This window comes from Hordeum vulgare, chromosome 4H (assembly GCF_904849725.1).
Source record: "Hordeum vulgare subsp. vulgare chromosome 4H, MorexV3_pseudomolecules_assembly, whole genome shotgun sequence".
NCBI classification, from domain to species: Eukaryota; Viridiplantae; Streptophyta; class Magnoliopsida; order Poales; family Poaceae; genus Hordeum; species Hordeum vulgare.
In genome coordinates, this window is record NC_058521.1 from 136,080,876 (window position 1) to 136,152,964 (window position 72,089).

The 72,089-nt window shown below is 44.7% G+C and overlaps 1 protein-coding gene across 9 annotated transcripts; it reads right to left on the reverse strand.

Annotated features, from left to right (window-relative positions):
- Nucleotides 1-51,809: 51,809 nt before the first annotated feature.
- Nucleotides 51,810-55,969, reverse strand: LOC123448157. Of its 9 annotated transcripts, none has more exons than XM_045124953.1 (5): nt 55,348-55,969; nt 54,189-54,330; nt 52,964-53,040; nt 52,533-52,601; nt 51,810-52,247 (listed from the first exon to the last, which is right to left on the reverse strand). In XM_045124953.1, exons 1-5 carry the CDS (start codon nt 55,802-55,804, stop codon nt 52,018-52,020), a joined length of 975 nt encoding a protein of 324 aa, XP_044980888.1. In that variant the 5' UTR covers nt 55,805-55,969; the 3' UTR covers nt 51,810-52,017. The 9 variants fall into 9 exon arrangements, with proteins under 9 accessions (XP_044980888.1, XP_044980886.1, XP_044980891.1 ...); XM_045124951.1 differs by having other exon boundaries at nt 52,964-53,032; nt 54,163-54,324; nt 55,348-55,968; XM_045124956.1 differs by having other exon boundaries at nt 52,533-52,544; nt 55,348-55,968.
- Between the last annotated feature and the right edge of the window lie 16,120 nt (nt 55,970-72,089).

Genomic DNA, 72,089 nt, shown 5'->3' on the forward strand with positions numbered 1-72,089 from the left:
CAGGCAAGATGATTATTTCCCTAGATACCATTAATATCAATGTCATGCTAGTTGTTTGGTTTCTACCGTTATGCCTCGCTACCTACCACCTGTTAAATATCAGCCTCCCAACATTGCCTTGAAAACCTTCAACCTTTCTTCAACCTAGCAAACCACTGATTGGCTATGTTACCGCTTGCTTAACCATTGGATAGCATTGCTAGTTGCAGGTGCAGTTGCTTCCATGTGAAAACATGGGTTCCTTGTTATATCACCATATTAATGCTATTTAAATTAATGCACCTATATACTTGGTAAAAGGTGGAAGGCCCGGCCTTTCAAGCCTGGTGTTTTGTTCCATCTTTGCCGCCTTAGTTTCGGCTACCGGTGTTATGTTCCATAAATGAGCGCTCCTAACATGCTTGGGGTTGTTATGGGGACCCCCTAGATTCTCGTTTTGGGCTAAAGCTCGCTTGGCAAGGCCCAACATTGGTACTATATTTGCCCAACATAATAATCCTGATAATACTGAAAAACATAGGGCGTCATGAACCCGTGGATGAATTCAACATAATACAGGGAGGGCCAGTGCTGATGGTGCTGGTCCAAAACAAAGCATTGTGCAGGCCAACTCAGGGCAACTTGGGTGATTTCTATTAGGCCACTGTACGCGTGCTTATCCGTCATGTCTTGAGAACGAGATACATGGCTCCTATCGGGGTCGTCGACACGTCGGGCGGCCTTGCTGGACTTGTTTTACCTTTCTCGAGCGTATTGTGCGAGGGATTCCAAGGATGCTTTAGGTTATCTCGAGGTTGAGGTTTTCCAATAGGAACCCGAGGATATCACGGGTTTCCCTGATCGAGGTCATTCCGTCGCAGCGTGGGTAGTTTGTGATGGACTAGTTGGTGCACCCCTAGAGTGTTAAATCTTTCGGAAAGTCGTGCCCACAGTTATGTGGCAACGTGGAAACTTTGTTTAACATCTGGTTCTAGATAACTTGAAGTTAATTAAATTTAAAACATGCCAACTGAGTGCGTAACCGTGATTGTCTCTTACGTCAGCTCCTTCTTCCATAAAGGACACGGTTGGGTTATGTGTGACGTAAGTAGGTGTTCAGGATCATTCATTTGATCATCAGTAGTTCATGTCCGATGTGCGTAGTTCATCCCCCTCTTATTCTTGTACTCGTAAGTTAGCCACCTCAAATAAATCTTAGTCGCTTGTTGCAGCCTCGCCACTTAACCATACCTCACCCATTAAGCTTTGCTACTCTTGATACCTTTGGAAATGAGATTGCTGAGTCTCTGTGGCTCACAGATTACTACAACACCAGTTGCAGGTACAGGTAACGGGTTACTTGGCGTGAGCACGTTGATTGTTCATTTGGAGTTTCTTCTTCTTCCTCATCGATCTAGGATGGGTTCCAGGCCGGCAGCCTGGGATAGCAAGGATGGACGTCGTTCTTTTATCGTTTGTATTCCTCCGTAGACGGACCCTGCTCTCTTCATGATGATTGTATGTATTCTACTGACATGACTCCGATGTAGCTTGTGGCGAGTGTAAGCCAACTCCTTATACTCATATTTTCAGTACATGTACTTGTAACGATATCCATTCTTGCGAAACGACGAGATGTGTTTCTATCCCTGTCGAGGCCCTCGCGCCAAAATAAGGATAGGACCGCATCTTGGGCATTGCACCCATGTCCTCAGGAACAATATTATCTACTCACACCTCATAAACATTTTCAAGACCAAAGGTATAACAATGGTGATCAAGGAGTTGAACATAATATCTACCACCAACTAATCCAACAAGCATAAACTACGAGATGTAATCAACACTACTAGTAACCCACATGTACCAATATGAGGTTTTGAGACAAAGAATGAATACAAGAGATGACCTAGGGTTGGAGGTGAGATGGTGCTAGTGAAGATGTTCATGAAGATTGGTCCTCCCACAAAGGAGGAAGCATTGGTGATGACTATGGCTTCTATCGCCCCCCCCCCCCTTTGAAGAGGAACTCCCTCGGTAGAATCTCTCTACTGGAGAGCAAAAGGGCCTCTGCTCAGGTTTCCGCCTCAAGACGGCGGCGTTTCATCCAAAAAGTATGCTTATGATTTTTTCTAGGTCAAAACACATCATATATGAGAAGAGGGGGTCGAGAGACATGTTGGGCCTCCACGAGGCAACAAGGCGCGACTAGGGGGGTGATCGCACCCTCTTGGAACATGGCCAGCATGTGGCTCCACTATGGCAAATTATAGGCTCAATATATGTTATATATTGCATAAAATTCAGTTCATTTGGAGTCCACTGTTTTTCACCCTTTTTCTTGGTTTTCAAGTCTAGAATTACAGTTTCCAGCAATTTCCCTCTTCGTGGTGTACCTTGCATATTCAGATAGAAAAGGCATAAGAATTTTATCATAATGAGGAATAATGGACAAGAATAACATAAGTATCAAGAATAATTCGTGATGCATAATGGACTTATTAGGGCAACCTAGAGCTTGTGCCTCTTATAGGTTCATTGTTGTTCCACAACATGACCTCAAAGACAAGGTTACCGTACCACTCTGTAGTAGTACGTGACCTTGTCGACCTACGAGGTTTGTAGTAACTTGATCTGAAGCTCAATGATCACCGTCATCAGTTTCCACTTCAATTGGTGTAGGCGCCATAGGAACAACTTCCTGCGCCCTGCTACACACTGGTTAAGGTGACGGTTCAAAACCTTATCAAGTTCCACCACCCTCCCACTCAATTCTTTTGAGAGAAACCCTTCCTCGAGAAAGGATCTGTTTCTAGAAACAAACACTTCGCTTCCGGATCTAAGATAGGAGCTGTACCCAACTGTTTCGGATATCCTATGAAGATGCATTTATCCACTTTGGGTTCGAGCTTATCAGACTGAAACTTTTTCACATGAGCATCGCAGCCCCAAACTTTTAAGAAACGATAGCTCAGGTTTCTCCAAACCATAGTATATACTGTGTCCTCTCAACGGAAATACGCGGTGCCCTATTTAAAGTGAATGTGGTTGTCTCTAATGCATAACCCATAAACGATAGTGGTAATTCGATAACAGACATCATAGTATGCACCATATCAAATAGGGCGTGGCTATGACGTTCGGACACACCATCACACTATGGTGTTCTAGGTGGCATGAAATGCAAAACAATTTCCACATTGTCTTAATTGTGCAACAAAACTCACAACTCGGATATTCATCTCTATGATCATATCGTAGATAGTTTATCCTCTTATCACGATGATCTTTACTCTGAAATAGCTTTGAACTTTTCAATATTTTGGACTTGTGATTCATGAAGTAAATACTCCTGTATCTACTAAAATCATCAGTGAAGTAAGAACATAACGATATCCACTGCGTTCCTCAGCACTCATTGGACTGCACACATAAAAAATGTATTGCATCCAACAAGTTACTTTCTTGTTCCATGTGGTATGATTTTGCATGTCTCAAGTGATTCAAAATCAAGTGTGTCCAAATGATCCATCTGCATGGAGTTTCTTCATGCGTTTATACCAACATGTATGGTTTGCATTTCTCAAACGGTTCAAAAATGAGTGAGTACAAAGATCCATCAGCATGGAGCTTCTTCATGCATTTTACACCAACATGACTCAAGCAGCAGTGCCACAAGTAAGTGGTACTATCATTATTACTTTGTATCTTTTGGCACCAATATTATGAACATGTGTAACACTACGATCGAGATTCAATAAACCATTGAAGGTAATTATTCAAGCAAATAGAATAACCATTATTCTCTTTAAATGAATAATCGTATTGCAGTAAACACGATCCAATTATGTTCATGCTCAACGCAAACACAAAATAACAATTATTTAGGTTTAACACCAATCCCGATGGTAGAGGGAGCGTGCGATGTTTGATCACATCAACCTTGGAAACACTTCCAACACTTGTCATCACATCGCCTTTAGATAGTCTCCGTTTATTCCGTAGCTTTTATTTCGAGTTACTCATCATTTAGCAATCGAACCGGTATCTAATACCCTTGTGCTACTAGGAGTACTAGTAAAGTACACATCAATATCATGTATATCAAATATACTTCAGTTGACTTTGCCAGCCTTTCATCTACATAGTATCTAGGGTAGCTCCACGTCAGTGACTGTTCCCTCATAACAGAAGCACTTAGTCTCAGGTTTGGGTTCAATCTTGGGTTTCTTCATTAGAATAGCAACTGGTTTGCCGTTTCATGAAGTATCCCATCTAGCCCTTGCCCTTCTTAAAACTAGTGGTTTTACTAACCATCAACAATTGATGCTCCTTCTGGATTTCTACTTTCGCAGTGTCAAACATTGCGAATCACTCAAGGATCATCATATCTATCCTTGATATGTTATAGTTCATCACGAATCTCTAGGAGCTTAGTGGCAGTGACTTTGGAGAACCATCACTATTTCATCTAGAAGATTAACTCCCACTTGATTCAAGCGATTGTTGTACTCAGACAATCTGAGAACATGCTCAACGATTGAGATTTTCTCCTTTACTTTGCAGACAAAGAATCTTGTCGCAGGTCTCAAAACTCTCAACAAGGGCACGAGCATGAAATCTCAATTTCATCTCTTAGAACATCTCTTATGTTCTGTGACGTTTCAAAACGTCTTTGGCGCCTTGCTTCTAAGCCATTAGGTAGTACGCACTGAACTATCACGTAGTCATCAAAAACGTGTATGTCAAATGTTCGCAACATCCACACACGACGCTCGAGGTGCAATACACCTAGCATTAAGGACATAAGCCTTCTGCGCAGCAATGAGGACTCCTGCGGCAACAAAACTCCTTCCCTGGCGCTTAGGAATTCTACTTGTTACTTCTCTGATTTGCGTTGGTTTTTCCCTTGAAGAGGAAAGGGTGATGCAGCACAGGAGCAGTATGTATTTCCCTCAGTTTGAGAACCAAGGTATCAATCCAGAAGGAGGGCCTCGTCAAGTCCAAAGTACCTGCGCAAACACAAACAAGCTTGCACCCAACGCTTCAAAGGGGTTGTCAATCCCTTCAAGATTGTTTGCAAAGTGAGATCTGAAGGCGGAAAGTGCAACGAAGTAAAAAGTGTAAGGCTGAAAATATGGTGTGGAGTAGACCCTGGGGGCCATAGTGTTCACTAGAGGCTTCTCTCATAATAGCAAATATCATGGTGGATGAACAAATTACTGTCGAGCAATTGATAGAACCGCGCAAAGTCATGACGATATCTAAGGCAATGATCTAGCATATACGCATCACGTCCGAGACAAGTAGGCCGATACTTTCTGCATCTACTACTATTACTCCACACATCGACCGTTATCCTGCATGCATCTAGTGTATTGAGTTCATGACGAACAGAGTAACGCTATAAGCAAGATGACATGATGTAGAGGGATAATCTCAAACCAATTATGAAAACCCCATCTTTTTACCCTTGATGGCAACAACACGATACGTGCCTCGCTACCCCTTCTGTCACTGGGTGAGGTCACCGCACGGTATGAACCCAAAACCAAGCACTTTTCCCATTGCAAGAATCATAGATCTAGTTGGCCAAACAAAACCCACAACTCGAAGAGAATTACAAGGATCTGAAATCATGCATAAGAGAGATCAGAAGAAACTCAAATAAGATTCATAGATAATCTGATCATCAATCCACAATTCATCAGATCTCGACAAACACACCGCAAAAGCAGATTACATCGGATAGATCTCCATGAAGATGATGGAGAACTTTGTATTGAAGATCCAAGAGAGAGAAGAAGCCATCTAGTTACTAGCTATGGACCCGTAGGTCTATGGTGCACTACTCACGCATCATCGGAGAGGTCATGGTGTTGATGAAGAAGCCCTCCGTATCCGAATCCCCCCTCTGGCAGGGCACCAGGACGTGCCCCAGATGGGATCTTGCGGAGACAGAAGCTTGTGGCGGCGGAAAAGTAATTGCGATCGTATATTGATTTTTTTGGGAATATTTGGGAATATATAGGCGCAAGATCTATGTCAGGGGACCTCCAGGGGGCCCACAAGCCTGGATGGCGCCCCCTGGCCGCGGGGTGGGGGCTCGTGGGGCCATTGGGGCTCTTCTGGCTTGGCTCCCAAGTCTTCCGATCTTCTTCCATTCGAGAAAAAATCTTTTCAGGGATTTTCTTCCGTTTGGACTCCTTTTCAAAATCTCCTCTGAAAGGGGTCAAAAACATGGAAAAAATAGGAACTGGCACTTGGCACTGAGTTAATAAGTTAGTCCCAGAAAATAAATAAAAGGCATGCAAAATATCCAAAGTTTGACAAGATAATAGCATGAAACCATGAAAAATTATAGATACGTTGGAGACGTATCAAGCATCCCCAAGCTTAACTCCTGCTCGTCCTCGAGTAGGGAAGTGATAAAGAATGAATTTTTGATGTGGAATGCTACCTAGCATAGTTGTCCTTTGCAACGTCTTTCACGTGGCATGAATGTTCAGATCCGTAAGATTCAAAACAATAGTTTGCTATTGACATGAAAACAGTAATACTTCAAGCAAACTAGCAAAGTAATCATGAACTTTCAAAATAACATGGCCAAAGAAAGTTATCCCTACAAAATCATATAGTCTGGCTATGTTCCATCATCCTCACACAATTAAAGTAAATCATGCACAACCCCGGAATTGGCCAAGTAATTGTTTTCGCACTCTTACTTTCTCAAACTTTTTATAACTATCACGCAATACATGAGCGCGAGCCATGGATATAGCACTATAGGTGGAATAGAGTGTGGTGGTGTTTGTGAGACAAAAAGGAGGAGATGGTCACACTAACTCGGTGTATCAATAGGCTATGAAGATGCCCATTAATTGATATCAATCGGAATGAGTAGGGATTCCCATACAAGAGATGCACTAGAGCTATAAGTATGTGAAAGCTCAAGAGGAAAACTAGTGGGTGTGCATCCAACTTGCTTGCTCACGAAGACCTATGGCAATTTTGAGGAAGCCCATCATTGGAATATACAAGCCAAGTTATAAAAGGAAGATTTCCACTAGCATATGGTAGTGACAAAGCAAGAAGATCTCCATCATGAAGAACATGGTGCTAACATGAAGCACAAGTGTGGAAAAGGATAGTAGCATTGTCCCTTCTCTCTTTTCTCTCATTTTATTTATTTAGGCTCTTAGGCCTTGATTTTTGTTGTGTATCCCCGGCAACGGCGCCAGAAATACTTCTGCTACTGCACCAAAGACCTTCCAACGGCGCCAGAGATAGGCACGTCGACGGGAGAATACTTGGCTTGATCTTTGTGCATTGGTATTCCCTCGAAGCGGAAAGGGTGATGTAGCACAGCGACGGTAAGTATTTCCCTCAGTTTGAGAACCAAGGTATCAATCCGGTGGAAGAGTATCTGAAGATCCTGCACAAACACAAAAGCTTGCACCCAACGCTATGAAGTGGTTGTCAATCCCTTATAGATTGTTTGCCAAGTGAGAACTGAAAGCAACAAAGTAACAAAGCAAAGTAAAAGCGGAGATGTAAACGATAGATGTGAATACACCCGGGGGGTCGTAGTGTTTACTAGTGGTTTCTCTCATGAAAGCAAGTAGACGGTGGGTGAACAAATTACTGTCGAGCAATTGATAGAATTGTGCAGAGTCGTGACGATATCTATGCAATGATTATTTCTATAGGCATCATGTCCGAAACAAGTAGACCGATACTGTCTGGATCTACTACTATTACTCCACACGTCGACCGCTATCCAGCATGCATCTAGTGTATTAAGTCCATAAGAACAGAGTAACGCCTTAAGCAAGATGACATGATGTAGAGGGATAATCTCAAACCAATGATAAAAAAACCCATCTTTTTACCCTTGATGGCAACTGCTTGATGTGTGCCTTGTTGCCCCTACTGTCACTAGGAAAGGTCACCACATGGCAGAACCCAAAACCAAGCACTTCTCCCATTGCAAGAATCATAGATCTAGTTGGCCAAACAAAACCCAAGACTCGGAGAGACTTACAAGGATATCAAATCATGCATATAAGAAATCAGCAAAGACTCAAATATATATCATAGATAATCTGATCACAAGTCCACAATTCATCGGATCTCGACAAACACACCGCCAAAGAAGATTACATCGAATAGATCTCCATGAAGATCATGGAGAACTTTGTATTGAAGATCCAAGAGAGAGAAGAAGCCATCTAGCTACTAACTACGGACCCGTAGGTCTGAAGTGAACTACTCACGAGTCATTGGAGGGGCGATGATGATGATGATGAAGCCCTCCACCTCCAAAGTCCCCTCCGGCAGGGCGCTGGGAAGGGCCTCCAGATGAGATCTCGCAGAAACGGAAGCTTGCGGCGGCGGAAAAGTATTTTCGAGGCTCCCCCGATTTTTTGCGGAATATTTGGGAATATATAGGCGCAAGACCTAGGTCAGGAGGCGGCCAGGGAAGCCACAAGCTTGCCCACCGCCGCCTCCCCCCTGGTGGCGTGGTGCAAGCGTGTGGGCTCCCTGGGGCCCACCTGGCTTGGCCCAAAGGCTCCCTGGTCTTCTTTCATTTGGGAAAAAATCATTTCGGGGATTTTATTCCGTTTGGACTCCATTCCAAAATCAGATCTGAAAAGAGTCAAAAACACGGAAAAACAGGAACTGGCACTTGGCACTGAATCAAGAAGTTAGTCCCCCAAAAATATATAAAAAGATAGATAAAACATACAAAGAAGACAAGATAACAGCGTGAAACCATCAAAAATTATAGATACGTTTGAGACGTATCAAGCATCCCCAAGCTTAACTCCTGCTCGTCCTCGAGTAGGGAAGTGATAAGAATGAATTTTTGATGCTTTCATGCTACCTAGCATAGGTGTCCTTTGTAACTCCTCTTATGTGACATGAATGTTCAGATCCATTAGATTCAAAACAATAGTTTGCTATTGACGTGGAAAAAATAATAATTCAAGCAAACTAGCAAAGTAATCATAAACTTTCAAAATAACAAGGCCAAAAGAAAGTTATCCCTACAAAAGCATATAGTCTGGATATGCTCTATCATGAGTGCACAACGAATTTAAATCATGCACAACCCGGTATTGGCCAAGTAATTGTGTCACACCTTTACTTTCTCAAACATTTTCAACTCTCACGCAATACATGAGCGTGAGCCATGGTTATAGCACTATAGATGGTGTGGAATGTGGTGGAGGTTGCAAGACAAAAAAGGAGAAGATAGTCACATTAACTAGGCATATCAATGAGCTGTGGAGATGCTCATCAATAGATATCAATGTGAATGAGTAGGGATTGCCATACAAATAATGCACTAGAGCTACAAGTATGTGAAAGCTCTTAAAGAGAACTAGTGGGTGTGCATCCAACTTGCTTGCTCACGAAGACCTAAGGCAATTTTGAGGAAGCCTATCATTGGAATATACAATCCAAGTTATATAATGAGAATTTCCCACTAGCTATATGGTAGTGACAAAACGAGAGACTCTCAATCATGAAGATCATGGTGCTCAATATGCACAAGTGTGGAAAAAGTGGTAGCATTGTCCCTTCTCTCTTTTCTCTCATTTTTTTTATTTTGGTGGGCTCTTTGGCCTCTTTTTTTATGGGATTCTTTGGCCTGTTTTATTTCCTCACATGGGACAATGCTCCAATAATGATGATCATCACACTTTCAACTCAAAACTTAGAGAAATTATGACTCTATATGGAATGCCTTCGGTAGTGTACCATGGCAATGATCTAGCATGGCATAGACATCAATGGAAACATCATGCTAGCTATCTTACGATCGTGCAAAGGCAATGTAGATGTGGTGGCACATATCATGGTGGTAGTTGCATGGTAATATATCTCGGAATGACTTTGAAAAAGCCATAGTAGGTAGGTATGGGGGCTGTTTTGAGGGAGGCTAATGGTGGGTTTTGTGCACCGGCGAATGTTGCACGGCACTAAGAAGATAGTGATGGTGGAGGGTGACAGTGCATCTGAACCATGGACTCAACATTAGTCATGAAGAACTCATATACTTGTTGCAAAAGTTTTAGTAATCGAAACAAAGCATTCGACGCATACTCCTAGGGGAAGGGTTGGTAGGTATAAACCATCGCGTGATCCCGACCGCCACGCAAAGGATGACAATCAATAGACTAATCGTGCTCAGATTTCATCACATAGAGGTTCACCATACGTGCATGCTACGGGAATCACTAACTTCAACACAAGTATTTCTAGATCCACAACACCTTACTATCATGACTTCAAAATTACCATAACCACAACTCAAAACTAATTGAGATGAATCAAACTTCTCTAACTATTCAATGCACATGAAGGTGGAAGTTTTCGTATCCCTTTGGATAACTACCCCTTTTGAGACTACTTTCAAATCATAGATCAACTACCAAGCCACGCACCGCTGTGCTCTAAAAGATATAAGTGAAGCACATAGAGCAAAAGTATCTAGCTCAAAAGATATAAGTGAAGCACATGTGAGCTGAATTGTCTACCAAAAGATATAAGTGAAGCTCGACAAAATCACGGTGTGTGCATGTCTCTCTCTCTAGGTGTGCAGCAAGGATGATTGTGACACAACAAAAATAAAAAGACTCCTACGATACAAGACGCTTCAAGCAAAAACACATAACATGTGGTGAATAAAAATATAGCCCCAAGTAACGTTACGATGGATTGAAGACGAGAGAGGGGATTCCTTCCCGGGGCATCCCCAAGCTTAGGCTTTTACGGCATCCTTGAATCTCTTGGGGTGCCTTGGGAATCCCCAAGCTTGAGCTCTTGCCACTCTTTATCTTTTTGTCCATAAGAACTTCACCCAAAACTTGAAAACTTCACAACATGAAACTTAAACAGAAACTCATGATAACATTAGTACAAGAAAGCAAACCACCACTTCCTTAGGTACTGTGGCAAACTCAAATTCTACTTTTGCTGATGTTGGCTTACTGTACTTTCAATCTTCCATGGCTAATACCCCCCCGATACTATCCAGAGTTTCATCAAAATAAGCAACCAACACAACAAAAATAGAATTTGTTAACAGCAGACCAGTCTGTAGCAATCTGTATGTTTCGTATACCTCTGGTATTTCAAAAATTCTGAATAATTACGACAGTATGAAGAATTTGCGTAGCAATCAGCAGAAAAAAGAATCAACTCAAAAACTCTTACAGAAAAAAAAATTCTTTTTGTGAGCAGAAAGTTTCTGTCTTTCCCAGCATGACCAAACGATCATCCTCAAGACTAATCATAACAATTTTGCTTGGCACAAATGCAAAAAAGAAACACAAAAAAACACTATCATAACAGAATTATGAAAGTGTGGAAAACAAAAAACAGAAAGAAAAAGGATAGATTCGTTGGGTTGCCTCCCAACAAGCGCTTTTGTTTAACGCCCTTAGCTAGGCGAAAGTGATGGAATCACGATAGTCATCTTTGGTGCTCAAACCATAGGTAGCCCTCATCATAGATTCATAAGGCAATCTTATTTTCTTTCTAGGAAAGTGCTCCATGCCCTTCTTTAAGGGAAATTGAAATCTAATATTCCCTTCCTTCATATCGATGATAGCACCAATAGTCCTTAGGAAAGGTCTACCAAGAATAATGGGACATGAAGGATTGCAATCTATGTCAAGTATAATGAAATCCACGGGTACATAGTTCTTATTTGCAACAATAAGAACATCATCGATCCTCCCCATGGGCTTCTTGACAGTATAATCCGCAAGATGCAAATTAAGAGAACACTCTTCAATCTCATGAAAACCAAGAATATCACATAAAGACTTTGGAATCGCGGAAACACTAGCACCCAAATCACACAGAGCATTGCACTCATAGTTCTTGATCTTGATTTTGATAGTGGGTTCCCACTCATCATGAAGTTTTCTCGGTATCGAGACTTCTAGTTCGAGCTTCTCTTCAAGAGATTTCATCATAGCATCTACGATATGCGCGGTAAAGGCTTTGCTTTGGCTATAAGCATGTGGAGAGTTTGCAATGGATTGCATCAAAGAAATGCATTCAAATAAGGAGCAATTATCATAATTGAATTCCTTGAAATCCAAAGTGGGAATTTCATTACTACCCAAAATTTTGACTTCTTCTACTCCACTCTCCACACCTTTATCATCAAGATAGGTGGACTCCGAATCATCGGTGCGTTTTTCAACCAAAGTGGACTCATATCCAGCCCCTCCATAAGTAGGTTTGACACGCGAAAACAAATATTCAAGAGGAGACACACCAAGCACTTTAAGATCTTCGTGATTTGCATCACTAGAACACACCCTTTTAAACTATTCATGTCTAGTGCAAATTTGGGCGGTTCTTTCTTTGCTCTCATTCATGGAGATACGCATAGCTTTCAAAGTTTCATCCAAGTTGATCTTGGGAGGAGCGAATCTAACTTTCAAAGCATCAATATCACAAGACATCCTATCAACGCTCTTAGCCAAATCATCTATTTTGAGTAATTTTTCCTCTATGGACGCATCGAAAATCTTTTGAGAGTTGATGAACTCCTTGATATTACTCTCTAGATCACAGGGTAAATCGTTATGATTTCCATAAGTGTTGCCGTAGGAATTTCCATAATTGTTAGAGGAGTTACTAGGAAAAGGCCTAGGAACATAGTTTCCTCTAAAAGCATTGTTGTTGCCAAAATTGTTCCTACCAACAAAATTCACGTCCAAACTAGCGCTGCTACTCTCAATCAAAGAAGATGGTGGCATGTCATTAGGATCTACGGTAGCATTTCTACTAGCAACCAAATTCATCAAATCGTCCATCTTAGCACTAAGCGAGTTAATCTCTTCTATAGCGTGCACCTTTTTGCTAGCAGGTGACCGTTCAGTGTGCCACTGAGAGTAGTTGGTCATGATATTGTCTAGGAGTTTTGTAGCGTCTCCTAACGTGATTTCCATGAACGTTCCACCTGAGGCAGAGTCCAAGATATTGCGAGAAGCGAAATTCAAGCCAGCGTAAAAGATTTGTATAATCATCCACAAACTCAAGCCATGAGCGGGACAATTTCTAATCATAAGCTTCATCCTCTCCCAAGATTGTGCAACGTGTTCATGATCAAGTTGCTTGCAATTCATGATATCGTTACATAAGGAGATGATCTTAGCCGGTGGAAAATAGTTGGATATGTAAGAATCTTTGCATCTATCCCAAGAATCGATACTATTTTTAGGCAAAGAAGAAAACCAAGTTTTTGCGCGATCTCGCAACGAGAAAGGAAAAAGTTTCAACTTAATCATGTCATTATCCACATCTCTTTTCTTTTGCATATCACAAAGCTCAACGAAGGTATTGAGACGCGATGCGGCATCTTCACTAGGAAGGCCAGAGAATTGCTCTTTCATAACAAGATTCAGCAAAGCTGCGTTGATTTCATACGATTCCGCACTAGTGGCGGGAGCAATCGGAGTACTAATAAAATCATTATTATTAGTGCTCGAGAAGTCACAAAGTTTGGTGTTTTCAGACATGATGTCTTCAACAAACAAACAAGCACACAAGCAAACAAGAAACCAGCAAAGGAAAACGGCAAGGGCAAAAGAAAACGGCGAAGGAGAAAGGCGAATTAAAACGGCAAATGTGAAGTGGGGGAGAGGAAAACGAGAGGCAACTGGCAACAAAAGTAAATGCAAGAGATGAGTTTGTGAGACCTACTTGGATAGATCTAGATCTCTCCTCCCCGGCAACGGCGCCAGAAATACTTCTGATGTTTGTTGTGTATCCCCGGCAACGGCGCCAGAAATACTTCTGCTGCTGCACCAAAGACCTTCCAACGGCGCGAGAGATAGGCACGTCGACGGGAGAATACTTGGCTTGATCTTTCTGCGTTGGTGTTCCCTCGAAGCGGAAAGGGTGATGTAGCACAGCGACGGTAAGTATTTCCCTCAGTTTGAAAACCAAGGTATTAATCCGGCGGAAGAGTATCTCAAGATCCTGCACAAACACAAAAGCTTGCACCCAAAGCTATGAAGGGGTTGTCAATCCCTTATAGATTGTTTGCCAAGTGAGAACTAAAAGCAACAAAGTAACAAATCTAAGTAAAAGCGGAGATGTAAACGATAGATGTGAATAGACCCGGGGGCTGTAGTGTTTACTAGTGGCTTCTCTCATGAAAGCAAGTAGACGATGGGTGAACAAATTACTGTCGAGCAATTGATAGAATTGTGCAGAGTCGTGACGATATCTATGCAATGATTATTTCTATAGGCATCACGTTCGAAACAAGTAGACCGATACTGTCTGCATCTACTACTATTACTCCACACGTCGACCGCTATCCAGCATGCATCTAGTGTATTAAGTCCATAAGAACAGAGTAACGCCTTAAGCAAGACATGATGTAGAGGGATAATCTCAAACCAATGATAAAAACCCCATCTTTTACCCTTGACGGCAACTGCTTGATGTGTGCCTTGTTGCCCCTACTGTCACTTGGAAAGGTCACCACATGGCAGAACCCAAAACCAAGCATTTCTCCCATTGCAAGAATCATAGATCTAGTTGGCCAAACAAAACCCAAGACTCGGAGAGACTTACAAGGATATCAAATCATGCATATAAGAAATCAGCAAAGACTTAAATATATATCATAGATAATCTGATCACAAGTCCACAATTCATCGGATCTCGACAAACACACCGCGAAAGAAGATTACATCGGATAGATCTCCATGAAGATCATGGAGAACTTTGTATTGAAGATCCAAGAGAGAGAAGAAGCCATCTAGCTACTAACTACGGACCCGTAGGTCTGAAGTGAACTACTCACGAGTCATTGGAGGGGGATGATGATGATGAAGAAGCCCTCCACCTCCAAAGTCCCCTTCCGCAGGGCGCCGAGAAGGGCCTCCAGATGAGATCTCGCAGAAACGGAAGCTTGCAGCGGCGGAAAAGTATTTTCGAGGCTCCCCCGATTTTTTGCGGAATATTTGGGAATATATAGGGCAAGACCTCGGTCAGGAGGCGGCCAGGGAAGCCACAAGCTTGCCCACCGCCACCTCCCCCCTGGTGGCGTGGTGCAAGCTTGTGGGCTCCCTGGGGCCCACCTGGCTCGGCCCAAAGGCTCCCTGGTCTTCTTTCGTTCGGGAAAAAATCATTTCGGGGATTTTATTCCGTTTGGACTCTGTTCCAAAATCTGATCTGAAAAGAGTCAAAAACACGGAAAAACAGGAACTGACACTTGGCACTGAATCAATAAGTTAGTCCCCAAAAAAGATATAAAAAGATACGTAAAACATACAAAGAAGACAAGATAACAGCGTGAAACCATCAAAAATTATAGATACGTTTGAGACGTATCAGGCCTCTTTTTCTCTTTTCTATTTTTTTGGGCTCTTTGGCCTCTTTTTTTTATTTCCTCACATGGGACAATGCTCTAACAATGATGATCATCACACTTCTTAGTTACTCAAAGCTCAAAGATCACAATGATGATGACTCCATAGGAAATGCCTCCGGCAGTGTTCCGGAATGTGCAACGATTTAGTATGATCATGCAATGGCAATATGAGAGTGACGGCATAAGTCATGATACGGAACGGTGGGAGTTGCATGGCAATATATCTCGGAATGGCTATGAAAATGCCATAGTAGGTAGGTATGGTGGCTGTTTTGCGGAAGGAATTTGGTGGGTTTGTGCACCGGCGAGAGTTGCGCGGTACGAGAGAGGCTAGCAATGGTGGAAGGTGAAAGTGCGTCTATACCATGGGCTCACATTAGTCATGAAGAACTCATATACTTATTGTGAAAGTTTTTATTAGTAATCGAAACAAAGTGCTAAACGCATACTCCGAGGGGAAGGGTTGGTAGGTGTAAACCATCGCGCGATCCTGACCTCAACACAAAGGATGACAATCAATAGATCAATTATGCTCCGACTTCCTAACATAGAGGTTCACCATACGTGCATGCTACGGGAATCACTAACTCCAACACAAGTATCTCTAGATTCACAACACCCTACTAACATAACTCTCAGTATTATCGAATCCACGTCCCAAAACTAATTGAGAGGAATCAAAACTTCTCTTTCTATCCAATCCACATGAAGATGGAGGTTTTTGCATCCTCTTTGGGTACCTAGCACTTTTGGGACTACTTCCATAGCATAAGCCAACTACCAAATCACGCACCGCCGTGCTCTAAAGATATAAGTGAATCACTAGAGAAAAATTATCTAGCTCAAAAGATATAAGTGAAACACTAGAGCAAAAGTACCTAGCTCAAAAGATATAAGTGAAGCACTATGAGCATTCTAGCAAAATCACGATGAGTGCATGTCTCTCTCTCTCAAAAAGGTGTGCAGCAAGGATGATTGTGACACAACAAAAAGAAAAGACTCCTAAGATACAAGACTCTCCAAGCAAAACACATATCATGTGGTGAATAAAAATATAGCTCCAAGTAATGTTACCGATGGATTGAAGACGAAAGAGGGGATGCCTTCCCGGGGCATCCGCCAGCTTAGGCTTTTTTGGTGTCCTTGAATTTGGCTTGGGGTGCCTTAGGAATCCCCAAGATTGAGCTCTTTCCACTCCTTATCTCTTTGTCCATGAGAACGTCACCCAAAACTTGAAAACTTCACAACACACAACTTAAATAGAAACTTGTGATAACATTAGTACAAGAAAACAAACTACCACTTCTTTTGGTACTGTAGAAAACTTGAATTCCATCTATATTGATGATGGGCTACTATATTCTAACTTTTCCATGGCTAGCACCCCCCCGATACTAACCATAGTTTCATCAAAACAAGCAACCAACTAAACAAAAACAGAATCTGTCAAAAGCAGACCAGTTTGTAGCAATCTGTATACATCGTATATTTCTTGTACCTCAAAAAATCTGAACAATTACGACGGTCTATGGAAAAAGCATATGAATCAGCAGAAAAAAGAATCAACTCAAAATCTCTTTCTGAATAAAAATGAAAAATCATCTCGTGAGCGAAAAGTTTTTGTCTTTTTCCAGCAGGATCAAACAACCATTACCAAGACTAGTCATAACGGTTTTGCTTGGCTCAAACACAAAAAGAAACACAAAAAACACAATCACAACAGAATTATGAAAGTGTGGACGCAACAAAACAGAAACAAAAAGATAAATTCATTGGGTTGCCTCCCAACAAGTGCTATTGTTTAACGCCCTTAGCTAGGCATAGGAGCGACAGAATCACGTATCGTCGTCTTTCGTGCTCAAACCATAAGTAGCGTGATCACTTATCATCTTGAGGTTTTCATCTTTATTACTAGATGATTCACCACTACTTTTAGGAACAAAGACAGACTTGGTGATTTTATTGTGGGCAAAATTTGGAGTATTCTGCACAGCGGCAAAAGCGGAACCCAAGTTGGTTATAACGTCCTCTAGTTTGCCAATCCTAGCGGAATCATGACCTAGCTTTTCGCTAAATGTGGGTTCCTTCTCCTTTAAATTTTTCAAAACCATTCCCACGTTGGATCCATACTGAGTGATTTGATTGTGGATCTTTTTATTCAAATTCTCAATGAGTTCAATCGTAGCAACTTTATTTTCAATAGCGTCCAGCCTACGCATCACATGTTCCAGAGTTAAGGTAGTTCCATTAACCATGAGCGGGGGTGAGCCTACCAAATTTATACAGCTCCGTAAGAATCAACGGTATGGCTACCCAAGAAATTTCCACCTACAATGGTGTCAAGAATATACCTATTCCAAGGAGAAATACCCACATAAAAACTGTGAAGCAAGACGGTAGTGGATTGCTTATGAGTAGATCTACTCTGAGCATTGCAAATCCTATACCAAGCATCCTTTAAGTTTTCTCCCTCAATTTGTTTGAAATTGAGAACTTCGCTCTCGGGAGTATCATTCGAAGTGGTCGATCTAGCCATCAGGATAGACTATCCCACACAGACGAGCAGACAGCAAACGGGAAAGAGGGCGAATGAAAAGGCGAACGAAAAAGGCAAATTGGTGAAGTGTGGGAGAGCAAAACGAGAGGCAACTGGCAAACAAAGTAAATTCAAGATATGAGTTTGCGACACCTACTTGGATGAGTTCTTGACTTGATCTACCTCCCCGGCAACGGCGCCCGAAATTCTTCTGCTGCGGCAACAAAAGTCCTTCCCTGGCGCTTAGGAATTCTTCTTGTTACTTCTCTGATTTGCGTTGGTTTTTCCCTTGAAGAGCAAAGGGTGATGCAGAACAGGAGCAGTAAGTATTTCCCTCAGTTTGAGAACCAAGGTATCAATCCAGAAGGAGGGCCTCGTCAAGTCCAAAGTTCCTGCGCAAACACAAAAAAGCTTGCACCCAACGCTTCAAAGGGGTTGTCAATCCCTTCAAGATTGTTTGCAAAGTAAGATCTGAAGTCAGAAAGTGCAATGAAGTAAAAAGTGTAAGGCTGAAAATATGGCGTGGAGTAGACCCTGGGGGCCATAGTGTTCACTAGAGGCTTCTCTCATAATAGCAAATATCACGGTGGATGAACAAATTACTGTTGAGCAATTGATAGAACCGCGCAAAGTCATGCCGATATCTAAGGCAATGGTCTAGCAGATAGGCATCACGTCCAAGACAAGTAGACCGATACTTTCTGCATCTACTACTATAAATCCACACATCGACAGCTATCTAGCATGCATCTAGTGTATTGAGTTCATGACGAACGGAGTAATGCTTTAAGCAAGATGACATGATGTAGAGGGATAATCTCAAACCAATGATGAAAACCCCATCTTTTTACCCTTGATGGCAACAACACGATACGTGGCTCACTACCCCTTCTGTCACTGGGTGAGGTCACCGTACGGTATGAACCCAAAACCAAGCACTTCTCCCATTGCAAGAATCATAGATCTAGTTGGCCAAACAAAACCCACAACTCGAAGAGAATTACAAGGATATGAAATCATGCATAAGAGAGATCAGAAGAAACTCAAATAAGATTCAAAGATAATCTGACCATTAATCCACAATTCATCGGATCTCGACAAACACACCGCAAAAGAATATTACATCGGATAGATCTCCATGAAGATCATCGAGAACTCTGTATTGAAGATCCAAGAGAGAGAAGAAGCCATCTAGTTACTAGCTATGGACCCGTAGGTCTATGGTGAACTACTCATGCATCATCGGAGAGGTCATGGTGTTGATGAAGAAGCCCTCCGTATCCGAATCCCCCTCCGGCAGGGCATCGGGACGTGCCCCAGATGGGATCTTGCGGAGACAGAAGCTTGCGGTGGTGGAAAAGTAATTGTGATCATCTCTTGATTTTTTTGGGAATATTTGGGAATCTATAGGCGCAAGATCTAGGTCAGGGGACCTCCAGGGGGCCCACAAGCCTGGATGGTGCGCCCCCCCTGGCCGCGGGGTGGGGGCTTGTGGGGCCCCTGGGGCTCTTCTGGCTTGGCTCCCAAGTCCTCCGATCTTCTTCCGTTCCATAAAAAATCTTTTCGGGGATTTTCTTCCGTTTGGACTCCGTTTCAAAATCTCCTATGAAAGGGGTCAAAAACATGGAAAAAACAGGAACTGGCACTTGGCAGTGAGTTAATTAGTCCCAGAAAAAAAAGGCATGCAAAACATCCAAAGTTTGACAAGATAATGGCATGAAACCATCAAAAATTATAGATATGTTGGAGACGTATCAAGGACAATCCTCAGTTTTTCGGACACAGTCCGCAAAGTTTCTACTATCATCTTACAACTAAATTTTCTCTAGGAACATATAAAAAAGGTAGAGCTATAGCGCAAGCTACATCATAATTCCCAAAGACCTTTTGACTATGTTCATGATAATTAGAGTTTAACTAATCAAATTACTTAATAAGGTCCCACTCAAAAAGTACATCCCTCTAGTCATTTGAGTGGTACATGATCCAAATCCACTAACTCAAGTCCGATCATCACGTGAGTTGAGTATAGCTTCAGTGGTAAGAATCTCTATGCTAATCATATCAACTATACGATTCATACTTGACCTTTCGGTCTCTTGTGTTTCGAGGCCATGTCTGCACATGCTAGGCTCGTCAAGTTTAACCCGAGTGTTCCGCGTGTGCAACTATTTTGCATCCGTTGTATGTGAACGTTGAGTCTATCACACCCGATCATCACTTGGTGTCTCGAAACGACGAACTGTCGCAACGGTGCACAGTCGGGGAGAACACAATTTCATCTTGAAAGTTTAGTGAGAGATCACCTTATAATGCTACCGTCGTTCAAAGCAAAATAAGGTGCATAAAAAGATTAACATCACATGCAATTCATAAGTGACATGATATGGCCATCATCTTGTGCTTCTTGATCTCCATCACCAAAGCACCGGCATGATCTTCTTGTCACCGGTGCTGCACCATGATCTCCATCATCGTGCCGCCATCGAGGTTGTCGTTCTATCTATGCTATTACTACTTAAGCTATGACCTAGCAATATAGTAAACGCATCTGCAAACACGTTAGTTTAAAGACAACCCTATGGCTCCTGCCGGTTGCCGTAGAATTGACATGCAAGTCGATATTAACTATTACAACATGATCATCTCATACATCCAATATATCACATCGCGTCATTGGCCATATCATATCACAAGCATACCCTGCAAAAACAAGTTAGACGTCCTCTAATTTGTTGTTTCATGTGTTTACGTGGTTGCTATGGGTATCTAGTATGATATATTTGATGTATGAGATGATCATGTTGTAATAGTTAATATCGACTTTCATGTCGATTCTACGGTAACCAATAAGAGCCATAGGGTTGTCTTTAATTATTGTATGACCTGCGTGTCAATCATTAAGAGCTATGTAATGCTTTACTTTATCTCTAAGTCTATAGTTATAGTAGTACAAGCATGGTTGGCACGACAACCTTGATGGCAACACGATGATGGAGATCATGGTGGTGTGCCGGTGACGATGGAGATCATGCCGGTGCTTTGAAGATGGCGATCAAAATGCACTAGTTCATGGTCGTATCATGTCACTTATGATTTGGATGTGATGATAATCCTTTTTATGCACCTTGTTTTGCTTAGGATGATGGTACCATTATTATGTGATCCCTCACTAAAATTTCAGGATAAAATTGTGTTCTCCCCGAGTGTTCACCGTTGCGATAGTTCGCCGTTTCGAGACACCACGTGATGATCAGGTGTGATAGACTCTACGTTCACATACAACGGGTGCAAGACAGTTTTGCACATGCGGAACACTCGGATTAAAATTGGTGAGCCTAGCATGTATAGAAATGGCCTCGGAACATAGGAGACCGAAAGGTCAAACATGAGTCATATAGTAGATATGATCAACATGGAGATGTTCACCATTGAAACCACGTCATCTCACGTGATGATCGCACATGGGTTGGTGGATTTGTATCATGTACCACTCGAATTACCAGAGGGATGTCAATTTGAGTGGGAGTTCTTAAGTAATGTGATTAATTGAACTCATTATCATGAACATAGTAAAAATGTCTTTGCAAATTATGTTGTGGATGATTAGCTTGCGCTATAGCTCTCCTGCTTTTGATATGTTCCAAGAGAAAACTAAGTTGAAACATGATAGTAGAAATTATGTGGACTCGGTGTGTAAACTGAGGATTGTCCTCATTGCTTCATAGAAGGCTTATGTCCTTAATGCACCGCTCGATGTGCTACCCCAAGCAATGGAGGGAGGCTAGCTAAAGGTGAGGTGATGATGTGTGTCGGAAGTGTTTCTGAGGTTGATGTGATCACCATCGCACGTTCCCTCTACCTTCGGGATAAGTGTAAAACCTAAATGTTGTTTGGTGTTTGTGTTGAGCATGAATATGATTGGAACGTGTTTATTCCAATACGGTTATTCATTTAAAGAGAATAATGGTTACTCTGTTTACTTGAATAATACCTTCAATGGTCATGCACCCAATATGAATGATTTATTGAATCTCAATCGCAGTGATACACATGTTCATACTATTGATGCCAAAAGATACAAAGTAGTAATAATAGTACCACTCATTTGTTGCACTATCGCTTGAGTCATATTGGTATGAAATGGTTGAAGAAGCTCCTTGCTGATGGATCTTTGGACTCACTCGTTTTTGAATCGTTTGAGACATGCGAACCATGCCTATTGGTGTAAACACATGAAGAAACTCCATGCAGATGTATCTTTTGGACTCACTTGATTTCGAATCACTTGAGACATGCAAATCATGCCACATGGGCAAGATGACCGAAGGCCTCGTTTTTTAGTGAGATGGAACGAGCAAGTGACTTATTGGAAATAATACATTTTGATGTATGCAGTCCAATGAATGCTGAAGCATGCAGTGGATATCGTTATGTTCTTACTTCACAAATGATTTGAGTAGAATTAGTTGTATTTTCTTGATGAATCACAAGTTTGAAATATAGAAAAGTTCAAGCAATTTAAGAGTGAAGTTGAAGATCGTCATAACAAGAGGATAATATGTCTACGATGTGATTGTATAGGTGAATATCTGAGTTGCGGTTTTGGTATACATTTAAGACAATGTGCAAATTGTTTCACAACTCATGCCACCTGGAACACCATAGTATGATGGTGTGTCCGAACATCGTAGCCAAGCCCAATTGGATACGGTGTCTACTATGATGTCTCTTCTCAAATTACAACATCGTAGCATTAGGGACAATCGCATTCACTTTATATTGGGCACCATTTAATTCCGTTGAGATGACACCATATGAACTATGGTTTAGACAAACCTAAGTTGTTGTTTCTTAAAGTTTGGAGCTACAATGCTTATGTAAAAAGGCTTTAGCCTGATAAGCTCGAACCCAAGGCAGATAAATGCATTTTCATAGGATACCCAAAACAGTTGGGTATAACTCCTATCTTAGATCCAAAAGCACAATATTTGTTGCTGAAAACGGGTACTTTCTTGAGAAAGAGTTTCTCTCGAAAGAATTGAGTGGGAGGATGGTGGTACTTGATGAGGTTATTGAACCGTCACTTCAAATAGAGTGTAGCAAGGTGCATGAAGATGTTCGTGTGGCGCCTACACCAATTGAAGTGGAAGCTAATGATAATGATCATGAACCTTCAGATCAAGTTACTACCAAACCTCGTAGGTCAACAAGGACACGTACTGCTCCAGAGTAGTACGGTAATCCCGTCTTGGAAGTCATGTTGTTGGACAACAATGAACCTACGAGCTATGGAGAAGTGATGGTGGGCCCGGATTCTGACAAATGGTTGGAGGCCATGAAATACGAGATAGGATCCATGTATGAAAACAATGTGTCGACTTTGGAAGAGCTACTTGATGCTCGTAAGTCTATTACGTACAAATGCATATTTAAAAGGAAGACAAACAATGATGGTAAAAGTCACCATTTAGACAGCTCGGCTTGTCGCAAGGAGGTTTCCAACAAGTTCAAGGAGCTGACTATGATGAGACTTTCTCACTTGTAGCGATGCTAAGGTCTATTGGAATTATGTTAGAAATTGCTGCATTTTTTAATTTTGAAATCTTGCATATGGATGTCAAAATATTGTTTCCTCGGCGGTTTCCTTGAGGAAAGGTTGTATGTGATACAACCAGGAAGTTTTTCGATCCTAAGGATGCTAACAAGTATGCAAGCTCCAGCGATCGTTCTATGGGCTGGAGAAAGAATATCGGAGTTAGAATATATGCTTTGATGAGATGATCAAAGCTTTTGGGTTTATACAAAGTTTATTAGAAACTTGTATTTCCAAGAAACTGAGTGGGAGCACTATAGAATTTCTGCTGAGTATATGCGGTTGAAATATTGTTGATCGGAAATGATGTAGGATTTCTATAAAGCATATAGGATTGTTTGAAAGGATTTTTTTCAAAGGAAGACCGGGATTAAACTACTTGGACATTGGGCATCAAGATCTATAGATATAGATCAATACGCTTGATAAAACTTTCAATGAACACATACCTTGACAAGTTTTTTGAAGGAGTTCAAAATAGATCGGTCAAAGAAGGACTTTATTGCATGTATTATAAGGTGTGTATTTGAGTAAGACTCAAAGCCTGACCACAGCAGAAGGAAGAGAAAGGACAAAGGTCGTCCCCTATGCCTTAGTTGTAGGCTCTATAGTATGCCATGATGTGTATCGCACCACAGGTGTGCCTAGCCATGAGTCTGTCAAGGGGTACAAGAGTAATCCAGGAATGGATCACTATACAGCGGTCAAGAATATCCTTAGTTACTTGACGACTAAGGAAATGTTTCACAATTATGGAGGTGATAAAAGTGTTCGTCGTAAAGAGTTACGTCAATGCAACTTTGACACCAATTCGGATGACTCCGAATAGCAAACGGGGTCCGTATAGTGGAGGAGTCATTTGGAATAGTTCCAAATGGAGCGCGGTAGGAGCATCTGCAGGATGACATAGAGATTTGTAAAGCACACACGGATCTGAAAAGTTGAGACCCATTGACTAAAACCTCTGCCACAAAGCAAACATGATTAAACCCCACAACTCATTGGGTGTGAATCACATAGTAATGTGAACTAGATTATTGACACTAGTGCAAGTGGGAGAGTGTTGGAAATATGCCCCAGAGGCAATAATAAATTAGTTATTATTATATTTCCTAATTCATGATAATCGTTTATTATCCATGCTATAATTGTATTGATTGGAAACTCAAATACATGTGTGGATACATAGACAACACACTGTCCCTAGTGAGCCTCTAAGGACTAGCTCGTTGATCAAAGATGGTCAAGGTTTCCTGACCATGGACAAGACCCAAACAATGAACATAGCATGTGATAGTGTCAGTTTATTGCTACTGTTTTCTGCATGTCAAGTATCTGTTCCTATGACCAGGAGATCATGAAACTCACGGGCACCGAAGGAATGCCTTGTGCATATAAAATGTCACAATGTAACTGGGTGACTATAAAGGTGCTCTACAGGTATCTCCGAAGGCGTCTGTTCGGTTGGCGTGAATCGAGACTCGGATTTGTCACTTTGTATGATGGAGAGGTATTTGTGGGCTCACTTGGTAATACAACATCACAATGAGCTTGCAAGCAATGTGAATAAGGCGTTAGTCACGGGATCTTGTATTACAGAACGATTAAAGATAGTTGCGGGTAACGAGATTATACTAGGTATGGAAATACTGACGATCAAATCTCGGGCAAGTAATATACCGATGGAGAAAGGGAATAGTATATGTGATAGATTGAATCATTGACATCATGGTTCGACCGATAAAGATCTCCATAGAATATGTAGGAGCCAATATGGGCATCTAGGTCCCACTACTGGTTATTGAACGGACAGTGTCTCAGGGCATGTGTGCATAGTTCTTGAACCCGCATGGTCTGCACACTTAAGGTTCGGTGACATTTTGGTATTATTGAGTTATGAATGATGGTGAACGAAAGTTGTTCGGAGTCCTGGGTGAGATCCCGGACATGACGAGGAGCTCCAGAATGGTTCGTAGGTAAAGATTCATATATGGAAATTTCCATGTTGCTCACTGGAAATAGTTTGGGCGTCACCGGTAGCGTATCAGGAGTGTCAGAAGGGTTACGAGGGTCCATCGGAAGGGGCCACAATCCCTAGAGGGGCCACATTGGATGTGGGGGATGTGCACCAGCCCCTGATGGGCTGTGTACACGTCCCCACCTAAGGCCCATGCGGCTGAGCTGGTAGAGAGCCAACCCTTGGAGGTGGCGCCACCCTAACTTGGGTGGGAAGCCACCCCTTAGCCCGCCGCCCCTCCCTCCACTTGGCCGCCACCCCTCCTAGGGGGTAACCCTAGGGAGCAGCCCTCCTCTCCCTTCCCCTATATATGTTGATGGCGAGAGAGGGCTGCAATACAACTATGCCAAAGCGCAGCCCTGTCTCTCCCATAGATCAGTTTTCTCCACTAAATCGGTTTCGGTATTACTTGGTGAAGCCCTGCCGGAACAGCTCCAACACCACCACTTCCATGCCGTCATGCTGACGGAGAACACATCTACCTATCCACCCCTGCTTGTTGGATCTAGGATGTGGAGAACTTCATCGAGCTGTACGTGTGCTGAATGCGGAGGTGTTGTCCTTTCGGCATTAGATGGCGACGAATCATGATCGAATCGCGGGACGGATCATGATGAGATCGCGGGACAGATCATGATTGGATCGTAAAGACGTTTGACTACATCAACCATGTTATATACATTTTCTCTTAGCGATCTACAAGGATATGTAGAGGCACTCCCCCCTCTCGTAGATGTTGATCTCCATAGATTGATCTTGGTGAACGTAGGAAAGGTTTTGGTTCCCATGCAACGATGCCCAATAATTGCATAGCAAGGATTTTGGAGTTTAGTTGGCATTCAACAAGATATTAATTGCTTAAAACTTGGAATACATTGTATCGTTTCTTTACCAAATAGATCCAAGTAAACTTACTATAATAATCAATAAAGCTTACATAATATGAGAATCTACCAACCGATGTAGAGGCTGGTTCCCACACATTTGTAAAAATTAAGTTGCAAAGGAGTAGTGGATACACTACTAGAGATAGGATATGGAAATTGATGACTCTTAGCTTGTTGACACGCATCACAAACTGACTCAACACTAGACTCATAAGGAACTTTGTTTCTACTAAGAACATACTAAGGATGACCCGTCGACGATGCCACTTTGCCTAAGATGGTTCGTTGACATGATGAAGAAACTAATGACATGAGTGGATAGAGACCTTTTGTCGCATTTTCCTCTAAGAATGACTCTCCTCATTGCCAAGTCCTTAACCACAAAAGAATAAGGATATAATATTATGAGAACTTGGCTATAAAGAGTAAAACAATGAACTGAAACAAGATTCTTTGATGCATGTGGAACATGTAAGACGTTGTTTATATGCAAATTTTTCTTGAGAGTTTTAAGAATTGAGTTACCAATGTGAGCGATATCCATACCATTTCCACTTGTCATGTGCACTTGGTCACCTCTTTGGTACCTTTATAGCATTGTCAACTTGTCGAGTTCGCCGGTGATGTGCTCGATGGCGCCTCAATCTACATACCAATTTGTGTCAATCCTATAGGAGTTGATGATGAGATTTGCCGCCTTATTTTCTTACTCGTCTTCATCATACAGATGCAAGCAGTCTCTTGCACCACCAACAAGGAATTCATAATAGATCTGACATTCGGCATAGTCTCCTTGTTCTTGTGGTTGTTGACGTGGGCATTGTTGATAGCCGATGTTGTCGCCGCTGTGAGTGGGAAAGGAAGAGGTGTGATTGTTGTTGGTGTCAAAACCGGCAGATCTCGGGTAGGGGGTTCCGAACTATGGACCTTGGATTGATGGGTTGTAGGAAGGAGGGGGAGACAGTATTTACCCAGGTTCAGCCTCTCTTGAGGAGGTAAAACCCTACGTCCTACTTGATTATATTAATATGGATGATGATTACAGAGTCTACCTCGAGATCGTGTATACTAAACCCTAGATGAATCAATCTCCCTATATGGATGAGGACCCCTGGTTTATATAGTCACCAAGGTATCTAGGGTTACATACGACAGACCTAGTCTATGTTACTTGGATGTCATGCCGGTATTCGATGCTTTCCTCCTTGAATATGAGATGAACGCACAACCCGACCTCCAATTAGTACGGCCCATAAGGCCGACCTCTTCATAGTAAGCCGACTACCTGAGGACCCCTTAATCTTGGACTCCCTCAGTAGCCCCGAACTAGCCTTCAATGCCGATGTGCAGGATCTTCGGATGATCGCGCCCAAAGTGTTCGGTTTGTAAGGCGAGTTCCCCTACTTCCTCCGATCAGAAAATGATGATTTTATCCTCGGCCCACTCATGGTTACTGAAGCATCATGGTCCCCAGAGCTTTTAACTCTACACAAAGTTTAATAACAATTCTTGATTCTCGCGTGCCTTTGTAAAGGCAAGCACCTTTGGCAATCCCTTACGGAACTGTTCCCTATAGCAAGAGGGGGTATCGCCCTTTATAAACCGATCAAAATCAATAATGAGGCTCCATAGCCTCCGAGCCTCGCCAAGAAACCCTAGAGCTCTTAACACTTCCGGAGTCATGGCAGGTTCCTCCTCATTCCCCCTTGGCCCCCTTCCGGGGGACTAGGACAGTTGCTCCATTTCTCTTCTTCGCCTACGTGAGCTTGAAACTCAAGGGTATCTTCCCCAATTGGACCTCTCACCCACTTGTGCCGGTCAGGCCTCCATCAACGGCAAAGCCTTAGCGGAAAACTTCACTTCCCCTCAAAGGGGAGAACGGGTCTGCTTGATTTCCTTCCTACTGCGAGGGGTGGGATTCCCCATTCACCCTTTCTTGAGGGGGTTATTGGAGTTTTACGGGCTGCAGCTCCACAATCTCACCCCGACTCCATCCTTCATATCTCACGCTTCGTGACCTTATGTGAGATGTTCTTGGGTTGCCAGCCACACTTCAATCTATGGAGAAAGTACTTCTACATCGTTCCCTGAACTATAGGAATGACAATTCGGGAAATGGGTGGAGCTGAAGTATGGTGCATAGCCACCATAGGATACCCGATTGGGATGCCGAAGAAGGAGCTCGACGAATGGCCCTCGGAGTGGTTTTATATTGAGGACGGTCCACTATTCGAACCAGTTCAGAGAGGTCTTCCTGAATACTCTGTGGCTCCTTTAAAGAAGCGATTCCGGTGGAGACCGAAGAGCTCTTCCCAAGAGGAGAGCTCCAAAGTGAATCGTCTATCCTCCAAGGTCAGGGTACTTACTCATAGCGGGATAACTATCATCGACGTGATGGCCGTGATGATATCTCGGTGCGTCCAACCGCTCCAACAGCACACACATCCTTTGTGGCGCTACAGCGGGAAGAGCAATTTTACCCGATCAAGAAGGAAGGGACCGGACAACCAAAAGGCCTTGGCACCCATTCTGGTCGATCTCTTCAAGGGAGAAAATGAAGATTTTGCGCATTCAAATCGTGTTGTGTGACCGAAACCAACTCCATGGCCTCATTCATATCGTGTCGTGTGACCGAAACCAACTCCACGGCCTCTGACCCTTCGGGCCGAACCTCACCATCGTCAACCATACTCTTCGGGTGGTGAAACCCTTAATAAAGAGACGTGGCTCTGATACCAATTGAAATAATTGATATGGTTCACTAGAGGGGGTGAATAGGCAACTACCAATTTTAGCTTGTCTTAACAAATTAGCGTTAGCAAACAAAAGATTCTCTATGTGGACAACTAGGTGAGCAACCTATATGATGCTAACCACAAGGATAACAAGGGCATTCAAAGAATACACCACAACAATAACAAGTACAAAGTAAATGTAAGAGATAACCGCAAGCGGAACCGGTGGAGACGAGGATGTTTACCGAAGTTCCTTCCCTTTGACAGGAAGTACGTCTCCGCTGGAGCGGTGTGGAGGCACAGTGCTCCCCAAGAAGCCACTAGGGCCACCGTATTCTCCTCATGCCCTCACACAATGCGAGATGTCGTGATTCCACTATTGGTGCCCTTGAAGTGTAGATAAAGGCCCTCTCAAGCAATCCCGAGAAAAACAACAAGTTTGATTGGCTAGGGAGAGATATCGGGCAAGAATAAGCTTATGGAGCAACAATAGAGCTTGGAGAGGTTAAAGGTGAGCTTCTGGAGGAAGAAGACACCTATATATAATGTGGGGGAAACCAACCGTTACCCACCCACCACAACAATAACAAAGCGGTACTACCGCTCTAGGAGCGGTACTACCGGTGCTAGGAGCGGTATTGCCGCTCCTAAGAGCGGTACTACCGCTCTGCATCTCACCAACCTTGGTAGTAATAAAATACTACCGTGCCTACTACTGTGGGGGGAGTATGCGATAAAGTCCGATGGAGCGGTAGTAAAAAACTACTACCGTCCCGAGGGTGGTAGTACCACTCTTAGAGCGGTACTACCGCTGACACCAGTGGTACTACCGCTCACACCAGCGGTACTACCACTGGTCCTTTTGCATAAACATCAAAGATAAGGATGGAGCTCCATATTATCAAGGGAAAGGTGGTGAACTAAATGTGTGCGTGATGATTCCACCCAAACCTTTCCGATGCGGACCCCCTCTTAATAGTACGGCTTTCCTATGACTCAAACCCACCAAAGAGAAACATAGAAAGAAACCGTCTCCAAGAGATTCTGAGGGGCATCGAATCGTATTGTGCCTAGACATAAATTATCTAAAATGCTCAATGCACACGATTAGTCCGCACACACATTGTCATCAATCACTAAAACCACTTAGGGAGAAATATGCCCTAACAGTAGTAAATTGAACTGACTGCTCAAATGCTCAAAGTTAGCCACCAAAACACTCAGTCATTTTTCCCACATATCCACTCTGTCAAGATCCACATACACAAATTTGGTGTCACCAACATCCCATATCGGACCCGCCTAGTTTGACCTCAGACAGAAACACTAGCCATTCTCACCAAATCGGTGCAACCGAAACCAAGTCGGTGCTACCGAGTTTAGTGTGACCAACTCTGTGTTGCCAAGACACACAAAATCGGAATTTTTGAGTTTGAGTATCGATGCCACCGAGTTTGGCCATCTGAACGTTAGTCACCTTTTCGGTGCCACCAAGTTTCATATATCGGTCTTACCGAGATTCAAAAGTTCGGTGTCACCGATTTTGCCCTTTTGTATGTAATGATTGGATTTTGGCTGCTGCCTATATATACCACTTCACCCACCTCTCATTCGTGGGAGAAGCACTCAGAACACACACTTCACTGCCAAATCCATTTTTTGAGAGAGAGCCACCTACTCATGTGTTGACACCCAAATATTCCAATCCTATCATTTGAAACTTGATCTCTAGGCTCCCCAAACTTCTTTCTACCAAATCAACCTCTCCTACCCAACATATATTCTGTGAGAGAGTGATTTGTGTTGAGGAGACTATGTTTAGAAGCACAAGAGAAAGGAGTTCGTTGATCTACCACATCTATTACCTTTTGGAGGGTGGTGCCTCCTAGATTGGTTAGGTGTCGCTTGGGATCCTCCTACTTCATGTTGTGGAGTTGAACCAAGATGTTTGTAAGGGCAAGGAGATCGCCTACTTCGTGAAGATCTACCGTGAGTAATTCTAGTCCTCCGTGGACGGAAGCCCTGGTGGAATAGACAAGGCCGCTTCTTTATGGACCCTCCATGGATGGAGCCCTCCATGGACTCTCGTAGCCGTTACCCTCCGTAGGTAGAAGTCTTCACTAATATGGTTGTACGATAACGCCACCTATCGAAACCATGCCAAAAATTGCCATGTCAACCTCATGTGTTTGATCTCCCTACCTTACTCCTCTACTTTACACTTGCATGGTTTACTTTCCACTGCTATACTATTAGAATTGCATGTGTCGGGTGTACTTGACCTGCTATAAGTGTCGTAGCTGCCTCCCAAGTAGAATTGGGAAAAGGCAAAAAAAATTATCTTGTCAAGTAGTCTAATCACCCCCCCCCTCTAGACATACTTTAGATCATGCACCCATCAAATGGGTATGCATTTTCATATTCACATTCCGGGCGTTCATGCACATTATTGTTGATTTATAACTTCTACCCCTTCTTCGCAGCCCATGAAGCACTCGATCGAGATAGTAAACTGCCCCATACCCAAGCCCGAGGACTTCGCTTGTGACGATGACCCCCGGTTTCATGAATCCCTGGAGCTTTTGTTTATCTTTGAGGATGGGGTGTTTTATCAAGAGAGCGTCGACGAGCACAAGGTGGACCTTATAGCCGACAACCCTAGGTCCCTTCCACCTTTAGGGAGTAAGAGAAAAATGGTTGCCCGACGAGGGGCCGTGCCTAGGGGTCGTCGGAGCGCATTCCAGACCACTGCTCGGACTAAACCGGTCGGGGTTCCGTCAAGCAAGGACAGAATTCCCGAAGAAGAGGTGGCGGAAGAAAACACATCAGCTGCCCCTTTGGCAAGAAGGTATACGGATCGATTTTTATCCCTTCGAATAGCAGTTGTCCGCCTAAACATTTACGACCCTTGGCTGACCAATTCAGGAGACGCGTGCAACCTTCCCCGTCCGAGGACGGCGTCGAAGTATTGGGTAATTGTGGGGACCCCGACTAGCAAGTCGAGTTCGCTGTGCCCAGTGACCCCAAGGATCAATGTTCACTGAACACAGATACTGAATAATAGAGTCTTACATCCAAGTACCGAAATTATTACATCAAACGACCAGAAGGTCGGGTTCAAGAGCGAGGCCTAAAGCCAAATTAAACTGATACATCGAGTAGTGGAAACCCGTAAGGGCTAAGCGGTGCCCATGCCATCAAGCCAACACCAACAGGCATTCTGACTTGGAAGCGTCCTAGATCGCTGGTTCGTCTCCGAAGGCGTACTCATCGCCAAACTCCGGTCCTTCCATGTCTGGTCAATAATATAACCAGTGGCAAGCCAATGAGTACTTTGAATGTACTCGCAAACAGCCCATGATATGAACATTGATAGTGAAGAATAGTAGTAACATGTATCTATGGTGGAATGCAGTTTGGTGGAATTATCAGGTATATGCAACAAGTTAAAGAACTAATCTTGAAGAACAGGTTACAGATATCAACATATCTGCTAAGGGTTGAACCATCCGGGTTCACCCTATATGCCAAGTCATCGGACTTGTCATAACCTCAATGTATTAATGAGGGCTAAACCATCCGGGTTTACCCTATATGCCAATTCACCGAACTTGGTCATATTATTACTCTCATAACAACACCTTTTTAACACCACACACACACTTGGTTTATGCGGAAACGCTGGACGTAGTTTAAGCAGCACCACCCAACTGTCCTTGACCATGGACACGTGTCACACCCTGTTTTTCACCCCAAGTTTTCTGTGTTTCAAAAATCAGGGCTTGTTAAAACTTTTTCAAATAATGTTGTGAGTGCTATGTCAGCCATTGTTTGAGTGTATGCTTGCTTGTTTGATGACTCAAACCCATGAAAAACTTATTATTTTGTTCTCTTCAAAACCCATTTTTTCCTTTATATCAACATCACCTTCATCATGTTGGGATACACTACTAGCTCATGTAGCCAAGTGGCACTTCCAACCAAAGTTGGTGATCTGATCCAAATATTATTTTCATTCATTAAAAACATTAATTGGTGATTTAAAATATTATTTTCCTATTGTATATCTATGTCTATTTCTAAGGCCAGTAATGATATTTCCACAAGGAAAATTACTTTCCTGCCTTAGAAAATTCTGAGTAAATTCATGGAGGCTCAGAAGGACATATATTTTCCATATATAAGATTTTCAACCCTATTTTATATTACTATTATTTGAGTAAAACCCTGAAAACCATTCCTGTCTGTTTTAGCTTTTTGAGATGTTTCCAAAGGAAATTATCTCAGTAAATTCCCATAAAATTTCAGGAGCCCTCCCAAACCATATTAGGTGCTCACCTAAAATCTCACCTTGATCCAAGGTGGGGAAGTGCACTTAAAGAGCCCAAAACCCTCTCTGTCCAGAGTAGAGTTGGAACAACTCTACATTGCAAAGTTTCTCCAATAAAGCTGAAACTTTGTAGAGGTGTTTAACACCCCAAATGAGGACTCCACACCAAAAATGGGATTTGTGAGACTCTGTTTGGCCACACTTCCTTTGTAAAGGACAGTACTGGTCATTTTGAGACATTTTCAAGTTTGCAAAGCCAAACTTGTTCAATGGAGCTCAAATTTGGTGGAACCCCATATTTTTACCCCAAGACCAGACATGTTAAGTTTCATTTACAGTGGTGGAGTGGAAGCACCCCAAGTCACTGTCGAACACCTACTGACAGGAAGGTAAAAACCTTCCTAGCCATTGTTTTACCCAATGTCAAGGCCCCAAACTTGGTGCGTTAGAGCACCAGAACACCCTGAACACCTAGTCAATCAGCCCCTCCCCAACTCCAAGCACAAGTGACAAGAACTCCAATTTGAGGTGCGGGGCAGTACTGGCAACACTAGTGTTCCTTGCTCCCTTGACCAGCTCGAGCTCCCACTAAACCACAACGGCTAGGCACACTCCCAGCAACACTCAGGACATGGAGGACACGTCCCAAGTGCCCTAGAGCGAGCGAGCATGCCGTGGCATGCCAAAACTGCGCTCTGGGCGCGCTGGAGAGAGCCACCCACAAGGAGCCGACGCTCCGGCCGGTCCCAGCTTCCCCAGTTTTGTCCAAGCGCTCCCCCGACAACCATTCAGTGCAAAGCTACCCCAGGGACCCTCTCCCCCTCGCGCAACAGCTCAGGAGACGCGTGCCCGTGCGCGCCCGACGCGGCAGAGCATGCACGATCGCTGCAGCTCATCCCCACTCACTTTCCCTCTGCGGCCGTTGCACCAGGAGGCCCTAAACCACGTCCCGAACCCGTGGTTTCGCGGACAGCACCTCACTGTGCTTGCACGAGTGCCACGGTGAGTCACCGGCGCGCCCGAGTCGGGTCACCGTCGTTGGCCTATAAATAGCTCCCCCGGCACTCCAGCGCCCTCCAAGCAGCTTCAGCACAACCAGTAGACTCTCCCAAGCCGCCCAATCGAGCTCGCAGAGCCCCGGTACTCGAGATCGACCGAGGCCCCTCCGCCTCGGAGCTCCGGTCGATCTCCGGCTACACGTCGGTTCCTGCGCTGCCCGACCTCTCATTAGACTCCCCTTGACACCAAGAACGTTTCCCCTAACTCTCCCGAGCGAATCCATACCCCTAGCCCCTAGTTCAACCCGAACCCGAAACCCTTTCGCCACGAGCACCTCGTCGCCGGCGACCCAGACCACCTCCGGTGACGTCCCGACCACGAGCAGGTAGGCGGAGGCACGAGGAACCCGTTCTCGTTCCTAGCTAGGCCTCAGGACAACGGCAGCCTCGCCGGCGTCCATCTCCACCTCTCTGGCTAGAGGTAGGAGAAGGACCCGACATGTGGAGCCCACCTGTCGGTGTCCTGGGGCAGCCAGCGCGCGCAGCCGCTGACGCTGACCCTAGGGGCCCGCAGGTCAGGTTTGAACCTGGCCCGCGCGCGCCTGGTGGCTAGGCCTGCTGGCTGGGCCGGCTGGATCTGTTTCCCCTGGCCTTTTTCTTTTGTTTTAATCCAGCAAACTAAATGATTTTTATAAAAAGATTTAGCCAGTAGAAAATTATAATTATTCCACCAGTATTTTTCTAAAAATGAGTAGTATTTGATTCTGTAATAGTTGACATTTATCAAAAACAGAAACTATTTTGATATAATAAAATGATAATAAAAAGCACTTGTTTGCTTCTGTTTGCTTTTAAATAAATATGCTTAGCTAATAAAACAATAAGAAACATTTCTCAAAATAATATCCTGAATTTATTCAAGCCTTGCAACATTTTTAAAAGCACTTTGTGATCTGTTTTAGTGAGAGCTAGTATTTATTTATTCCTTTCTCGATGGTAGAATTACTGAGTGACGGAGGATCCGGAGCGGAAGACCTCGAAGACCCCGGATACCTAGCTGACCAAGGCAAGCAGACCTTTTGCCATGACTTGAGTATATAAAATGATGCATGCTAGAATAGCAAGTATTTTCCGTTGCATGTGATCACGATGCCGGTTCATCATTGATGAGATGGTATCGGAGGCTTCTTCGAAGCACTTGCATTGATAGTAGTGATATTCACATGGCTCCTTGGAGCACAAACATGATGAGCTGACCCTACCATCTACGAGGATCATGCTACTGTCATGTTGACTAGTAGAGTAGTATCACTGCATTGAGCTTGACCCTACCCCGTGAGGGTCAAGTCATACCATGTTCACAAGTAATAATAGAGCATATTATCATGAGCATAATGATGAGTTAAATACAGAGTTTATGAAAACCCCGTCGGGTGCCACTAATGCCCGAGGGTGATGATGAGTTGGTGATCACTTTTGGTGAAGTGATGCACAAGTGATTTTGGTGTGAGTATGGTTTTGGAAATGGATTAGATTTATGATGTGTCGACCGTCCCAACCTTACCAGTACGACCACGATACCCCTTTATGGGCCGGGCTTTGTTGATTACTCTGGTCGGTGCTAGCAAAGAGCCACATTACTAGTGGCGGGAGTGATCGGTGTCACTCTCGTGATGGGGTCGTGCCACGTAGGACGACTATGCCATTATTATGAGTTCCAGGCACACCATTGGTCCCTTCATGGTTGATACAGTCCAGAGTCGGTGCTCGTAAGACGTACAACATGTGGGCTGGGTACCAATCGAGTGGATCTCTTTGTCTAGTATCATCAGGGGCAAGATGATGATCGGGTACTTACCTCGGGTATATGTGATATACCGGGAGTCGTGGATGACACGGAAGTATTCCGTTTCTCGTGGGTCCAGCGTACTACCTCTACAGAGTGTAAACTATTCGAATAGCCGTGTCCACGGTCAAGGACAGTTGGGTGGTGCTGCTTAAACTACGTCCTGAGTTTCCGCATAAACCAAGTGTGTGTGTGGTGTTAAAAAGTTGTTGTTATAATCATGATAATCATAATAATATGATCAAGTTCGGTGACTTGACATATAGGGTAAACCCAGATGGTTTAGCCCTCATTAATGTCTTGAGGATATGACAAGTCCGATGACTTGGCATATAGGGTGAACCCGGATGGTTCAACCCTTGACAGATATGTCAATATCTGTAACCTGTTCTTCAAAAGTAGTTCTTTAACTTTTTGCACATACTTGATCATACCACCACAATGCATTCCACTAAAGATAATTGTTACTGTTATTCCTTATCATATCCATATATGGGATGTTTGCGAGTACATTCAAAGTACTCATTGGCTTGCCACTGGTTATGTTATTGACTAGACATGGAAGGACCGGAGTTTGGCGATGAGTACGCCGTCGGAGACGGACCTGCGATCTAGGACGCTTCCAAGTCAGAATGCCTGTCGGTGTAGGCTTGATGGCATGGGCACCGCTTAGCCCTTAGGAGTTTCCGCTACTCGATGTATCCATTTTATTTGGCTTTAGGCCTTGCTCTTGAACCCGACCTTCTGGTCATTTGATGTAATAATTCGGTACTTGGATGAAAGACTCTATTATTCAGTATCTGTGGTCAGTGAACATTGATCCTTGGGGTCACTGGGCACGGCGAACTCGACTTGCTAGTCGGGGTCCCCACAGAACTGGTATCAGAGCCATCCTGACTATAGGAAGCCTTAGATAGCAAGGACGTTAACCCAGAACGTTAGGACGCCAGCCTTGTACAAGATTCTTGCACATACAACCTCATGATTTCTCTCCTATGCCTTGTAGATGGCTGCCATATCTGAGACGCTTCTGGAGACCGGCTTTCCACTACTTCTGGTGGATTGTCTCGAGAAGTGCCACGTACGACGCACGCCCATCTTCCTCTACCACGAGCACTGGGTCAACGGCGACACCAAGGAATATCACGTGGACGTGATAGTGAAGGCTAATGACTCCCCGTCTAGTTGGTTCTTCGAAGGACCACAAATGGGAGAGCTGATGTTGGCAGTGGAGACGACTGCACGAGAGGCGCTCATGCAACTCTGCAACATCCTCCCTGAGATGGCTAATGAGCCTGTCACTCGTCATCTACCTTTCATTAAGGAAGGAGTGCATGGGAGCTGGACACTCACCCCAGCCACGGAGGATGGGATGCCACTAAGGTTTCACACCTACTTCAGTCTCTCGTCAGACACCCTGACACACTTCCTGGTTAAGGAATCAGTCAAGCTTCGCCAGGAGCTGCATCAAGTCAAAGGCCTACTCCACACTGAGAAGATGCAGAACCGCAAAGTAAAGAAGGCAGGCGCACCTGAAGGGAGGGCAACTGTTGCCACTAGGGGTGGTGTGTTACCCATCCAGGCAGTCCCTCTTCAGAGTCGCCGCCTGACAGCGGAAGAGTACACTGAGATCTTCGCCGCCTCGCCCAAGAGACGCCAAGATGTACGGATTCTTTCTTCCACTCCTATAAAGGAAGAGGATATTGATGAAGATGAGGATCCTGCTGATTCCGCCTTTGAGACCGAGCAGTCCGCCGCGTAGGTTTTTCGCGTAGGCAATTCGGAGTACCCCAAGTATAGGGTATCCATGTATCCGTTTTTAAATTGCATATGTGTGCTTGATGTAAGTCACCTATTTGCCTTGGGCAGCCTGTAAGTGACTACATCACCTAGTTGTCATGAATGCAATTTCCAGTTTGTCAAAAACTTTGGTTTTAAAGACTTCGCACATGCACGTATTGGAACCCCTCTTACTAGGAGCAAATCCTTGTACTCCCGAGCAAGGTGGCATTTTGACCTGTCTGTTTCTATGACAGGATGGTGAACGCAACCCACAACAGCACCTTCGGCAACCCCGGCGCCGGCTCCTTAGGGACGCCGCAGGGAACCGAAGGAGAAGCTCACGCTGGAGGTCACCACGAGCAGCCTAGAGACCTTCCGCCACCACCTTCTCCTGAGAACTTGACGATGGCTCAGTTCCTTCAAGCTCTTCGAGAGGAGCGTCAAGCCAGCAATGCCGCTATCCAGCAGCTGACCCAAGTCCTGGTGGACAACCGCCGCGGAATGAGTATGGCAGTGGTCGCTCTACTCTTTCTGAGTTCATGTGGACTACGCCCCCCATATTCACGGAGTCGACTGAACCCCTCGACGCCGATGACTGGATTCGCACCATTGAAGACCTCCTTGTGCTGGTCAAGTGCACCGATGATCATGAGAAGGTCCTTTATGCTTCTCACTGTATCGGAGGCACCGCCAGGGCATGGTGGGATGGATTCCAGATCATGCGGGCAGGGCAAGTCATCACGTGGGAGATGTTCAAGGAAGGATTTCGCGCGGCTCACATTCCGCCTGGACTGATGACCATTAAGAAGCGGGAATTCCGAGCCTTGAGGCAAGGCAGTGGAACTGTTAAGGAGTACCTGCAGAAGTTTAATCTCTTGTCGAGGTACACGCCTAAAGATGTTAACACTGAGGCTGCTAAGGTGGAACGCTTCATGGAAGGGTTACAGCAGTCCCTGCAATACCAGCTGGTGGTTTGCGACTGCCAGACTTTCAGCGAGTTGGTTAACAAAGCGCTTATGCTGGAAGACAAGCGTCGTGCAATGGATGACACCCGCAAGCGCAAACTGATAGGCAGTGGAGGACCCGGTAACGCAAGACCAAGACCGTCGCAGTCAGCACCTGCAAGACCCAACTTTCAGCAGCAACAGTACAAGTACATGGAGTTCTGCCAGAATTATCAGCCTTAGCAGCAAGTCAAGCCAGTAGTCAAACCGCCGAACAACGGTGGAGTCAAGACCAACCCTCCGTGGCAAGTCACCTGCTTTGGGTGTGGTCAGACTGGGCACTATTCCAGGCAGTGCCCCAACAAGAAGCCCGACACACCGCGTCCCAATGCACCCAACCCCGGTCAAGGTGCACCAGGGAGGAACCAGGCCCCCCGCAACCAACAGTTCAATGGTAGGGGCCGGATCAATCACATCACTGCAGAAGAAGCACAGGAAGACCCGGACTGCATCCTGGGTACGTTCCTCGTCAACTCAACTCCAGCAAGAGTGTTGTTTGATTGTGGTGCCTCGCATTCTTTTGTTACTCAAGGGTTTGCGAAAAAATGTGGATTAAAACCCACTTTACTCCGCGGGCAGATGGCGAGTGGGGTCGAGCCGCGGCGACCGTGCATGTTCGCCGCGTCGGGCGCGCGCGGGAACGCGTCGGGCGCGCGCAGGGACGTGTCGCCTGAGCTCTTGCGCGAGGAGAGGGGGCCCCTGATGGTAGCTTTGCACAGAGTGGGTGTCCGGGGAGTATTTGGACATTACTAGGGGGTTGGAACTGGCCGGGGTGACGTCCCCTCGCTGGAGGTTCTCTGTAGCGCGTCCAGAGCGCTGTTTTGGCATGCCACGGCATGCTGGCACGCTCTGGGGCCCTTTGGGACGTGTCCTCCATGTCCTGAGTGTTGCTGGGAGTGTGCCTAGCCGTTGTGTGTTAGTGGGAGCACGAGCTGGTCAAGGAGGCAAGGAACACCAGTGTTGCCAGTACTGGCCTGCGGCTCAAATTCAAGATCTTGTCACTAGTGCTTGGAGTTGGGGAGGGGCTGGTTGACTGGGTGCTCAGGGTGTTCTGGGCTCTAACTCACCAAGTTTGGGGCTTTGACATTGGGTAAAACAGTGGCTAGGAGAGTTTTTACCTTCCTGTCAGTAGGTGTTCGACTGTGATTTGGGGTGCTTCCACTCCACCACTGGAACTGAAACTTAACAGGATTGGTCTTGGGGTCAAAACATGGGGTTTCACCAAATTTGAGCTCCATTGAACAAGTTTAGCTTTGTCAAGTTGAAAATGCCTCAAAATGACCAGTACTGTCCTTTACAAAGGAAGTGTGGCCAAACAGAGTCTCACAAATCCCATTTTTGGTGTGGAGTCCTCATTTGGGGTGTCAAACACCTCTGCAAAGTTTCAGCTCCATTGGAGAAACTTTGCAATGTAGAGTTGTTCCAACTCTTCTCTGGACAGAGAGGGTTTTGGGCTCATTAGGTGCACTTCCCCACCTTGGATCAAGGTGAGATTTTATGTGAGCTCCTAATATGGCTTGGGAGGGCTCCTGTAATTTAATGGGAATTTATTGAGATCATTTCCTTTGGAATCATCTCAAAAAGCTAAAACAAACAGAAATGGTTTTCAGGGTTTTACTCAAATAATATTAATATAAAATAGGGTTGAAAATCTTATATATGGAAAATATATGTCCTTCTGAGCTTCCATGAATTTACTCAGAATTTTCTAAGGCAGGAAAGCAATTTTCCTTGTGGGAATATCATTCCTCGCCTTAGAAACACACACAAATATAAAATAGGAAAATAATATTTTAAATCACCACTTAATGTTTTTAATGAATGAAAATAATATCTGGATCAGATCACCAACTTTGGTTGGAAGTGCCACTTGGCTTCATGAGCTAGTAGTGTATCCCAACATGATGAAAGTGATCTTGATATAAAGGAAAAAGGGTTTTTGAAGAGAGCAAAATAATAAGTTTTTCATGGGTTTGAGTCATCAAGCAAGCAAGCATTCACTCATACAAGGGCTAACATTGCACTCACAACATTATTTGAAAAAGTTTTAACAAGCTCTGATTTTTGCAACATAAAATACTTGTGATGAAAAACAGGGTGTGACACTAATCAACAAAACCAAAGAGCATCAGTTGACGCCGGAGTCCCGAACACGGGCCGACTCCGAGAGGGTTCGGATGGTCTATTAGTAACTAACTCTGAATACGAGAGCGCAATGAATCATCAACTGCGGAAGGAGTCACTGCGTCATCATGTATTTCCTGAGCAAGGGTTTAATGCTCTCAACTCAGCTGATGCATACCTCGCAGCCACGCGAGCCGGCCTTAAATAAGTGGTCGGGAAAATGTTTCTCCATGTGCGGGTGAGTCATCGGTATCCTTATATCCGAACAAAAGTTCGGACCCAGTAGCCACCGAGCCTTAATTTGGGCGGGACGGCTGAATTAAGCGTCAACTTAATACCATGTCAATCTGCAGGCTTTAAAGCAGGAAAACAAAAGATTATCCAAAGAGTTTCAACTGAGCCAGGCCGATTTACAAGCGAGTAGAGCCGAGCTGGAAGATGTGAAGAAATTCACGAGAGAAGCCCATGGTAAGGGAATTTATTTGTGATATTCTAAATTCCCGTGTTTTTTGAAAACCAAGAAATTTGTTATAGCGCGCGAATTGATAGGCCAAATGCAAAACGATTTAGATGCATCTAGAGAATCTCAGCGATACGCCGAATATCAGCTTGATGCTGGTCATCGTGTATGGAAGCGATGTCGTAAGGAAAACAACAACCTCAAAGAAGAGAATAAGAAACAAGCTGAGGAAACTGAGAGTTTGAAAGCTCACTTGGCGCAAACTCGAGAAGAGAATCATAAATTAAAAGGCGTCATATTCTATAAGTAAAGGTCCGACCTGTAAATGATCAAGGTTTTATTGTGTTGGTCGTAAAAATGTGCGCCTCTTTTTGATTAGGTCTCCTAACTGGGCGTCCTAAAGAGGAGTCTAGTTCATTTGGGGGGATGTTGAAGCAACTTTCCATAATGCATGAGCAAGCTCGAAAGGCTATGCGGAGCATGGTTCGAGCTCTATGGCCAAACCAAAACCCTCCACAAGGGATGACCGAAATTGCGAGAGTTTAACTGAGCCTGAAGCCGCTTTGAATTGTGAAAGACTTCGACCTGCCGAGAAGGAGCTCGGGAGGAGTGGGCTATGGTGAATATCTGCTTTGCTGGTCTAGATCCCGAGCACATGGCCCGGGTTGGACCGGCGGGGCCACATGGGAAGGAAGTTCCTCTACACCTAGTGTATGATCAAGTGATGCCCACCGCACACCTGTCGGAGGAGGACTGCACATTAGATGTTATAATAGATCAACTAGACCAATCACCAAGCATGTGACCATATGTAATGTAATATTTGTGCGTTAAGGAAGTTCCCTACATGTTTTGAACATTCTGTCATTAACCGGCCATCGAGTTCTACCTCCCCTGTTATGAACTGGGCAGTGTTTCATACTTTGTATCCCATGAAATTAGGAATTAATTTCCGATAACCAGGCAATTCGTCCATGTGGTATTAACGAACAAATATTATATGGGGGATTATGTTATATTACGATGAGACGTAAGAAATATCTTCCGGAAAAAATAGTTCTTTGATGGGTTCCTTTTTCTAGGTTGCTACATAGTTTGTAGTTGGTGTGATCGTTTCTCCATGTAACACGGACATCCATTATATATAACGTAAAATTGCCAAGTGGATGGGCATCGTTCTAGCTAACCAAGCTGTATCTTAAGAAACGCTAGCTTTTGGCTTTACCTGTCTCAGGTACGTATCCGGGCGAACGGATCGTAACAATGGCAGCGGTGCTCCCTTTACCCTCTAGCCGAACATATCGGGAACGTAGAGAGTAAGCACACGAGCGAGGCAACCTAGCATTGCCAAAATCTTAAGTCCAATTAATGCATAAAACGTAAGTAATCGATGTCTAAGTTAAAGTGTACATACAAAAAATAGGTATGTCGAGTACATTGAACAGCTTCTCGAGGAAGCCCCCAGGTACTATTGCATCATTCCGCTTAATACGGATGATTGAGACAGTTCGGTTAAGCCGGACACGCCCTGGGACCAACTACCAAGCCGGATGATTTAGAAAGAGGCTTTCCCACTTTGGGTTAAGTTTATGCTTCTGCTTCTCGGGGAGGCGTAGGACGAGTTATCCGACGTTATATGCCTTTGCCTGAACTTCCTTGCACTGATAGCACCGAGCTTGTTGTTGATAGAAAGTAGATCAGGCCAGAGCTATCTCGCGCTCGCCTTCCAGTGCGTCTAAGTCATCTTTCCGATCCAACTCGGCCTCTTTTTCCTCGTACATACGCACCCGAGATGTGTCATCTATAATGTCGCACAGGAGGACCGCTTCAGCCCTGTATACCATAAAAAACGGTGTGTACCATGTGGAACGATTTGGGGTGGTGTGCAAGCCCCATAGTACGGAGTCGAGCTCCTAAACCCACTGGCAGTAGGATTCTTGAACAGACTGGACCAACCGAGGTTTGATACCGCTCATGATGAGCCCATTGGCTCTTTCGACTTGTGTGTTGGTCTGCGTGTGGTATACAAAGGCATAGTCGAGCTTGATGCCCAAGTTTGCACACCAACCTTTTACCTCCTGGGTGGTGAAATTTGATCTGTTGTGTGTTATTATGCTATGCGGGACACCATAACGATGTACGACACCGGAGATGAATTCGATTACTGGCGTGGCTTTGGCGAAGCTAACAGGCTTTGCTTCAATCCATTAAGTAAATTTGTCGACCATAACCAGGAGGTATTTCTTTTTCTTGGTCCCCCTTTAAGTGGATCGACCATGTCCAGACCCCAAACCGCAAAGGGCCACGTGATCGGGATTGTCCAAAGAGCTATTGGGGGCATGTGGCTTTGATTCACAAAGAGTTGACACCCGACACAATGTTGAGCGAGTGCGTAGGCGTCCTCTCGAGCTATCGGCCAGAAGAAACCTACTCGGAGAGCCTTGCTGACCAGGGCCCGAGCTGCTCGTGGCGGCTGTCAATACCGGCGTGTACTTCAGCTAGAAGCTGCCTTCCCTCTTCCTCGGATATGCACCGCTGGAGGACTCCTATGGAGGTCTTTTTATATAACTCGCCCTTGTGGACTTTGTAAGCCTTTGATCGGCGGATGATATATCGTGCCTTGGCCTCGTCATTTGGGAGTTCCTTGCATACTAGGTAAGCAAGGAAGGGTTTGGCCCATGGCGTGATTATGGCCATGACCTCGTGGCCCGAACACGTTTCTTCAATTGCAGTTCCACCGATGACTTGATCGTCTTGCTCGACCATAGGTGGTACAACCTGCTCTTCGCCATTGTCTCCTATGCTACCCATTTCGTCCTGCCATACTACCGATAGCTTGAACAACCATTTTAGGAATATGTTGCTAGGGACGGGGTCGCGCTTTGCACCCAAGCGGGTGAGAACTTTCGCGGCTTGGTTATCGTCTCTTGAGACGTGGTGGAACTCCAACCCCTCAAATCGTATGGATATTTCGAGGACGGAGTTTCAATTAACCGCCATCTTTGGATTATTTGCATCAAATTCGCCGTTTATTTGTGAGATGGGGAGGTTAGAGTATCATCGTACCTCCAGACGTTGTATACCCATTGAGGTTGCCATCCGAAGATCGTGTAATAGCGCTTCGTATTACGATGTGTTGTTTGAGTCGGCATACATGATTTGTAGCACGTACCAAATGCTATCTCTGGTAGGGGATGTGAGAATCACTCCAGCCCCCACACCAGCGAGAGTTTTGGACCCGTCAAAATACATGGTCCAATGAGCATAAGTGTTGTACTCTGTGGGGAGTTCGGCGTCGCTCCATTCAGCCGTGAAGTTGGCCCAAACCTGAGATTTGATGGCTCGTCACAGTTTGTAAGTGATCTCGAATGGCAAGAGCTCGATGGCCCATTTGGCGATTCGGACGGTGGCATATTTGTTGTTGATGATATCGTTCAATGGCACTTCCGAAGTCACAGTGACCGCATATTCCTGGAAATAGTGTTGAAGCTTCCGAGATGCCATAAACACTATGTAGGCGATATTTTGGTAGTGCGGATACCTGGTTTTGCATGGGGTGAGAACTTTGGATACGTAATAGATCGGCCTTTGAATCCGTAGTTGTTGACCTTCAGTTTCTCGTTCTACGATTAGTACCGCATTGACCACTTCATTGGTGGCTGAGATGTATAGCAACATCGGCTCCCCGGTGAAGGATACTACTAGTATGGGGTTGCTGGCTAGTATCACATAGATGTCCTCCAGAAACGTTGTTGCCTCATCCGCATATTCATCAACTACCGCTAGGTCCAGTGGTACTACCGCTCGCCACTGAAACAGCCATAACTTTCGCATACGAGCTCCGAATCGAGCAAACCCAAGCTTGTTGGAAATCTTAAGACCATGCAGATGTGAAAATGTCAATGATATAGAGATGTGAGTCCTCTATGAATGAAGAACCCACAAAAACTCCAACATCGAAAACATCATAGTAGATGCATATGGACTCTGTTTTTGATGAACACGAGCTTGTCATGAAGATGACCATAAGCTCTAAAACTCACAAAGAGAAACACCAAATAAGAACTAAGAAGTATGATGCAAGTATGGAAATGTTTGAGCTCTCAGCGAACGATACGATCGAGCTACTCACTTGAGAGCCCCCGTTGACAGAACGACAATCTATCCTAAAACCGAAAACCTATCAAGGGCAAACCTATACCTTGCACCTCGTCCTCTTGAGCTAGATGACGATGATATTGGCTCCCTCAAGATGGACCACCTTCTTGATTGCGTTGGCTTGATGAAGACTAGTTGATTGCTCCCCCATACACAACATGGGTGAGCCGCTCTTCAGTATATCTTCACAAGTCCATTGCCACCACAATGGACGGCAGGCTTCAAGCATGATATCTTCATGCTGATCCACTTGAACTTGCACACCGCAATCTTGATGAAGATCACCACTTGACGTCATCCTTCATGGGTTGTATGAGATCTTCCTCTAGACGCAAGCCCATGCAGACACACCTAATCCCACATAGAACTCTCACGAAGACCATGGGTTAGTACACAAACACGTAATGGACAATGCTTACCATACAATGGGATCACTTGATCCCTCTCGGTACATCTTGTACGCTTTGTGTGTTGATCATCTTCATTTACTCTTTGTCTGAGATCTTGATCAACCTTGTGTCTCTATGACCATTCTTTGGATAATACCTTGAACACCATCTTGGTCATCATATAAACTCCTTGAACCCAATAGATGGACTTCAAGAAGTGCCTATGGACATATCCTATAAATATAACTTAAGGCAACCATTAGTCCATAGGAATTGTCATCAATTACCAAAACCACATATGGAGATATATGCTCTAACAATGCAGCTGTCTAAAGAGCTTCAGCCTTCATGTATAGTCCACTTATTGCACGTTGTTTGCAAGAGGTTTTGTCGAGAAGACTAGAGCATTGCAATGGGAGACGTGGAACGAGGGCATTGCTCATTTGCCCTCGGCGATAACATATAGTGCAATGCTGGGTTTTTTAAAGCAGGGGAGATGTGAAGCAGAGATGTAAAGTTTTGTGGAAATGAGGGCTGTCGGATCGCTCCCATATTTGGTTACATACAATTCTATTATGAATAGATGTTGTAAGGCAAGGGAACTTGAAGGAGGCACTTTGGTTGTTCATTGATTTGAGGCTTTTTGGGTTAGCACCAACACTTTTGACATATGACACGCTTATAGTCTTGTGGATTTGGCAATTTAGAAGGGGGCTAGAATTTTCAAGGGGATGGGAGATCAGGGTTGTGTGCCTGACGTTTTTGTGGTGATTAGGTTCTTTGATGAAATGCTCACCAAAGGTTTGCAGCTAGATTGCTTTGCCTACAATACAAGGATTTATGTGGAGCTGGTTCTAGGTGCTACTTCTGAGGCTTTTCAGTTAATGAAGGAGATGATATTCAGAGGAATTTGTTCTGGCATAGTCACATACATGTTCTTATTGATGGATTGTGCAAGACTCGTAACCTATAGTGTGCCTATGTGTTGTGGATGAAAATGCCAGTGATGGTTTACAACCTACCTGTTTACATACACTTGCTTGATTCGTGTGCATTGTGGGAAGGGACACCTAAGAGAAGCAAGGAATATTTTTGATGCCATGATCTCAGGTACTTTTTGACCCTTAGCAGTAACCTATATTGTTTTATTTGCACATACTATAGAAAAGGGAATCTTTATTCAGCATACTCTTGGTTTTGGAACATGCCTGTAGGATGAGCAGCAGAACCGCATAATTGCTTGGCTTAGAGCATCTCTAGCAGACCCTGCAGTTTCTGAAACTGCAAACGTAGTTTGCAGTCCAGTGCAAACTAGGTTGCAGTTTCAGAAACGTGTTGTGCAGAACCGACACGGCAAACAGAACTGTAAATTTAAACATTCAAAATCCACTACTAGCTCATCCGTTGTTCGTTAAGATTTACATCGCGGGAGGGGGGGGTTAAATATTGCCACAGATGGCCAAAATGCGCTCGAAGATGTGGCCCTAACCTTAAACAGACCAAAATTAGCTCACCGGAGCTCGCAGGGTGCGTCCGCGCCGTCGTCGGAATGCATTCACTCCTCGTCGGAGTCGTCAACGACGTAGATGACGACGAATTTCCCCTTCCTGCGCGCCTTGGCGGCCTCCTGCTCGCGGTGGAGGCGGTCCTGCTCGAGGCCCTGCTCGAGCAAGAGCTGATTGATGCCGACCTTACGACGGCGGTGCTTGGCGTCGTGTTCGACCTCCTCCGCGGAGCGCGCCGCGACCGCACCGGTCGCCGTGGCGAGGACCTCCTCGGGGACGAAGTCCTCGGGGTCACCGAGCCCTCAAATGTGGCAGGATCGTAGATCTCAAAGCCTTCCTTGTCGTCGGCGACCTCGCGGGCCGGAGTGTACGGCAACAACGCCGTGGTGGAGAGGGTCCAGGTGCTGGAGGAACTCCCCACCTCGAACTCCGACGATGGCGAATCGGGAGGCGCGGGTGCGGCGGGAGGCACGGCGGCCGGCACGAGACCGTGGCGGATGTCGAACTCCTCGGTCTCCCGCCGCAGCACCGACGCCGGCACCGGGAGCCCCCTCCTCGTCCACTTATGCGACGACCGCTTCCGCGCAGCGTCGGCCGCGACGCACCTGCGCCGCTCCTGCTGCAGATGTGGAGGAAGGGCGTCCATGACGAGCGAATCGGGTGGCTAGAGCTAGGGAAGGGAGGGGAACGGCGGCGACGAATTCGGCGGCGGAGATGAGGGTTTGGCCCCGCAAATGGGAGCACAAACGATTTTTATGTCTACCCCCGCGTACATTTGCGAATTCGCGGAAAACGTTTGTGGTCCGGGCTGCACATGTGGAGTCTGCTCTGCGTAGCAAACTGAACCCGGCCGCAAACTCGTCGGAACTTTACAGTTTTCGTGTTTTTTATGTATGAGCTAGAGATGCTCTTAACACCATTTTTACGAGATGATGGAAGGGGATTGGTGCGAAACAACTACACTTGCCATTGCCTGATAGATGGGGACTATAAAGAACGCAATGGTGTGGACGAGATAAGATTGTATTATGCAATGCATCAGAAAGGTATTTGTGTGGATTGTTGCACGCATAGTGTCTTGTTCAATGGATTCGATGAAGCTACGTGCACCATGCAATTCAGTACTTGGAGAATGTTGTATGGCTTGGCAGAAGTTCATTTAAGAACTTTATCATATATTCATTTTTATTTTATTTTCATTTCTGTTTGCTCACTTTGTCCAGCGTATTTTGATTATTGTTTTCAACCAGCGGATAACAGATGGAGCTCGGGGAAACATTCTCCAAGCAAAGCAGACGGGTCGTTTTCAAACAGATATCGAGTGAAAACAGGTCTTCCTCTCCCTCATGATTCTTCAAATAATTGTTCCTTGGTTATGTGTTCATATAGATATGTTTTCTACTCCCTCTATATCTAAATAATTGTAGTTGGAGAAATTTAGTTTAGTTTTCTTCAACTAAAATTATTTAAGTACAAAAGGAGTATTGGATACTGGAGAGTTGGGATGACTTTCACTCTCACAGAAGTGCTCATGGTGATACTATTATGCTCCACTAGCAAAAGAGCCCGTGCATTGCAACGGGAGAACAAAATCCTCATTTGCACCAAGCGACTCATTCGTGTTGCCACTTCTATCTTCCATCTTCTCCTTTCAATATTACCGGGGTTTGTGGTTTAATATGGCATTGTTCTTCAATTTCGTCCCTTCTCTTTCATTTCTCCATGAGAATCTTCACCTTTCGATCTTACCAAAGTTTGTGATTTATGTCATTGTCCTTTAATTTCGTCCTTCAAAATTTATACACTGTAAATTTGACTACCTAGGATGATCCTGCTAGGGATACACCTCGGGAGTTGAAACATACCTTCCACATATTTGATAACTTCAAAATTTGATAACGATTGTTCGACCTCAATGAACATGTATGTCTAAGTTTAGTAGTAACAAAAATATACTGAATTAAACCATGCAAGTCACACACACCATATATAATAGTGATATTTCTAAGTGTATCAAGAAAATTACATTGTTAATCAAAGTAACCACACGGAAAAATATATAAAATCACCAAGAGGCACACAATTACAATAATTTTGTTGTGGTGAAATTAAAAACAAAGAATTATTATGCAGTTGGGAGGAAATGAAAAAAATAACAGCAGTTTGATATTGTGCATTGTACATTTGACTACCTAGGAAGATATCCCTTTGAACTGCCTTAAAAATATCAAGCTTAATTAGTGTGCCTAACTTTCAGGTTAGTGTGTGGTTACAAATATTCCAACTACCTAACTCAACCTGAGTATGATACTCTTTGACTTTTCCACTATAGACTAATTAATAGTACAATAATCTTTGCATGAAGGAAAAGTATATAACTCCTTAATACAAAAAGATTAGACAAACCCTATTAATTTACCATGTTAGCACTTACAAAACCTATCCTCTACTGCTTGCTGCTCGCAGCACCGAATATGGCCATGCCTGCCGCTCCACTCGTAATATTAGCTGATAGGAGCTTCTATTAGGTAGTGGAGGTAATGCAAGAGAAAAAAATTGAAACACAGTGGAACGCATATAATGGCTATTACTTGGATAGCATCACATGCCAGTACGTCTCTACCAAGTAGATTGGATTTCTACATCCTGCCGCCCGATCGGTTAAGGGGTGATGATGATTCCATATATTTTTCTTAATTTCTCTATTCAAAGTAATTATAAGCTCGAGCAGAGATTTACTCGTTGACACAAAACTGACTAAAAAATCAGTCCTAGTTTTTTGTTCATTTACTGACTGAAGTGTGGCATTTATGAATATTTCAGACTTGAATCAAACAGGGAGAAAAAAAACTTATTTGTTCATGGATATAAATCGAACAGGAAGCCAACAAAGAATTAAACACAGACTGGCAAACGTTGGACTAATATAAAGTATAGGTAACTCATAATATAAAATACAAGCAACGCCCAACTTACACAGATTGGACAACCAGATTAAACATAAAAAAGTGTAGACAACTTTAGTACACGCCCATGTTACAAAGACGGATTTTGATTTGTAAAAAAGGGGCAAATATCTAAGCAATATTGAACAAGATTGGGCTAATATGAGTACAGGTTAATAGATGCAAAGCATTTGGTTAATGGAACTTTATTACTGGTCCCTTTAATTTCCTTTTTTACTTAATTAGCTTGATCAGCTGATAGAACGCCTTTTTGTTTTTCATGATTGCAGAGGCTTAATACTTGAGCTATCTAGAAAAACACTAAAACTACTTGTAAACCCACTGAATCTCAATCAAGATACATGTTAATGGAATCTGACTACTCATCCCTTTTATTTTTTGTTACTTGATTAGCTTGAGGAGCTGACATGACACCTTCTTTTTGTTTTTCATGAATTGCAGAAGCTTAATTACTTGAGGTATATAAAGAAAACAATAAAACTACTTGAGAATCGAGTGCATATCTATGAAGATAAATCATACTGTAGGTGTTCACATCTATGATCGTTTCACTATTCGTACTCTTTATTTCTGCAACTCCACTTGAAAAGGGCATGGAGTCAGGAAAAGGCTACAATATTCTGATGGATATTCAATCCCATGGTCAGACAGTGGATACACTAGGGTGAAAGTGCCACAAAATAATTAGTTGCTAATTAATATGGCCTGAACCTCAATTGACACACTTTATTGTTCAAGTTTAATGACTAACCACATCATACTATTAAGCTTGCAAAATGGTCTTACATTATGGGATGGAGGGAGTACATGTGTAAATTTTATGAAAGCTAGAAACTCAAAGTCTTTTACACCCTATTGGTCTACATCCGATGAATTATGAGGAACTCTTTCCTTAGCTACAATTCTACAACTACCATCAGTGATGCCAGCCAACATAGAAGCTTCTCAAATATTATTTTGAATCACTGAACCTATCTAACTAAATATGAATCTTTAAGACTTGAGTCAAACAGGGAGAAAGCAGAAAGTTGCTCATGAACTTGTGAATCAAATAGAGAGCAAACAGGGAAATCAAAATAGGGACTCACAAACAATGGAGTAATATTAAAGAGAAAAGAGTACATCGAACATTAGTACACGCCTAGGTTACACTGGTTGTTTTTTTATTCAAGCAATATCCAACAATGGGTAAGCATGTGAGGACCAGCACGCCTGCTAAAACCGGCAATACAATTTTCATCATGTTCCTCTCTTTCTTCCTACCTTGAGAGATTGATATTGATGTTATCACACAATATTTGTGATATTACCTGCAGTAGCCATGCCGGTGACACGGAGGTGCAGCGTGGCACTGCCAGCAACACCGCCTCCCAACTTCTCGACATCGATGAGGTCTCCCAGCGAGACCAAGCACTTGGTGGCGTCCTCCTTGGAGCTGTTGCTTAGGTTGGGCTGTCGATCTGGAAGCTCTAGCCTTTGCCGCCGCCGTTCTGCAAGCTCCAGCCGCCCCCGCCGTTCTACATCGAGCAGCCCAGGTTTGATTAGGAGAAAACAAAATGAACCTGAAGTAGACATTCCATCTCCTCGAAATCCACAGGATCCAGTAGTTACTGATAAGTATGTTCCCCAACACCACTACACAAGAAGGAACGAACTCGAAGTAGACCAAGAAAAACTGAACCAAGCAGAGCCATGCTGCCACAAAAATTAAACCCACTTCTGGAGCCCTAGCACCAATGAGCATCATCATCATATTTTTTTGTTTGGTTGTGGGGCAGAATTATCATTGACATGTGTTGTACCTGCCAAAGGAACTGGAAACAACTCATCAATCTGCAAACTACTGTTTGTCCGAGTGCTAGAGAAGTGATCTACATTTCAAGAAACAATGCAGAAGTGTAGACTGTTAGGACTTCTCATACATTTTTCGTTAAAAATTGTATGTTGGGACATAGCAAGTTGAAATCATCCGACATACAAAATGCCAGTTAGGATCAAAGGTATACTACTTTTTTATGAGGTTCATATAAAATCATCTATCTAGAATCCCGCTTCAAAGAATTATGTAGAGCCAAAGGAGGTTTGAGCTAAGAACCTCATATGTGCTAATTAATTTTGACAAACCTATATCCATACTAATAACCTTTTTGGACAGTACCAAAAAAGAATTAGGAAATTGCACCGTTGAATGATGGAAAACAATAACGGAAGATAATAGGTTGTTTATATGCACCTGATGTCTCCACCAAAACTAAATGTCCTCCATCCTCATCGGATTCAAGTTCTATTGTAGTACCGATTCCTTTGCACCTCAAACAAACAGTAACCACGATCAATACAAGGACCTCATAGTGCTACCTAATAGTGCTTCGACATGCATCTAGCGATTGATTTGTGATCCAGGCGGTGGTGTTTTGAGTCTTACAATGCCATTGATGGGCCTAGCGAACAATCTGGATGTGAGTCTTCATGATTTGTTTTTAATCTTTGGTGCATTGTAGTTTCTTCTAAATATCTAGTCTCCTTCAGAACAATAAATAACACAGCAATGGAGAGCTAAATAATTCACAACAGTATCAGGTAGAGTTTTCGAGTTCAATGCACATTGCAAAATGGTTTAGCTCAACTTAGAGACCAGCAATTAAGGGGTCAATAATCTCATCTCTACCACGTAAATGATGGGTTTTATCTCCATGAAAACATCGAAAGACTTTAAGTATGTTAATTTTTTAAAACACTTAGTTAGTATGTTTATTTTTCAAAACCAGCCATGAATAACTTTAATTTTCAGGGGAAGGTTCACTTTCAAAAGAAATTTACCTAGAAATCAATATTTCTCAAGTTCATTCTCTTGTACAGATAGCTAACAGAAAAAAATACCATCAGAAGTATAATTGAGTCTTTATCAATGCATAAATTGACACCTTCACAAGTAGCTTGGAGGTTGTATCACAATTTTAAAATAATGTACCAAAGTTCCCATGTACTTTGCACCGACTAACAGCCATTTGTAAGTATTTCAGCAACATAGACACCTTTGCTATAGCAAATGTGGTGCAGCCTGGGGATAAGATTGTGTAAAAGGTTCACAATCCACCAATCTTCCTATCACCTACCTGTTTCTAGTTCTATGATTGGTTAACTCAGTTACCAACGAAGTTTTTTCAGGCTTGCTACTTTACACAATACCACTTGATTTCATCAGGGAGTATCTTTGTACCTACTCTACCATGAAGAAGCTAGGAAAATTAGCAAAAAAGGCCACTGTGTGAAAATTGTTAGTTTCATTGGAATCTAATTCATTTCCACCATTATTGGACTCTGCACTGCATCGACACAACTGAAGGGGTTGACAGGTTCAGACACAGTGCCCATCAGGTAGTAGCAGGTTGTACTTCATTTAAAAAAAGGGGATGACACACGAATTGTTACCTGAAGAAAGAAAGAGATAGGAATACCATCTTAGATTGGTTGGAGCCGCGCCACTCCATGGGTATGGCAGCAGCGATGCAACCAGCGGACGCCTGAGAGTCCTCCTTGGCACCATCGCCATACCGGTTTCTGCTTTCTTCCCCGCGAGCCAATGGCCACATCCTGAAACTAAGCATTTTATCAAGAATCAACAAAAAAAAGACAACAATTCAGAACAAGCGAACGGTAATTTGATTTCAACACAAAATATTCATGAAAAAATAAAATGAGTGGACAGTGACTTGATTTCTAAACATAAAACTGATTATGTTTATGCCAACACATTAAGCACATAATGTATGCCTGTTTGGAGCCTGAAACATCTAGCAACTAAAACTACTCCCCAAAGGCAATCTTCAAGTTCAATCAGTTTAGATGCACAAGTTTAGCTTACTCAATTCAGTTTAGAGACTACCCACACCCAATTCTGGAAAAAATAACGCGAGGCCGAATTGTACAGAGCCATACACTTGTGAATCATTGACCGTCTGCTGCGTCAAGCATCAACCATGGCACACAACCAGACTCTCCACCCGCGCTCAAGCATGGCCACTAGCGCCGGGGAAGGATGGGTAAGGAGAGGAGGCACTCATCCTTGACCAGAAAGCTGAAGTGGAGAAGGAGGAGCGCACTGTAATTAGATCCAAATCACACACGGGTATCACGGCGAGCACGACGCTGCCCACGACCCGCAGCCCTGAAGCAACATGTAGACATCCCGCATCGTCCCGCTACAGCCGTCGCCGCTGGCTCAAGGACAACACCTCCTGCACGTCGCCCGTCAGGCCACTGCCCCGGCTCGGCGCCACCCGCAACGGCTCGACGCCGTGCTGCCACGCCTGAGCCACATCGAGGTGGCCTCCCACCTCCCAAGCGAGCACGCCGGTCGCTGCCCTAGCCAAGCCCTCGCCGGAGCGCCATCGTCCGGCATCCTCCTGCGCCCCATCGACCCCGCCTCCTTGCGAACATATAGCTGAAGCATCGGCCTCGCCTCACCGGTGACAAGCCCCTGTCAGCGCGGTGGCGTGTGCCCATAGGTGGACGACATGAATGGATAAGACGATGCTCCGAGTGTGGGGCGGCGGCGCCGATTTTTCTCACGAGATCTTACTATTAACGAGGGCGGGGCGGGGCCCGATGGCTCACCGTCGGCGAGCGGCAGGAAGCCGTCGGGGGGCAGGAAGCCCTCCCAGACATCGTCGGAGTCGGCCACGGCGCGTAAGGCCCGGGAGACGGCGGCCGCGCGGTAGGCGTCTCGCGGGGACGTGCGGGCCAGCGCCGCCGAGACAAGCTCCTCCGGCAGGCGCGCGATCTCGCAGGCCACCCACATCGGTTCTCCCTCCTCCCGCGCGAGCATGGCCGTCGGCGGCCTCCATCCCCCACGCGAGCACGACCGGCGGCGGCCTCCCTCCCCCCGCACGAGCACGGCCGGCGGCGGCTTCCCTCCCCCCGCGCGAGCACGACCGGCGGCGGCCTCCCTCCCCCCGCACGAGCACGGCCGGCGGCGGCTTCCCTCCCCCCGCGCGAGCACGGCTGGCGGCGGATCATGAAACTGCTTCCCTGCCTGGCCGGGTGGGAAGAACATAGGGGAGATCGTGTGCATCACGAGATGGAGGGGGTGGGGATGGGGATCGAGGGGATGGGCGGCTGGTTCATGGGGATCGAGGGAACGAGGGAGAGGTGGGCTACCGATCGGGGAAAGAGTGCGGGGCGCGATCGGGAACGAGTGCAAGGCGAGGTTTTTCGTTGTTGAACCGATTGGTTTTTGGAGTGATGAAAAAAAACTGTGGGAGGACTTCTCTAGCGATAGAAGGGGATCGCTGCAAACCATCACGACGACGGCGGATCCCCTTTAATAGTAGAGATTTACTTTTCTTTAATGAGGCCTGAAGATTCTGTAGATCATACATTCCATATACCTAGCACGTTAAAGTGAATGGCTATGGGCATTTCTTGGTAAAAACTGCCACGTTTTTTGTATTTTGCAAAATTCACTTTGAGATACGCAGGTTGGGCATATACGTCGTACCCCATGATACATGAGGTTAGCAAAATTAAAATAAAAAAAAAAGGTATGTAACGTCGTTCCCATTCTTTGTACTATCACCAAGGGATTTTTCTTTTTCACACGATCCAACATTTTGATACCGTTTGGTCGGGTTCCACTATTAGAGATAACCGAATATCGAACAAAAGAAAACAGAAAAAAGCATCATGTCACAAACATAAACCCATACAACCGAAACAACAGAGTTCTAGGAATGTTTTGAAGGATATTAACTCTGATGTATGGAAATTATTTATGTAAGTATGTTTAACTCACGGGTCTAACTTTAGGCCGTTTCTAACCAATCCCTATAACCGGTTAGTGAAGTAAAAAAAAACATTTTTACTCCACTAACCGACACCTACCGATTTCAATCCGTCGTAAAGGAGTATAAATTTTACTCTGGACCCAGATTTTTTTTTATATTTACTCCATCGCTTGGCTGGTGAGTAAAAGCCGCACCTCTCCTTCAGGGCCTCCCCTCCACTATGATGCCACATCCGTGTCGGCGTCGCCCCTCCCATCCCTGTCAGCACTCGCTCGTTACTGCAGATGGTCCGTAGGCTCCACCGGCACTTGGGTGGATCTGCTTCTGCACTCGCACTAGATTTGGAGCTTCCGTCTACATGCAACTGCTCCTTGCCATGGATTGGACGAGAACCGGACCGCACATCCCCGACAATGCCTCCACGCCGAATGCAGGTATCGGTTCCTCCTCTAGTCACTCAAATCTCTCCCGTCAGAGGTTCGCCGGCAAGCTCGACCATCGCCCGGGCTCGGCACTGGCCCAGCAGCTCCTCGATTCACTGTTGTTGGTCATAAAGTGTAACCACTAGTCGTTGCAGGTGGTGCGCCGAGTTTCGGCCACGTCGAAACATCCTGAATGGGTGTTTTTCAAGTCCAAAATATGGGCTATGTGCTTGTTATTATTCGGTTGTTCACCAAATTCGGTGCAATTTTGGTTGTGTGTAGGAAGGATGCGAGTTTCGATATTGTGAAGAATAAATCGATTTATTGATAGAAAGAAATTTGATAGATATTCGTACACTCATTGCTAGAATTGAGTTTTGAGATATCTGGAGAGGTGATTAAAGGGGAAGCAACGTCTACTTCTTTAGAATCGAAGAAGGAATCCAACTAGTAGGAGTAGTTTTTTTTTTGAAAGATCCACCATCGCTGATATTCATTAATAATAGAAGGAAGCAACGGAAAACAATAAGATGGTGAATGTCCTAGGACCAAAAGATCCAAAGATCAAAGGAAAAGAAAAATAGCAGCACTAAAAAGTTGCAGCCCAACACTCCAAACAAACCACACTAGGAAGCGCAGCTCCGACTTCAACGGTGAACAATGGTGGAAAATAAGGCGAGTTGGCATCACTACGGGTCGCCGATCGAACTGCCTGTCCCGCGTCATCGTATACCATCAGTCCCCCACTGCGGCTTTGACTTCACAGCAATAGACAGTCAAGGCACACCTAGGACATGCTGGAGAAAAAGAGTCGGCTACAAGGACCAAAGCCACGCCTCCGATATTGCTCATAGCTGTCATCGTTGTCACAGAAACCACCGTGCATGTACACTCGTAGGAAGCACCAAGGGAATTAAAGTCTTCAAGACGGTGCCCTAAAGAGGGGAACGACGTTGAAGACGACGCCACCGCCCGAGCCTACAACGGGATGTGGGTTTTCACCCGAAGGACTTGATCTGGAAGAACTGGCAGTGAGATTCCCAATGATGCCTCGAAGGAGGATAGCGACGCCCGCAGGCGTCGTCGCCGTCGGCCGGCGAGCACCGGCCAGGCTTTCACTAGAGCAGCCACTCCCGCGCAGCAGGCCAAGATCGACCCGTACCTCCATTGGACCGCACCCCCCCCCACACACACACACATAACGAGCACGTCACCGCTGTGCAGGGCCACCATCAAGCCTTTCGACGACGGGCCTGCAGAGACTAGATCGGGTCCTACACCCCGCATCCAACCATGTGCGGAGCCTCCCTGCTCACACAAGCGGCAACCAGGCACTACCAGCAGCCGATAGTGCCCCTCCCGGGCCGCTAGCATGAGTACACCTGGTAGATCCAGGCCTCCCAGCACCAGACTGCCACCTTGTGCCCCCAACGCGCCTGCAGAACCTCCCCGCAGCGTGGGCTCGCTCGTTGTCGACACCAGCAAATGGGCGACAGCGACGATGCGGCAGAGGCACGCGAGGGTTTGCTGCCGATATGGGATGTGAGAGGATGTCCAATGTGTCACCGACTAGCGGGCCAGGGGGAGGAGTAGACGGGCGCTGCGCGCATCCGTCCCGTGTCCGCGCCAATGCAAATCAGTCTAAATAATGAGCCAAAAATGGGTCGGCATGCGGATGAATAGCGCCGCGCGTCCGTTTGGATCGGAATGTTGGACTGCCTTTTCTATCCGTCGCGACCCAAAGAACGTGCGCGGACAACGCGTTGGAGTTGCTCTTAGGCTTGTCAACGTGTGACTTTCATTTTTAAAACTAATCTTGGACAAATGTGTCAACATTGTGTGACATTGCTATATGTGTAAAATCAAATAACCCCTTGGCATACATGTACTGTAGTTATGAAAAATTATACATGAAAGGTTCGTCCTCACACACAGTGAAAGGCCACTCCAAGTGCAGTGGTCGTGTCGTGAATAGCATCACACTCCACGAACGCCCAACCGAGATGTTCCGGCGTCCAAGAAATGCATCAGACGACCTGTAGCAAGCAGTCGACACACTGTATGAACATCAAAGGTGAGCCGACAAACTTTTGGGCCAACGCCGAGCGCGGGTGGCGGCTGGCCCTAGCCTTGCCGACGAACCTCCGACTGTTGAGACCCGAGCAGCTAGAGGCGTATTGAGCACTTGCATGTGGCACCAAGGGATTGCCCGAACCTGGTGGACCGTCACCTGGCCAGTCCATGGCAAGCGCAGTCCACCGACGACCCGATTCGGCAAATCCAGCTGGCAGGATGTGCAAATTTTTACCAAATTCCATAGCCGCCGCAGATCCACCAATAGGCCTCTCGCACCAGGACGAAGGAGGCACCCAGCACGGTGGATTTGCTGCTGGAGAGCTAGGGTGGCTGGGGGAAAATGGGGTCATCGGGCTAGGGTATGTGTGCTTGCGGGCGGCGGGTGAGGGGAGGGGGGAGGAGGGGGAAGGGGATAAGAAGAAGAAACAGTGACGCCGACTAGCGGGCCATAGAAGGAGCACACGGGCGAGGCGCGTGTCAACTTCATGTCCGCGGCGATGCAAATAACGCCCAAATTTGCACCTAGAATGGGTCGCGAGCGGACGATAAGCGGACGCGCGATCGTTTTGGTCGGCGCGTTGGGCCGACTTTTCTGTCCGTCGTGATCCAAACGAACACGCGTGGATAAAATGGGTCGATACGTTGGAGTTGCTTTAATATAGACCATTTTCTAATACGATGGCATGTACTCAATAATACATGGAATACGCTGCAGTGAGTGGACAATGACACTTTAAATTCGTATGCACTTTGTCTGGTACTAGTTGAGTTTTGGCACTATATGAGATGTGTTAGATTTAAATCTCTCATGGGTAGCATGTCATTTAGAAGAGTCTTTATGAGGGAGGGAGGAGGAAGTTGGCTCCTGACATGTAGAGTTTAGGTGGATGTATGAAGAACACTATTGAATCTTATCATCAAATTGGCTGGGTAAAGGAAAGTTTATTTATACGGGATTACTTGAAGTGTGAGCCACGATTGGGCCACGTCGGAAAAAAATTCATGGGTGGAGCTGGAGAACCGATGTAGGACATTGATGAATTGAACACTAGGACATGAACATAAATGCTGGTGTTGTTCAAACAGATGAACATGAAATATTATTGGCATGACGGAGAGGATGGAGAGAAAGAGAGGATGAGAAATATGAACTGCTCTTAGACAGTCATTTAGAAAGACATGATCATCAAAGCTGGGAGAGAGAAGGAGGGAGGGAGAGAGAAGGAGACTGCTGCATCTACAACTCCAAACCTTCATTTATTCTGAAAAGAAACACTAAATCTCCATGTATGAATCCAAGCTAACCATACCACGAACGAAGAGCAAGAACGAGAGAAGCAAGATGAGTGTGAGAGGAGCAAGGAATGAATAATGAATGTGTAGAAAATGCATGCAGTGGTGCAGGTTGGCGTTGATGTACGCTGCAAATAACTGAGAGAATGACTCCTCTAATTAGTAGTATGGGATCAGGAGCAATGCTACATCAACAAACCCTTTACAAGCCTTTTAGGGGTAAATTTGAGGTGGCAATTTGTGATTGGTTCAAAGGGGAGGGAGGTCCCTATCTCCTGAAAATGAGGGAGAGGTCAAGTTTAGAGCAAGTACAATAAGGTGACATAAGCAGGCTATAAGAATTAAAATATTATATTCTTGCTTAGTTGGAGAAGAGAGAGGAGGAGAGAGAAAAAAAGCGGACTCTTGGTGAGTAGCCACCTGCAACACGAGACCCAAGACACTTTGTGAGATTGTAAGGTGGGCCAACTACTACTAAAGTAGTATATATCTAAAACTTACTATTGTATATGTCGACTATTAGGTTGACTTTATATGACATGACAACTCCTTATAACCGATTGTTGGCTGTATTATTAATCATGCTCTTAGTTGGTTGAAAGGTCTTGAAACCCCCGTAATGAGTCCGTAGATGTAGCATTTTTGCCTTTTTGGTGGGATCACATCAATAAGCTTTAACTGCACTTGTGTAGATTTATGGACGCAGTGTAAATACAACCCAAATAAATGGTGTGGATACCATCCTCGCGTAGCATCATGTCCACTCGTGATTTATGGCACACTCCAGATTGATTTCGATGATTTAACATAAAAACTACAAGTACAGGAAGGTGATAGTTTTGTTTTCACTGCACTAGTCCGGCAAAATTGACAAAAATAACCTCTGGAGCGAAAGAAGTCACGAAGTGAACCCGAAAGCAAAAAAATCACGCGTCTCACCTTTCGTGTGGCGCCCGACACCTAGGCGCCACACTACACTGTGTGACGCCTAAGTCATCGGCGCCACATGCCCCGACGACATGGCATTGATGGCTCATCCCCCAGGCAGTGTGACGCCTAAGCCTCGCGCGTCGCACAGTGTAAAGTGTGGCGCTGAAGGCTTAGGCGCCACACTGCCACTTATCCAGCCACGGCCCAGCCCCCTCCCCCACCCCCTCCTCATTCCCCTCTCATTCAAACTGGCGGCTGGCTCTTCTCCTCATCCGAATCCCCTCTTCTAAATCCTTCAGATCTGGTGATTTCTTCCGTGGATTGATCCCCCAAGCTTGTCTACGAGGTAATCTCTTCTGTTTCCCATCTATCTATCCAAATGGAATTGGTTATTTTTCAGATTTGGGTTAGTTAGGTTGATATTCATATTTTGATTGGATTTGAAATGTAGATGAGGAGTTAGTCCTATTTTATTAATCCTAAATGAGTAGTTGTGTTCTATTACTATTCTTATGAGTAGATGTCGTGGATTTTTTTAGTAATATCGTAGATGAGTAGTTAGGATATGAGTAATATGCGTATTTTTTAAAGATGAGTAGATTCATATGAGTATATTTTTTAGTAATATGTAGATGAGTGGATTAGTAGATGAGTGGATGAGTAGATGAGTGGATTAGTAGATGAGTAGATTCATATGAGTATTTTTTTGAATATGAGTACATTCATAAGTTTTTTTATGATATGTAGGATGGTGTGGCTTTTGAATGATGTTTATGACGTTGAACACCGGGCCTATTTGATGTCGGAGAAGAAAATGGTAAGTAGATCATATGTTAAAAAATCATGTATTTATTTAATAAGATGAAGCTGTAATGATATCACTCACTCCTATCTGTTTGCAGGAGGTTATGCCCTTGAAGATCCGGTCTCACGGGGCATCGACTGTAATGCAGTACAATGAGCGGTACACACCATATATCGAGATGACATGACTCCTTTCATTCATTCAGCTTGTGAGTCGGCCAACGCCCAACCTGAACGCTGCGACAATCACTGAACTTATTGATCGGTGGAGGCCGGAGACCCATAGTTTTCACCTCCGGACCGGAGAGATGACAGTGACTCTTCAAGATGTTTCCATGATCACCGCACTTCCGATCGAGGGAAGCCTCTTTATATGAGCACTGATTTCGAGGGATGGCGTCAACAAATGGAGGCCATTATTGGTATGTCACCTCCAGAGCCGGAGGTAGAAGATGGAGGGAAGAAAGATAGAGTCCCGGCCGACGCTCCTTTCACTTGGATTGCCGTCAACTTTGCTCATTGTCCTGAGGACACAAATGACAAGGTCATCTAGACTTATGCTCGCGTTTACATGTGGTATCTCATCTCTAGGACTATCTTCGCTGACGGCACTGGCAAGAATGCTCCATGGATGTGGCTGAAGGCATTGACTGTTTTCGACAACAAGTTCAGTTGGGGCTCGGCCGCACTGGCCTACTTGTATCGGCAGGTAATAAATTGTTAATAGTAAGTACTCTCTGTTATACTTTTCTACTAAACTGATCCATGTTTGTTGTTATTTGTAGTTGGACGATGCTTGTCGCAGGTCCACAAAGGACGGTGGAGTTGGTGGTTGTATGCTCATACTTTCGATATGGAGCTGGGAACGCCTTCCTGTTAGTGGATGGTTGACATCCACATTCCTAGTGCGAGCTGCCGTGTACAAATGCGAGAATGCGAGATGAAGCAACCTTGTCCTCCCACAAGAGCAATCACACAACGATAAAGATACCTTGAACGCCCTATTTCTGTGTTGCTGGCCATCGTTGGTCGTTCCTCCGGGCTCATTCAGTTGGTATGTCCAATACTCGTTGTTGTACAACATAGCCGTTTGGGAGTCAGCCTTCTGTGATTGAAATACCATCCATTTGTCAACCTTTGGTGGAAACTGGTACTTGTACTTTTTCTTGTTCTCTCCCGCAATCTGATCATCCGTTTCTTGCGAGTACTTTAGAAAGTATGCTCTCAACTTGTCGAATGTGTATTGAACTATTGCCGTCACCGTCAACGCATGGACACCCTTCAACACCCGGTTGAAGCATTCTGTCATGTTACTTGTCATTTATTCATATCTTCGGCCATCTTCGTCATAAGCTCGTGCCCACTTGGGCCGAAGTTGAATGTGCCTGTTGAGAAACTCAAGCCCACCTGCATCAAGTTTTTTGTTTGCAAGCAAAGCGTTGTACAATCTTGCAAATCGTTTGTCCGAAAATGCTTGACAACAATCTTGAAGATCATCCGCCAACTCCTTGCTACCACATGCCCGGTAGAAGTTTGCATAGAAATGCCTCATGCATCATCGATGATGCAAAGGAACATGGCCGGGATTGACAATGTCAACCGTGTTAAGTATGCCTTGATGGCGATCCTATAAGACACATATTTCCCTTTCAAATGATAATACTTTGGTTCTCAAAATATGCAAGAACCATTTCGAGTTAACATTGTTCTCTGCCTCAACCAAAGCAAAAGCCAAAGGCATCAACCGTTTATTGGCATCACTTGCTATTGCAACCAACAAAGTGCCCTTGAATTATCCGTTCAAAAACGTGACATCGATGGAGATGACAGGCCGATAGTGCTGAAAAGCCCTCACACATTGCTCAAATGCCCAAAATGCACGGCCAAATACGCGGACCCTATTTCCATCAAGAATCCTTGTTTTCTCCCCATACGGCTCGACCACATGAACCATGCCCGGGTTAGTGGCGGTAATAGCTCCCAACAACCTAGGTAGTCGGTTGTATGCTTGCTCCCAATCACCATACAACATCTTGAATGCGGCTTGCTTTGCTTTCCATGCCTTATCATATTTCACCTCGTAGTGAAAGAGGGCTTTCACAAGGTCTTGTACGCTTTTTATGCTCATTGTAGGAAGAGAGGAGATGGAGTTGGAAAGCCTATAAGCGATGAACTCGGAGGTGAGTTGTCTACGGCTTTGCGACGAAAGGTCACCATCAACCCTCTTGCCTCGACACGTGTGAAGCATACAACTGACAATGTTCCATCCTGACCCTCCTTTCCATGGTCTTGCACGGACAATCCAAGGACACCCTCTATCCTCACATGCAACCGTGTAACGCAACTTCATGTTTGAATGAACAACTTTGTGTGGCCTATAATGCGTAACAGAATATTCATCCAACCACATCTTCAGTTCAAGGAATGTTTGGAACTTTGACCCTGGAAAAATAATATTCTTCCCATGTTTGTCCCGATGAGAAGGTGGCCTAACTCCAAACAATATGCCTTCGCCTCCGTCAACCACGGCTTCATCCGCAAGGCTAAGATCCTCGAACAATGGTGTCCGGTGATCCCGCCCTAATACCTTCGTGAAAGCTTCAGCCTCCTTTACCGTGAACCTTTCCTCATCAACTTCTTCATCGGGACCCTCATCGTCAGACTCAGATGCATAGCCACGTGAGTAAGGAATAGAATGGTCCATTGTCTCTTGCAAATTATACTTGTCCAAATCACCAAGGCTGTTGTCATGAAGAACAGTACCATCATTCTCATCATCATCGTGCTCATCATTAGCCTCTAGCAATGGTTCATGTTGGATACAAGATTGTTGTGTTGAAAGAGGTTCAATGTTGGCCTCTTCGTTGATGCGTGGAGGACTAGCTTCAACAATCGGAGAGGCAACCCGGTTCAAATCCAACTACAAGTTAGGAACATTTGTTTTGATGGCAAATAACTCTAGAGCCTTGTCTAGTGATTCGGCCATCGTATCCTTGTATGCAAGCCAACATTGCTCGGAGTTGACACGCATGGTCTTCCAACGAATGTGCATTCCGAATCCCACATTATGCCTACCATCAAACTCAACTACATCACTAGGGCCCATCCAATTCAAATCCTTTCGGACTTGTTCCAACAATTCAGCATAGCTACGACAGAAATCGAACACCATGTCAAGCTCATCCAGGGTCCGGATCAATATTGTCTTTTAAAAAGGCATCCTTGTCCACGTGATGAACATAAACACATGTTCTTCCCATCCCTAAACAACACAACATACAATATTTTTTATAAGAAATCATCCAAATACTACAATATCTACTTACTAAAAATAAACCCTATTCCTAACTTTCAAACATCCATAACACTAACCCCAACCCTATCCTAACCCTAACACAACCAAACATCCATAACCCTAACCCTAACCCTAGCCTAACCCTAAAACAACCATAATGCAAACATCCAAACAACCGTAATCCTAACCCCATCATACCCCTTATCCTAACATACAAACAAATACAACAATATCATATACATCTCACATTTCATGAAAAACTTGGGTTTCCTCAATTGCAACAAAATGATCACAAGAGATTTTTGTTTAGATGAGAATGAGGGGATAGGTGGGGATTACCTTAGGGGAGGGATTAGACAACAAATGCCCGGTCCAAACCTTCAGATTTGATGATTTGGAGAAGGATTTGACGAAGGGGCGATTTGAACACAGTGTGGGAGAGGGGGGTGGGGGAGGGGAATGAGGAGGTGGTGGGGGAGGGGCCTGGCCCGTTGCTGAATAAGTGGCAGTGTGGCGCCTAAGCCTTCGACGCCCACTTTACATTATGCGACGCCTGAGGCTTATGCGTCACACTATCTGGGGGATGAGCCCTCTCTGCCAGGTGATTGGGGTGTGTGGCGCCGATGACTTAGACGTCACACAGTGTAGTGTGGCGCCTAGGTGTCGAGCGTCACATGAAAGGGTCAAACGCGTGAACTTTTTTGCTTTCGGGTTCACTTCGCGACTTCTTCCGTTCGAAGGATCATTTTTCTCAATTTTGCCCACTAGTCCTAAACCTGACTGCAAACCACTGTGGCTAGGCACCGAAAGGCAGCTGGAAGTCCGCGGCGTTGAATAGTCGTCACTGCACCCTAAATTAACAAGTGCACTGCTCGTGAAAAGAATGGCAGCACTACAGTGCCCCAAAGTCATGACTGATTTCAGCATGACACAATGCTGAAACTGAAAGCGACCGATTCCTGTATTTGTCTGCATCTCTCAACGTATGTTGCCGGTGTAGTGTAGTCGTCTCAGGGGGAACATCCACACTTGGTCATTCTGCTCCCAAAGCTTAATTGCAAACGTGAGGCGTTAGTTTAACTAGAAAAAGGACTCATGCGTTGCAACGGAAGAAAAAAATACCACACACTTTTAATCTTTTTATAAACATTTTAATTTTATTAAAATAATAAGCTAACTAACTAATGTAGTCAGTCCTATCATATTTTGTTGAGAAATCAACCCGTTCATTATCAATTCCATCATGATGAGAAATTGAGCGGGACAAGCAAAATAAAACAAAGAGGCTACGTGAATTGATCAATGGTCTGTTATCTTATTCCATTCATGGGATAGAGAATGTGGGATCAGATGACAAACTGAAGGTGGTGTTTCATTCTCTGTCTCTACAATAATACAATCTTACATTCAATACATTCATTCATCAGCAAACAAATACCCATAAAACAAAATTTCTTGCCGGTGCTTGGCACACGGTTGGAGGCATGGGGAGGGGATCTCACCAGATGATGAGTTCCTGCCGGAGGAGGGGATACGATGAGGGGAGCAAGGGTTAAGCGCCTTTATTTGACCATAAGGAGTCGCCGTTGCCGTACCATAATCTCGAAGTTTCCCGTGTGAGCCATGGAGGCCCGCCTCCACCTGCAAGTATTTCGCTCCGCCGCGCCTTATCCGCGCGCCGCCGTCGTTCTGCGTCGAGCAGACGCATCATCCCCAATCACTGTAGCTCGAGCGCCAAAACGGGGGCAACAAGCGGGCAGATGTACGGCCGCGGAGGCGGGTGGGTTGAGATTGACAACAGTGGCGGTTGAGGCCGGCCGCGGTGGTGAGTGGTATGGCAGCGGTCTGGGCACATGCCAGGGTGGACCAGGGTCGACGCAATGCTCTCGAGCGCCGCAACGGGGGCAGTGAGCGGGGAGAGGTACGGCCGCGGAGGCGGGTGAGTTGAGATCGGCAGCGGTGACGGTTGAGGTCGGCCGCTGCGGCGAGTGGTGTGGCGGCGGCCTGGGCACACGCCAGGGTGGCCCAGGGTCGACGGGAGGAGGCGATGCTTACGGGTATAATTTTTGCAGCGAATCGTTTTTTCCTTTTGTGTTGCAGATAAATGATGAAGCGTGGGCTGAATAACAAAAATTACAGAGACTTTTTTATAAAAATGACGCGGTGGGTTTTTCGACGAAAGCGATAGTCTCTTTATTATTAGGTGTAGATATAGATATAGATTAATAGCCTTCTCCTCCTCTGCCGACCGCCGTTGCGTCGTCGTCACCCCCAACTGGGTCATCACCTACGCTGCTGCTCGCTCCGACATGTATAACTATTGCAGCAAATGGGTCGGTGATGGAATTAGAGAAACACAAGCGGGGGAAGCAAGCCAATACTTAACAATATACATCCGATACTCCTATCTGATCTGATCTTTCGCTGGTACTCGTACTACACTAATTTCATTTGACTACTACTAGTTGATGTGCTGCAGCGGACACTGATTTACACAGATTTCATTTGACTACTACCAGTTGATGTGCTGCGGCGGACACTGATTTGCCCAACGTGCGTGATCATTTTCTTGGAAGTGGCAGGCGATCGAGCAGTTGCTGGAAAGTGGCGCATGTATCTCCGTGTGTCCAGCCAGACATGGAAAAGGATAATCTCCTCCTCTGCTCAAGGCAAGATGTGGCCATCTTTCCAGACCGCGGTCAGAAAGTTGATGCATCCCACTGTAATTACGATCTCTTCTCTGATCTCTCCGCACTTTCGATAGCCTTTTTATCTGATCGTCACATGCAAGGAGTATAGTTGTTCTGTATCGCTGTCAACTTGCATTGCATGCCGTAACAACCGTGGGATCCTTGTATCTCTGCAGCTGCAGGGATGTGCACTGGCGATTGAGTTGGGCTTCTGACCACCAAGCAAAAATGGGAGGATATACATCAAGATCAAGTAGGAGAGATTTGCTTTGATTTGGTTTGGTTTGATCTGCCCATTCTTCGAGTGATGGTCCCTGAATTGCTATGGTTTTTCATTTTTCAATGGCAAGATCGAGAACCATATGCCTAAAGTCAAAACAGGATATCGATGAAAATACAGGACAGCTAAAATCTTGGGAAACTGTGATCTGCATGGGATTCATGTATGTCTCCGCAGGTTGCAGAGTTCAGTTTAGATAGTAGGGATTCACATGCTACTCTGCCTAGGAGGTTAGGGTGGAGTATCCTTTTCTCCTCGTGCCATTTCACGAGCAGAATATCTACAAAATACTTATTGACAAAGGGATCCAACTACACAGCCGGCGCCGCATATTTGACTTTCAATGCAGCGGTTCTTTCTCATCTATTTTTTTATGGATGGAGCAATACACAAGCATGACATCATCAAATATTTTTTTATTTGCATTTTCAAAAAGATTTATCTCCCAAACCGTTATCTCAATTGATTATCCGTTTTCACAATTGGCTTTCTTGCGATGAGATCTTCAAAAAGATCCCATATTAACATGTTTTGGTAACTTTCTTTTCGTCGATACTTGTCAGATCACTGTTACTTACTTGTCATATTATTATTCACTTAGTTATCAAATTAAATCATCTTGGTTGTCAGCTTGATGAACAACAATAAAAACCATTAAAAAATTTGAAGCATGGTATTTTTGCATTTTCTATCTTTTTTGTACTAATTTAAAGCCCACTCTGTAGCTTCACATAGCACTGTAATCTTTTAAAAATATATAAAATGTTTCTGTAACTATGCATAACTTTTATGACAACTGTACATGTGTAATATGATAACTATGGTGATGTAATTATGGCAACCGATAACGCATGAAAAAAATTCATCAAAACATGTCAATATGGGATTTTGTTTTGAAGGCCTCGCCGAGACGAACATAGCGGTGGAAACGGATCTCTAATCAAATTATTAGTTTATGAGATAAATTATTTTTAAAATTTAAAAAAATTATTATGATGATACCCGTACGAGGTAGAAGATTCTGACAAGCATGCATGTCTACTCTATATTTTATATAAACAAAATTGCATTGAACAATGGATAATAACTACATGAAAAAAAAAATGCAACCCTGGACACAAGCGGCCGGCCGCACGGGAATGACCTAAGGCTGCGTCGCTCATTAGAATTTCCCTTGACAAAGAATACCGGTCAATATCTATTTTCTCTCTGCGCGTATATACTCCCATCAGAAAGCGCATAAACTTACGCCAACCAAATCGGACGTCCGGTTTAGTCCTTTGTTTATCGGTTTAGAGGTGGCAATGAAGTCACGTGTCTTTGGATTTGTGGTTACGGTGACCGTACGTCTAACGTGCGGACATATTTCAATCGCATCTTGTCTACACACAATTTTTACAACGCATTTTTTTTATTTTCATCATCCATATTTTTGATACATTGAAGTAAATCATCAAATTTTGACTAGAATAATAAGACAAAAAATAAGAATTATTTAAAAAACATTTTAGATTAGTACCTTCTCGATGCATATTGTTGATCTATGAAGCACTGATTCTGAATACTTCTTTCTTCTTCGAGTCTAAGGCCCTGTTTGTTTCATAAGTCCCAGGACTTTTTTAAGTCCCAACTTATAAGTTATAAGTCCCTATATGTTTGTTTACAGAGACTTATAAGTTCCGAGTCCTTACCTGTTTGTTTACAGGGACTTATAAGTTCCGAGTTCTTACCTGTTTGTTTACAGGGACTTATAAGTCCATGTTGCACACAGGATAAGCACCGCTGCAACGAGGAAGAAACGGGGCGACGACGGGGCGGCGACGGGGCGACGAACCGAGGCAGAAACGGGGCGACGGAACAAACGGGACGGGGCGGCGACGGGGTGACGAACCGAGGCAGAAACGGGGCGACGGAACGAACGGGATGGGGCGGCGACAGGGCGACAGAACGAACGGGACGGGGCGGCGAACCGAACCGACGGAGCGAGAGGCGAGGCGGCGACGGGGCGAGAGGTGGGGCGGCGACGGGGCGAGAGGCGGGGCGGCGGCGGCGATTGGACCGAGAGGCGGGGCGGCGTGCTTGGACCGAGCCTGGAGCGACGCGGGGTAGGTCCGGCCCGAGATAAGTCCCAATAAGCTCCTTCCTGAGAGTCTTATTTGATAAGTCCCAAATCACCACAATAAGTTCCAGTAAGTCCCTTGTGTTTGGTTTAGGTGAGACTTATAGGGACTTTTTTAAGTCCCTAAACCAATAAGTTCCTGGAAACAAACACCCTCTAAAGAATTAGAGTTGCCTCTTCACATCTAGTCTCATCTCTACCATCTACTCTATCAAAAAGTGTACGAATATCTATTAAATTACGCTCTATCAGTAGCTCGATATATTCTTTTTTCCAAAAAAGTTGCATCCAGCTTACATAATAAATATTTGAGTGTAAGCAAAATAAGCCCAATCCGGAAGCACAACCGAAGCTAAACTAGTACATACTCTACCATTTTTGCACTTGACAAACATCCATGAAGGATGTTTCGGTGTTTTAGACACGTGACGCATGACCTTCAGTGGACAGTCGTCGTACTTTATGAGCGGCATCGATGCTCCGGCGAGCATTTGGGCCAGCACCGAGCCTGGACGACGGCCGATGGTGTATTTGTCGGCGAACCAACGATGGAGGTAGATCCGAACAGCTAGAGGTGTAGTCAGTACCTGCATGCGCCTGAGGACGTCGTCGGGGCTGTGCGGACCGGTACCCGGCCAGACCATGGCACGACGTGGCCTTTGACAGCCGTTGTGAGCTAAAACCTGACCCGATCCGATCCTAATCCGGACGCTGGATGCGCTAAAATCTGACGGCCGGGGTTAGACAGCTCGGGGCGTCGAGGAAAGGCTCATGTGTCCTCGATAGGCTGGTCAGGGAGGACATGGCACGCGTCACACGTTGTCCGCACGTGTCCGTTAGACAGCAAACACAGTATAAAATTAGACCGAAAATGAGTCGAAAGCGAACCGAAGGTGTGGGTAGCCGTTTCTGCACATTTATCCTTAAACGGACATGACCGAACCATTTAAGATCGTATGTTGGAGTTGGCCTTAAGGTAATATTTGGGTCGTTGGGTATTAGTCTCACTAGAATCATTCAATCATCGAGGCTTAAAGTCCAATGAAATCCCTTTGTCTACTTGAAAGTCTGAATTGTTCTGCCGATCTTGCTGCATTATAACAACTGAAAAACAACATGGGGGCCTTAATTAGGACCCTTTTTTCTAGCCACGTTGGGTAAAAGGTTTCTGGATGCATTTTCAACGCACGTTTTGTTTATACATCTTATAAGATTCGAGCATTCTCTTTCAGTGCGAGAAAAGGTTTGGTCATTAGTTGACATGGCTCATTTTATTTGACCATTTTGCTTTGTCCACTAACACTGAATTACTAGTTAATTGGAGCGTGGAACCTTTCTATGCCACGTCTTTTCAGGTTGAGCAATTATCTCTCAAGTGTGTCACCCAAACGCGTCGTGTCTCTTTCAAAGGCCAAAAAGAAGAAGCAAAGGTGGCATGTAGAAATCGTAGAACCGACCATGTCGAACCCAATAATAATTGGTGGAATCAAACTGGTGTCAACGTCAATTACATCCGTACTCTTGTAAAGTGATTGTTTTTGGTAAATAATAAGTGTATTTCACTTTGAATGGCTTATTTGTTCGTGGACCACGTTTATAGGAGAAAAAATCATTTCCTAACAAATTTGGGCATGAAGGATGCTCCCGTATCTGCTTCCAAGAGC

Excerpts from the sequence above, each read along its gene's own strand:
- LOC123448157 (XM_045124950.1), bottom strand. The coding sequence starts at position 55,804 with ATGCACACGATCTCCCCTATGTTCTTCCCACCCGGCCAGGCAGGGAAG. Across the intron at positions 53,033-54,162 it reads CTATCTCTTTCTTTCTTCAG|GAATCGGTACTACAATAGAA; the intron begins GTAACAATTCGT and ends TGAGGTGCAAAG. Across the intron at positions 52,248-52,532 it reads GTTTCCAGTTCCTTTGGCAG|AACGGCGGGGGCGGCTGGAG; the intron begins GTACAACACATG and ends TGCTCGATGTAG.